Source organism: Globicephala melas, chromosome 14 (genome assembly GCF_963455315.2).
Source record: "Globicephala melas chromosome 14, mGloMel1.2, whole genome shotgun sequence".
NCBI lineage: Eukaryota > Metazoa > Chordata > Mammalia > Artiodactyla > Delphinidae > Globicephala > Globicephala melas.
This window is the reverse complement of record NC_083327.1, coordinates 2,626,500-2,698,588: the sequence shown is the minus strand read 5'-3', so window position 1 is coordinate 2,698,588 and position 72,089 is coordinate 2,626,500.

The window sequence follows — 72,089 nt, the reverse complement described above, 5'->3', positions numbered from 1 at the left end:
GCTTAGTTTCCTAAGCATTCTAGAAGAGTAGTAAATTCCTAAAAATAATAATCTGGGCCTTTAATACAGAAATAAATCCACATGTAATTTATATGTTGTGCTTTGGGGAAAAAAAACTTTTATGTTTTTTAGAAACTCAGCAAATTCTTGATTCCTAATTCTATATTAAGATATATGAGAATAGAACAAAAATATATGTCAGGTGGAAAAATAATTAAAAATCAAATAACTCCTGTTGGGGTTAATATTTCAACTTTAATATTTTCAATAATTATTGTGAAGGACACTTAGGATGACATATACCACATATTTTCTCAAAAGTATTATAAATGTTAACTTAAAATATTGCAAATAATCATTAAAAATACTGCTAATTATATTTAAGCACATGGTAGCAGAGTAAAGCCACAGATCATGGATTTTGTTTGCTTGCTTACAGAGTTTTAAAGAGTTTTTTCCATTTCTTAGACATATATCAAAGTCAGAAAGTTTGTTAGCTGCCATTTAGGGAGGAGGAAAAAACCCAAGGCAGCTATAACAGGAGGTAGTCACGGGACTGGAACTCATATTCAAATTTTACATGATGCATAACTGCTGCCTGCCTGGGTAACTAAGACAAAGCAGGAAATTACCACACAAAAAAATTCCTCAGTGCCTGCAGACGTGCAATTATTCATAAGATTTCTCAGAATGTGTCTTGCTATATGCTTTTGCTTATCGAGTGAATGCATTTTGATTCCCAAATCAGGAACTAGAACTTGCTTTTCCCATGTGTATAGCTTAAATAGCATTTTTTAAAAAGTACATCAGTGATTGAGACAAACACCGGCAGTCAGCTAGAGAACACAGAGACAGAACTGGACAGGCCACGTGAGTAGGAAACCTAATCCCTAGTAATGAGCAAACCCCAAGGGTGGAAATCTTCATGGAAAACTGGAGAGAAACAAAGCCCCATAAACCACACAATTCCAAAACATTCTCTATTTGATCTGACCTTTGAGAAATTTCAAGAAAATTTGCAGCTTTACAATGGATAATGCTCATGACTCAGAAAATTATTATCCTATGGTAGACATGGTTGGGATGCTCTGACTGATCAGAAAATGATAAGTAGAACTGAACTCACACAGCCTGAGAAGGAGAAGACAGACAGAAGGAGAGGGAAAGAAAGACAGGGACAGAAACACAGAGAGAGAAGTCAGATATAATGACAAAATAAATCCAGTTAGACATCTCTGGCTAAAGTCTTCACCTACCATTCTTAATTTGGGCAGAAAATTTAGTCAGTATTGCTGGTAGAGTAAGCAAGCAGCACCCTTTATACAGAACTGACTTAAATAGCTTGACCATCCAACTATTCTACATGTCCCTTCAAATTTAAATTTTAAGGTTTAAAATCATTTAAAAAAAAACAGGTTTTAAGCAATTGATATTCACTTTTTTTTGCAACTATTTTATTTATTTATTATTATTATTTTTTAGATGGTGGTAGGAGTTTATTAATTAATTTATTTATTTTTGCTGTGTTGCGTCTTCGTTTCTGTGCGAGGGCTTTCTCTAGTTGTGGCAAGCGGGGGCCACTCTTCATCGCGGTGCGCGGGCCTCTCACTGTCGTGGCCTCTCTTGTTACAGAGCACAGGCTCCAGACGCGCAGGCTCAGTAGTTGTGGCTCACGGGCCTAGTTGCTCCGTGGGATCCTCCCAGACCAGGGCTCGAACCCGTGTCCCCTGCATTAGCAGGCAGATTCTCAACCACTGCGCCACCAGGGAAGCCCCTGATATTCACTTTTTATAAGAACAACTAAAACACATTTCCAGTCCCTAAGGGAATAGCAACTTTCTGATAGAGGCAAATCCTTCGTAAGTCACTATAACACATGCATGTAACATGCATATATACTACATGTATGTAGTATAAATTGCATACATATAATACACAAACACATGCACACATACGTCATAAGTACATGAATTTCTATGTGAGAATACAAGAAGAATTTAAGACAAGAATCAGCTATTTCTGCCCAAAGATGTGGAGGGGACATACATATGTGTACCTGTGTGTACAAGTGTGCATACCTGAGTGTGTTCAGGCAGATGTCAAAGAGGAGAGAGTATTTAAAGTAAATTCTGAAACATAAGGGAGATTTCAGAAGGAGGTAAAGAAGGAAGGAACAGCTGGGTCTGAGGAAAGAGTCTGAGGGTACTGGGAAAGGCCAGTCACATCAGCAGAATTCATAACGGCATGGTCTGGTCAGGTCACCCTGTGAGGGGGTCTGGTGTGTTGAAGTTCATTTAGAACTGGAGTCCAGTGTACCTGGAGTGCCATGTTTAAGGATTTGGGATCAAAGCAAAATAATTTCCATGCAGGGATGGTCAGTGAGAGTAGATCTTGCTAGAAGTCACAGGGCAGGAGAAACAAGGGGAGTCCCACTGGGTGGTTGGGAGGTTCCCAGAAATTCAAGAGATGTGATGGGGGAGAAAGTAAACATTATCAGGAGGTGAGGGAATGGAGGTAGGAGTTTACACAGAAGGATAAGTGCCATCTAAGAAGCTCACATGGTTGAAAAAAGTTAATTTAGGAATTTTTTAAATTACAAAATAATTTACTTGCCACATGGATTGTATGTTTACTTTAAAAACAAAGCTTAATCTATATATCCTATTAATGTATCAAGGATACATTAGTAACTTTGTTAAGTTATATAAGATCCTTCTTCAATGCATTAACATGGTGTCTGCAGACTGTGAGGTTTAAGGTGTAGAGAATCCTAAAAGAGACACATAACTATAACAGATGCTGTTCCATGTATTTTTATACAAATGTGTCAATGTAGTTTTCAGGAAGCCTTCATGGAAGAGCTCTTCACTTTGCCAGAAGCATAAGAATGATTTTTCTCTGATAAATGGAGTCATTATTTTCCCTTTAGCAGGTAGTTTTTGTTTGTTTGTTTGATTGTTTGTTTTTTAAGTAAAATCCTGAGTATCTGGTAATATTGTATTTTGAATGCCAAGGTGTGATAAGGAAAGGAGAAAGTTTTGGAAATAGCTGAAATCAGTAGGGAAACAGGCAAGTAAGTGTGTGTGATTTATGTCAATTTGCCAGGACCTTGGCGGCATAAAACTGCCTCTACCATCTCCACACTTGTGAGGGGCTCAGCAGGTACCTTCACAGCTGCGTGTTGGGCACAAATCTCGAGTCATCTCTAAAAACAAGGTGACATTTCTTTCCTTATGTTAGCCTCTTGGATTTTATAGTATGCGGTATGATAAGAATAATGATTTGTGGGACAAAGAGTAAGTGAAAATGTTAAACTGAGTGGAGGTTTATGACAGACAAAAACAAAACAAAAATGTGACAGTACAATCTATACTGTTTAGAGAAAATGAGGTAAGACTATTCAGTAGATGGTATGTGAAATGAAGGAAATTTCATTATCTAATTTCATACCTTTAATTCCCTTCTGGATCAAATTTTTCAAAATTTAATCATTGTCACAAAATTATTCCTCTAAACATTTTTATAATAGTGAATTTTAATACCATTTTCTCAATCTTTCCTTGGGGGAAATGTAAATAACCAGTTGGACACCAGTCCCAGAATGATTTATGCTTCAAGCCTGAGATGATTAAGTCATCACTCTGCCATCTTTAAGTTTGATAATGAAAGCTGAGCAATTTCGAATCCTTAGAACTTTTTTCATGTTCTATAAAACTGCAAATATAATGAGTGAGTTACGTCTGGCACAAACTTACAGTGTACTTTAAAAATATAATTGTATGTGCAATTTAAGATATTATGTTCAGTTTTACCTTTCAATGAAGGTTTACAGTTAGCCTTCTTGAGTATTTTTTTGGCATTCTTAGTTCCAGATAGTGATGTCCAAATAGAAAGATATATTTTGGACCTTTAAATTCATCTCATTAAAATTCACATTGGAACCTATTGGGATGTTCCAATAAGTAAAGAACTTAGTCCACGGATCATTTATAAGAAAGATGATTACAACAGTATAATGCATAGCAGTGTGAACGGCCCTGCAGAGTAAACAAGGGTGATGCTGGTTTTACCCACCTTGCTCTCAGAGTCACCCTTTAAATAGTGTTCTATTATGTGGAACAGGTAATCCACAAACGTCAGACTCTTTGTATCTGAACAACCAGATTTTAATAACTGTTGTCTTGTAAGCACTTAAAATAAAAGCATGTATTTGGAGTCAAGTAATCCAGAACTTGAATTTTAAAAGATGTTTACAAGGAAAAAATTGTACTGAAATCGCCAAGGCACTTTTGTAGAAGAGAAAAATATATCTTAAAGAAATTAGTATGCCTATATTAGAAAGTATAATACCTCTACATTTAGATTCGCCTATAATAAAATTTGACAGGGGATGTACACAGGGGTACTCAATATGTCATTTGGTTTATCTTTTACTTTAAAAGTTCTTTATTCCTCCTAGTAAGACATATTTTCTTATCAAAATTATATTCTCTTACATTTCTCAATACAATTCTTATCCAGTGCAGGATTTTTCTTAGTCAGTTTACCTAACTATCCTCATAAAGAATACATAGGTGCTCACATGTATTTCAGTTCTGTTAAGTCACATTTACCTCTAATAAAGACTTTAGCAAGTTAAAGAACTGCAGTTATATTCTACATTGAAGAGTATTCCCTTAATTCCACCATTGGCTGTACTGTTCAAGATATTTCCAATATTTCAAAAATTGTCCCTTGTTGTTATGAAATGATTTATAAAATTAATAATAAACCTTAATTTTTAATCCTTGTTTAAATTACATTACCAAGAGATCAGTGTCACAGCACAGCATATATTTACATTAATTCATAATTTTCTACCTTTTGTTGTTGTTCTATAAATGTCTTTGCTTAGTCAAGATCTCCTTGAGAAATCCAAAATGTATACAGTTTTAAGAGAAGCTGTTTTGATTAAAGGAGGATGAGGAACTTGTGTCCAACGAAATACCACCCTCTCCTGACCCTTTGTATTGCAGACATTCACTAAGAAACTCTAGATCGCCCCAAAATAGAACCTGAAAATCACCAGATAATGAATTAGCAACATAAAACTGAATTAATTAAATATTGATTTTTTCTTCCAGAAGCATATTTTAGTAAGAGGCAAATTCATATTAGGTACTTATTAAATCTTTTAGCATTTTGTCTTGCAAATGAAGTATGAAATAAAAGTAAGCTTCCATTTTAGCTCTTGGAACAATAATTATACTAAGACTCTCATATGGTTTAGTTTTATTAAAATCTCCCTTTAATAAAGTATTTTTTCTAGGTGTCACACATTCATCATTGAAATATAATATACAATATACAGTCATGTGATTTCGTAGTCTCATATGCTAGATAAGCTTAATATTATGAAAAGATGTTTAAAATTTTTCTTTCATTATGAGAAAGAACCTGATAATATTTTCACTCCAAACAGTACACTAAAAACTGTAATTGAAATAATAACACTAAATTTCATTATATTATTTACTTTTTTCTGTAATAAAATTATTTTTATATCACTCTCACTCTAAATTCTTTACATAAAGAAAGAATTGTTTATTATTTCTCGTATTATCAATTTTTTTTATAAACATACGTTCATGAATGAAGAATTATTGAAGCAAGTCCTAAATTCCTTCAGTCATCCATGAAAATGAGCCAGTCTGTTCATTTCCTTTGTTCATTCATTTTAATAAATAATTGTATTTTGTCAGAGATGAATAAATTAGGAGTAATCATTCGAAAGAGCTATAACCCTTGTAGACAATGAAAGTAATCAAATCTAATCGTTTATGTCACTGTTTATGCATTTATATCTCACTGTGAGCCATTTCATGTACTTACATTTTGGAACTCTTGAATTGTTAAAGTAATGCTTTATTCTAAATATTTACTAAAAAATTAGGGGCAATTTTTTCTTTTTCCTGTTGGTCTTAAGACTATTTAAAATTTAAGATTTCAGTAAAGGAAATAGCAAAGGACCACATTCTGATTTTGTAAAATACTCTGTAAGAGCTGTGAATAGAAACATAAGATACAAATATAATTTAAATAAAATTATATTTTTATTTAAGATTAATAATGCACATACTTTGGGGGCAAAGGGAAATAAAAGAGTGAAATAAAATATTATATATTTGATTATATAGGTATATTATATGTATATAATATCTACAAGCCATTGGTGATAGGTTTATATGTCCTTAACAAATACATTCCCATATGTATATATACGCACACATACATGTATATATCTTTCTACAGTGCTGAATTCTTAATATGTTTATAAGTAGTATTTGTATGTATGTATATGTTTGCAAAAGATACATATATTATTCATGCTTTAGAAATATTTTGAAGTGGATTATAAAGTAAATACATATTATCTATAATATTCACATTAATATAATTTTATAGTAATTTGAGATACATTTTTTTATTGCCAGACTAGATCAGTAAATATCATAAATATTGAAAAGAAGTCCACATTGGAAAGTAGATTAGCCTTAACATAGTACTTTCAAAGAGGAATAATTAACTTGAAACTATTTTGTAGACAGATTCTGACAGGAAAGTTTTGATCTTAAAGTTATTGACTCTTCAAACTTTTGTCTGAAAAATGTCAAATTGGTAAGGAGACATTCCAGCCCTTTGCTGTGCCTTATGTTGCACAATTAACTCTAAGGAATCCAGGCTAAAATCTTAGATATAGTGACTATAAATATCATTTAATACAGTCACTCCACCTCAAAACTGCAGTTATCTGGGACTGGATAATTCTTTCTTGCGTGGGGCCATCCTTTGCAGTGTAGAACTTTTAGCAGTATCCCTGGCACCTGCCTGCTAAAAGTATCTCCACCCTGCCCCTGCCTTTTTGTGATACCAAAATTGTCCTCAGACATCGCCAAATATCCCATGGGGGCAAAATTCTTCCAGTAGAGTATCGTTGATCTAAAAGAAGCTCCTTACTGTCCAAGTGGTAGGACTGTAATGCGGAGATAGATATCAAGTGAGTTATTTCAGTTCACACAGCTAATTAGAGGCTGAGTAGTGAGCAGAGACAGCTGGGATTCCTCCTTTGCTGTCCTTTTCTCTGTTTGGCATGGATGGCTGAAATACAGCTCTGACTCACCTTTAATATGAATGCAAGATCAAGAAGGTTTCTGTCTCCATTTCTCCTTTCTGCAGTCTGAAATCATATTTTTCATAAGATATTAACAATCCATCAAAATCCCCTTTTGTGTAAAACACAAAACCAAACAATATATTTTCCACTTAAGTGGTTGTCTATGAATAGAAGTCCACTTGTATTTTAAAGGTAAATAACTCAATTATTTAAAGACAAGACTAGTGAAGTCCAATTGCATTAATTGCTTTATTAATACAGTGACCACTAAACGCCATTACAGTAGTGGGCTCACGTTATGAATAAATAAATGGTTGATTTGTTAGCAGTTGAGGCTTTTCACTTCTTTGTGTAGTTATTCATCTTAAAATGTGTAGAGATTAATGTAAATAGGACTCCAAAACTATTCACATGAAATGACACAGAATTAAAGATGCTTTGTAGCTGAATGTTTCATCAGACTTGATTTTTCTTTTGGTTTCTGCATGCTTTAGGTGACTGTGACATGACAGACAAATACCATTTAGTAACAACAACAAATAAAAAATAACTCATATGAAAGAGAAGTAGAGTGCTTGTCTAACTGAAAATATAACATAAATATATCATTAATGCAAATTACCCCCTGGATTTTTGTATTTAATACTCTTGTGTAGAATTGCTTTTATAACAGATTAGTTTCAGAGAAAAACAATATTAAAATAATATTAATATTATTATATTAATATTAAAATAAATGGACTTGAGTCTCTACATTTGGAGTATTTCAATATAGATTTTCTTCTGGAGAAGCAGAAAGTGAATGAACAGGATTGTGAGCAAGCATAGCATAACAATTAAAACAATCCCCTTTGAGTTAGAGATTTTGGATTCAAATTTCTTTTTTGTCACTTAAAACTAGGTAAAGTCAGTACCCCCTATTTTTTTTTAAACTCTAGCATAAGGATCAATAATAGAGTCATCTAGCCATTATTGTATCTAAATGAGGTAGTACATTATTGTCATATTAGCTATTATTATTAAACTATAGTTGGAATTTCCAACTATAAATAAATAGCCAACATTTTTACATAATTGCATCTTTCAAAAAAGCAAGAAGTGTTGCTTAACATAAAATAAAATAAAGCATAACATTTCTTAGACGTCTTTCTTCTCCAATTATTCTGGCTGTCATCTGTTTTCTTTGTATAGGAGTCTTCCAAACTATTTGGTTGTGATACTCTAAGAATGTAAAATCACTCTGTTAGGAATAGCCTAAATGGATTTCCTTCTTTCTACAGAGTCATGGAGGTTGTGTTGGTGGTGCTGGGAGAGTGTGTTTTTATTTGTTGAGGGTGGGGAAAGAACATTTTTATTTTTGTTTTCAATGATAGGAAAGTATCATTTTGCTCTTTCAATTAAACATGAGACCACTTTCAACACGTTTCCATGGTGGAAGTTAACATGAGTTTTGGTCTTTATTCTTTGAAATCTAAACTCACGAAACCTCTATAAACAGAACTGAAGGAGAATTTATAAATTCATTGGACAATCTTAAAATTGAGTTTCTATTTATTAAGTTCCCTGTGGGGATTATTAGTGACTATGGTAATATCTTAATATGAGATAACATGAGATAACAGATATCCATGAGATAACAAAGTACTTGTACAAATAATATCACTTCATAGCTACGTTTCCATCAAAATATTGGTAAAAGACCAAGTATAGATTTTGAAATCCTTTTGAAAATATTACCAATAGGGAACATAGTGCATTATAGGTCTTGATATACATAAGAACATAAACATGATGGGTTTGTTTTGCTAATAAATGTATGTTTTTATTTTAACAGGTTTTTATCCTATTATTTTTGATAAATTATTTTAATGTTTACTAACTTTACTAATAAGAGCATAATATACATAAAGTCTTTTGTCTAGGGTAATGTAATTGTTATTTACTTGAATAAAAATAATAATTTTGGCCAATAGTAACATCCCTAAGGGACCAAGCTCATTGGACTTACACAAAGTAAGTAATATCCATAATAACATTAAAGATCCAGGAGTTGAGAAACAGCACGTTTTCCTCATGGAACTGGCACATGGGGTACTGCCAGTTGTTAATTATTACCTTTCCTTGGCAGATTTTTCACTGTGACATTTTTGACATATACTAAGAATAATTCTGGCCAATGTAGTTGAAAGATCTATATTTATTACTACTATTTTGATTATACAGAAGCAGAACAAACATGGCCTTCACTTTTGTTTTAATAAACAAGTTCCATGTGGATTGTAGTGAAACAATTGATATGAAATAAACCAGAGGTTTTCCTTTTATGTCATTTCTCCTGTATCACTTTTTTAAATCACATATCCTTAAAACTTCCCTTGCTCCAGTCCTAGTCTACATGAGCTACCTTTCTTTATATATAGTGAATGAAGGATGGGGTGGGAGAAGGCAGTAGGTAAGTGAAATATCATTGATTAGACACATAATGAAGTTTGAAAGAATCCCTACATCAATTTATGGTCTTTTTGATTAGCTATTAATAACTTATATTAATTTCTAATTATGTTGAAAGATAATATCTTAAGTGATCTATTACGAAAAGTTTTCACTTTTTAAAAATTGGAAACAAAGTACCAAACTTACTTATTGCAACTGAATAGATTAAAATATATTGAATTATATTTAACCAAAGAATTTATTAGTTGGCATGTTAATGCTTACAGGTTGAAATATTAGGGTATTAATATATTACCTGTAGTTCACACTTACCTCAGGATAAAAATGGTCTCTAATATCTCTATTGGGGAGAGACATGACACTTAAACCTTAAGTTGAAGTATTTAACACTATAAATTTCTGGTTAGCACATTAACTATATTAATTTGAAATAGGAGCTCTCTATAATGTAATGGAATCAAGGTTAAATTTGTATCCAATTATGAACTAGACCTTTTTGGATGAACTGTGTTCCATTTAGCTGTATTTTTATACAAAGAAAAGGCATTCAAACAACAGAAGAGTGTAAGATATTATTTGATTGCTAAATGCTTGCTTCAAAGAACAGAATGTAAAGACTATTTAGAAATGTTATTTGTTTAATTTTTTTCCTACCACTATATAGTTTCATTTAAAAAAATATAGAATTAGGCTTTCAATGAAAAAAGGATTTCTTAACACTCATTATCCTAAATATTATGAGTCTCTTAATGACTTTTATAATTTTTCTATAAATTCCATTGGACTCAAACTAGTAGTTATTAGATCTAATGAGTTATTTTTGGATACAAAATCTTTAATAAGTGCATCCTCAGCAAAATTTTAAACAACTACATTGATCATGTACTTAATATTTACAGTTAGTTTCCTTTGGGTCTCACTAATTTTTATTTTATAACAATCTTTTTCCAAAATTGAATATTTGAACTCTTAACACATACATTCCGTGTGGCTTAATTAATATTGGAATTTACATATTGACTTTACAATAATCTTCTACTGGGCTCTTCTTGAGGATACAGACCTTGTGTGACTGATTCTCCAGTACCTAATAACGTCTTATGCCTGTGAAGTGAAGTGGTTCAATTAATTATATTCTAGCATATTATTTAGTAATGTGTCATAGTGATGGCTAATATTAATATTTGTGTGGTGGTCTGTATACCACTAAACCTTTTAATTTTATGCAGCTTTACGTTTTTTAGTAAATTTTACATTCATGTGGAAAAATAACATACGTTACAAAAGAATAGAGAGTGAAAAATTCTCTCTTCCTTGTCTCCTGACTATACAGATCCTCTTCCGGGACACCAGAATCACTGCACTTTTCTGGCATATCTTTACAGAGACATTATGAATATATGTATTAATTTTCTATGCAAACAGTAACATGCTGTTTTCCATTCCCTATTTTTCCTGCTAAAATTGTACTTTGGAAAGCTTTTAATTTCAGTGAATATAAAGCTTCCTTATTCTTATTTCTAGGATGATTATAAGTTATATCTCCTTCTAGTTACTTGAAATGGGCCTATTAATATTTTTTCTAAGTACTTGTTGTATAGTCTCCTCAGACTTTCATAACAAATACCATAGACTGGTATCTTAAACAATAGAAAGTTATTTTCCACAGTTGTAGAAACTGGGAATTTCAAGATCAAGGTGCCAGCTAATTCTGTTGCTGGTGAGGACTCTCTTCCTGGCTTGGAGATGGCTACCTCCTTATGATGTTCTCACATGTTGGAGAGAGAGCTCTGTGGTTTCCTCCTCCAATCTATTGGATTAGGTCCTCACCCTTACAGCCTTATTTAACTTCTATCACTTTTTCACAGGCCCTGTCTCTAAATATGGTCAAATCGGAGGTGAGAGCTTCAATATATGGATTTTGGAGGGACACAAACATTTAGTACATAACACTTCCTATGTTTAAGTAGATGAAGGAAGAAAACAAGAAAAATATAATCAAAAGAATGATGGCCAAAAAATTCTGATTAGTCAAGGTTAAGTTTGTCATTATTAGATGACTGCCATATTTGATAAAAATGTAAACCACCTAAATCAAGAAAAACTGAAGATATAAGTTTATTGTACTGAACTTATTCTTACATGGCTTTGGAACATTATTAGAACTAGAGACATACAAATAAATAGAGTTTTAATCTCCCAGCTAAATGCTGCATGACCAAAAGAAAACAGGAAATGTTGCAAACTCTATGCCTCTTTAATGGCAAGCATAGACAATATGCAAGAAAATCCTATAAAAGATTAATTAAGTATTTATACTCTTAAATTTGTAATGAGGTTACATTGTTAGAAAAGCCAAATTAAATATGTAGGAGTTGAGTTCAGTTTCTTAATCCTCAATGCCTATAGTAAAACAACCATAAAGACTAAATTATACATGTACTAGGAGCACACATATCAGATTTCAAGTGCTCACACAAACTTCTCTCCTCAGTGCATTGAAATAAATTGTCCATCTTATTAGCATCTACCAGAATAGCAGGTATGAGCTCTCAGAAGAAAAATGGAAATTTTTATTTTTTATGGACACCATTTTTGAAATGCCTGTTTATATACTTTGCCAATGTTTTTCTATAGAGTTTTATGTATAAAACTTAAAACTAATAGGGGATAAATAAATAAACAAACATTTTAAATTTCTTTACTTCCCACACATATGACTAAACAAATAAAAATAAATATGATATATCCTCCTTCTTCTCCACTGGTCTAATGTGAGTAACATGTATCTTCTACCAATTTGAGATGTCATTTAATTTTCTTTAGCTGTGTCATGATTTTTTTAAATTTAATTGAAATTTAACCTTTTTAAAGTATAGTTGACTTAGAATATTATATTAGTTATAGGTATACAACATAGTGATTCAATATTTTTGTACATTATACATCATGCATAGTTCTTACGATATTATTGACTATATTCCCTGTGCTGTACATTACATACCTGTGACATTTATTTTGTAACTGGTAGTTTGTACCTCTTAATCTCCTTCACCTATTTGGACCACCACAACCCCTCTAGCAACAACTACTTTGTTCTCTGTATTTGTGGGTTTGTTTCTGTTTTGTTATATTTATTTGTGTCTTTTGTTTCTTAGTTTCCATATATAAGTGAACACATACAGTATATTTCTTTCTCTGTTCTGATGTACTTCACTTGACATGATTCTAGGTCCACTCTTGTTGTCACAAATGGCAATATTTCATTCTTTTATATAGCTGAGTAATATTCCATTGTACAGTTGACCCTCGAACAACATGGATTTGAACTGTGTGAGTCCACTTATATGTGTGTTTTTTCAATAGTAAATACTACAGTACAACACAGTCCATGCTTGGTTTAGTCTTTGGACTAAATTGTACCAATTTACATTCCCACCAACAGTGCATGTGATTTCCCTTTTCTTCACATCCTCTCCAACACTTGTCATTTCTTGTCTTTTTGATGATAGCATTTCTGAGATGTGTGAGGTGATATCTCATTGTGGTTTCCATTTGCATTTCCCTGATGATTAGTGATGTTGAGCATTTTATCATGAACCTGTTAGCCATCCATCTATGAATTAATGCCTGTTTAGGTTCTTTGTTCATATCTTAGTTGCCACAATTTTTATATATTGACAAAACAATGTTGTTTTATTATTCTTTTCATTTACTGTGGTTTTTAGAAAAGATATTTTTCTGTTTAGAACTAAGATATAGATTTTAAAAGATTTTTAACATACTGCATTTTACATGATGCATTTAATTTACTACAAATTGAATGTAGTTTTTTATCTGTTTGGATACACTGTTGTCCCAGCATGATTTATTGAATAGTCTATAATTTTTTTACTGACATATGCTGCCATATTTATTCAATAGCTGAGCTCTGTATTCTGTTTCATTAGTTATTTTAAAAGACCCCCCTGGAGTAACATTACAATATCTTACAAACATGGCTTTTTTATGTTTTGATATTTGCTAGGGTAAATTTCACTTTTTCATCTTAGGTAATGTTCTTTTAAAAAATCACTATTTTTTTTCTAGTCTTGAGATTTTGCCTTTCTATATGTATTTCATTATATGATTTTTAACTTCCACAAAATGCTTATTGAAAATTTCATTGGAATTTATTGTAATCTACTTATCAAGTTATGGAGAATATTCAATATATTGAGTCTTCCCATCTATTAGTATGCATATGTTCCCATTAATTTGGATCTTCTTTACTCTTTACCATAGTTTGTTTTTTATTTTTTCAAAAAATTCATGTGCATATTTGTATTTACACATTTTTTCTCAAGAGTATTTGAAAATTTGCACTATCCAAATACTCTTGATGTTTAGAAAAGCAACTGGTCTTAGCATATTGAATTGTTATCAAGAATGTTAGCTAACTTCTTTTAATTATAATACTATATATGTTCTTTCTTGATATTTTATATACAGAATCATATCATCTACTTACTTTCTTGATAGTTCTCAGAACTTTTTTTCTCTCATTCCTTTTATAACTGTATTGGTCATAAAACAAAATTTTGAATTGAAGTGATGATCACAGTTTCTCTTGTATTATTCCTGATTTAATGTTATCAATGTTACCATTTAAAAATGTTTCACCATTAAAAGTGATACTGCCATTGGATTATTGCAGATAACCCTTACTCAGCTAAGGGATTTCCTTTCTATTCACAAATTACATATATATATATATATATATATATATATATATATATATATATATATGCATCAGTATTTACAAGTAAATTAGTTTTAAATTTTATTATACTGTTTTTAGGTTCTTTTAGAATCAAGTTTATAGAAGCTTTATAAAATGAGTTAGGGCAAGAGTGAGGTCAGCATCGTGACATAGTGAGATACTCCCTTTGTCTCTCCCCTTCAACTTACAACCAGTAAAACACCCACAGTGCAGAAAAGGTGCATCTGCTCAACACCAGGATCTGGGGAATTCCATACTTCTCCACATCTAAAGGTGGGTGGACTAGAATATGTTGAAAGGTAGAAACAAGAAAATAGCTGAGGTGGTGCCTGTAATCCTGGCCCTCTGGCTATAACAGCTGAGCTCACAGATCCAAAGAACTCAGGAGTGGTAGGGAAGGCAGTGCAGCCAACTCTGGCCTCCTGATAATGGTGACACTCATGGCCACAAGTAAATGCTCAGCAGCAGAGGAGCCTCAGACCCTGCCCATCAGCCACTGAGGCATCCACACTTCAGTTCCCCACCCCCCCAACCCCCTTCAGCAGAGCCTGTGAAACTTACAGCACCATACACAGTAGAGGCTCCCTCATGACCATGGCTTTTTCCTAACCCTCTTCCTCCCCCTGCCAGGGAACTGGAGCTTATAACTCAGGAGATCATGGACTTAAGGGAAGAGCCCACAATACCAGTGCCTCAGGCAGTAGCAGAAGCAAGGCACTAGTGACCCCTGAGGCACAGGCAGTGATAATTAGGGCATGGTAACAACACCTTTGAAAGGCAGTGAAGGGTGTAACACAAGGACTCTCAAATATTAAACCAGAGGCAGTTTAGGCAAAAGAAACCAAACACTCATGCTATCTCACCACCTACTGGCAAGCAAAAGAAAAGTCCCTAATTTCTAATATGTTGAATCCTTAGAATCAATCAAAAGGTGTTCACTACTTCAAATATGCCAGCAGAGGAACAACTCATCAAGCACCATAAAGAACCACATAACATGGTACCACAAAAAGAAAATGACAGTGTTCCAGCAACCAAATTTAAAGTCATGGAATATTTCAATCTAACTGATAGAGAATTCAAAATAGCTCTCAGGAAGAAACTCAATGAGCTACAATAAAACTCAGAAAGGGAGTTCAATGAGCTCAGAAACAAAATTCATGAACACAATGAATACTTTACCAAAGAGACTGAAACTTTAAAAATGAACCAAAGAATTCTGGAGGTGAACAACTCAATAAACAAGATAAAGAACACATTACAAAGCACTGGAAATAGAGCTGACCATATGTAAGAGAGAATTAGAGAGTTCTAGAAATCTAGAAATGATAAGGTAGAAGAGGAGAGAGAAATGAGATATAAAAAATAAGGAAATCCTATGAAATTTATTCAACCTTTTCAGTGAGGGTGACATTAAGATAATGGGTATCCCAGATGGAGAGGAGAGGGGGATGGGAGCAGAGAGTTTATTTAAATAAATAATAGCTGAGAAATTCCCAAACCTGGGGAAGGAACTGGATACACAAGTCCATGAATCTAAGAGAAACCTTAGCTACCTCAATGCAAAAATACTTTTTCTAAGACACCTTAAAACACTAAGGCATATTAAAACTGTCAAAAGTCAATGACAAAGAAAGATTTTTAAAGGCAGCCAGGGGAAAAAAGGTTACTAACCTGCAAAAGAACCCCAATTATACTATGGGCAGATGTCTCAGCAGAAACTCTACAGGCCAAGAGAGAGAGGGATGACATTCTCAAAATACTGAAAGATAAAAATTGTAAGCTAAGAATATTCTATCCAGCAAAGTTTTCCTTCAGACATGAAGGAAAAATAAAGACTTTCCCAAACAAACAAAAGCTGAGGGATTCATCAACATGAGACCTGCCTTATAAGAAATGTTGAAAGGAGCTCTTCTACCTAAAATGAAAAGGCAAAAATACACAAAAATTTGAGACAAAATTAGAAAATTGCAACTCTTTATCAGAATAAGTTTTTAAACAATTTATTAAAGTTTAAAAGGCGATAGCAGAAAAGTAACTATAGCTACATCATTTTGGTAACAAATCCAACATAGAAAGGAACAATTTGAGAGAAAAAAACACAAAAAGGGAAGAAGAAATGGATGGATCACATATAGGCAAATGAAGAAGAGATGCTAACAGAAGAAAAAGGACTATTTTACCTAAGAAATGTTTTATATAAACCTCATTCTCACCACAAAACATAAAAAATGGGAAAACTGAGAAAAAACATAATAGAAAACCACTAAACCAGAATAGCAGAAAAAATACAGGAATAATAAACAATGGAGATATTGAGAAATCAGAAATCAAAAGATAAAATGACAGTATAAGTCCTCATCTATCAACAATCACCCCTAAGTGTAAATGGATTGAATTTACCAAGCAGAGACACAGGGTGGCTTAGTGGATTAAAAAACAACACATGGCTATATGCTGCCTCCAGGACAATCATTTCAGCTCTGAAGACTAACATAGGCTCAAAGTGAAGAGATAGGATATGATAATCTAAGCAAATGGTAGCCAGAGAAGGTGGGTGTAGCCATACTTATGTCAGACAAAATAGATTTCAAGCCAAATAAATGTAAAAGAGATAAAAATGGACATCATTTAATGATTAGGGGACAATTCATCAAGAAGACTACACAATTACTAATATATTGAACATAACATAGGAACATCAAAATATAGAAAGTAAATATTGATAGACTTAAAGGGAGAAATTGACACAACACAATAACAGTTGAGGAATTTAACACCCCACTTTCATCAATGGATAGACCCAGACAGAAGGTCAAGAACAGCAATCTTAAATGAAACATTAGACCAGAGATCAGATAGATTTGATAGATCTGTACAGAACATTCCACTTAAATGCAGCAGAATACACATTCTCCTTAAGTGCACATGGAACTTTCTCAAGGATAGATGATATAGTAGGACACAAAACAAATCTCAGTGATATTTAGAAGACTGAAGTCATATCAAGCATCTTTTCTGATCACTATGGTATGAAACTAGAAATCAACTACAAGAAAAAGGATGGAAAATTACAAATATGTGAACACTAAACAAAACTCTACTGAACAACTGTTAGGTCAAGGAAGAAATCAAAGGAGAAATAAAAAAATTACCTGAAGACAAATGAAAGAATAGAACAAACCAAAATCTATGTGATACAGCAATATTAATACTAAGAGGAAGTTTATAGCAATACAGTCTTACTTCAAGAAACATGAAAAATCTCAAATAAACAATCTAATGTCATACCTAAAGGAACTAGAGAAAGAACAAATGGAGCCCAAAGTCAGTAGAAGAAAGGAAACAATAATGATCAGAGCAGAAATAAATGAAATAGAAACTAAAAATACAATAGAAAATATCAATGACACTAAGAGCTTGTTCTTTAATAAGATAAAAAATTGACAAACATTTAGCAAGACTCACTAAGAAAAAAGAGAAGGGTATGATAAATAAAATCAAAAATGAGAGAGGAGACATAGCAATAGATACCACAGAAATACAAAGGATTTTAAGAGAATATTATGAAAAAAATAGAAGTTCATGACACCAAGCATTGAATATTTACAATTTTAAGCTCCAAATCTAAGTGGGAATTGCCTTTTCTTGCAAAAGGAAATGCAAGATGCCATCTCACTGCCATATACAGGATAAAAGCTGTGGGAAAATGCCAAAAAAGGCAACAAAGGACACAAAGAAAATTAGTGCATTGTATAACAAACTCATGGCCTGGCAAGAGCAGCAGTTCAAATTTTTCAAAACTTATTGCAAGAAAACACATTCTTCTACAGAAATTAATCCTTAGGGTTCACTAGTTAAGTCAAATCTTCTACATTGTTCTATGAACACTCAATCAAGATAATGGTAGTTAAATGTAGTCCATAATCACACATTAAGAGCCTACTTTCAGGTAAGAATTGAAGGGTTATCAGGACTCTATAAATGGGTACAATGAAATCTTCAGGAGGTGATCAATCATTATAAAAAAGAACTTAATCAATTTCATGTGGATCCTCTGGCATGCTTTTAAAGCAATAGCAAATTAGACTTCTGAAGCCCACATTTCTAGAATCAAATGTTGATTAATCTAAGAATGCGGAGATCTCCTAGTTTATAAAATATGTTCATGCTAAAAATGTCTTCTTTCTGTGTTAAAGCTTTTATCACTGCCAGTATTAGAGATCATGGATCACCAAAACATAAATATTGTCAGTATCTAAAACTTAATATAAATAAGCCAGAGAGCCAATCATGATAGTATAATGCTTATATTTTCTTTAGTTATAATTTTATTTTAGTAAACATAATTTTAAAATAAAAAATATTTTATATATTACCTTATTCCTCCAAATAAATTTTCTCCATAATATGCTATGTAAGTAATTCACATATTCTTATTTTTGTGGATGAGGATTCAAACTTTCTTGTAAGGAGATATTACTATGAAATCATTGGACAACTGTAGGATAAGCATAATCTAGGTGTCCATCTTTAGACATTGAGAAACTAATTCTAAACTTACATGAGAAAGAAAAAGATTTGGAATAGTGATAAAAATTTTGAAAAATAATAGTAAAGTGGTAAGTATTATATTCTCTAGTTTCAAGATTATTGTAATGGTCAGTTAATTTTTGACAAAGGTGCCAAACTATTAAACAGTATTATAACTTTGTTAAATAGAATCCTGTGGTATTGGAAAGTGAGATGTCATTCAAAAAAAGACCACAAAGGTAATTGAAGTACAGAAGTTTATTACTCACAGGTCCTGGAATACAGGTTTTCAATGTGAGTTTTTAAAATGCTATCCAAGCAACCCTGTATGTTGTATTACATCATTACCATATGATTCAGAGTAAATCTCTCTCTCTCTCTCTCTCTCTCTCTCTCTCTCTCAAACACACACACACACACACACACACACACACACACACACTCCACTGTCTATGCTGTAGAATTTTAAACTGACTTAAAGACAATCTAGTCATGACTGTGATAGGCACTGTGTCCAAAGATTCATGTAGCATCTTCCCTGACTTTAGGTAACTCACATTCTAGGAAGATAAACAATAAATTTCAGATTTATTGTTTATAAATAAATAACAAAAAACAATAAATTTCTGCTATTCTCTATTAGTGTGTGTGTGTGCATGTATATTTTTTTCCTGGACCATCTAGACAAACTACAGTCCATCTCATTATTTGGAGATTCCTTATTTGTAAATCCACCTACTTGCAAAAGTTTATTTGTAACCCCCAAATTAATGTTTGCAGTGCTTTCATGGTCATTTGCAGACGCATTCAGAGCAACAAAAAACTTGAGCAGCCCTTCATGCACGTTCCCAGCTGAAACTGAACAAGGTGATGCTCTCCTTCCTGTTTCAGTTTTCATGCCAAGATGACAAGAGGGGGGAGGAGGGAGGCGGCATCTCTGTGTAGAGCAAGAAGCTCTGGTTGGGACCAGCTGGATGGATTATGAATCCAAGCCTTAGCTCTTGCCAGTGATGCAGCCTCATGGGAATTACATAACATTTCTGAAACTCATTGTCTCTTTTGTAAAATAAGGAAATTAGAAAATAATAAGATAAATTGTTTTTAGGATTTATAATCTATAATCCATATTACTGTTATATATGAATGTAGATTTTATTGGTCTCTATATATCTCTATCTATCTACCTATCTAACCCCCCAACTGTAAATTTCAGCATTTACTAATTCAGTGTTTGTAGCAGTTTTATAGAACATGCTATTGTGAGTATAAAGAGTCAACCAGATATGTATTATTGAATCTTTAAAATATATTCTTTCCAAAGTAAATTTCTTTTAGAATATATATAAGAAAGAAAGAATTATATGCAAAAATCTTCAATTAACCTTCTGGTAATCCATTAAATACATCCATATTAAAATAAAATGACTGATTTATTTCTGAGGCTTAAGTTTCAAGTGGCAGTCTGAACAATAATATGAACAAAAAGGAAACAAAACAAATAAAACTCTATCTTACTTGAGACGTTATTTTTCATCTTCTATTTCTAGATATATTAGATGAAAGAGTCCATCTCTGTTTATCTTCAAAGTTAATGGTTATTACTTGTTGACAGTTTTAACAGATTCACTTAGAAGAACGGGACTAGATTGTTCTGTGACAGTATCAGCAGGAGTTCTCACTCCCAGCTCCAGCAATCTATAAACCCAGCATGAGAGATGATGATAAAATCAGTTGTGAAACTGATACAATGGGTGAAATAGGTAGTAAGTCTGCATTTTTCATGAATTTTGAGGGGAGAAGTGGCACAGCAGTTAATCACAGCATGATAACTTCAAAATGACTTGCTGATGAGTTTCAAAAAGAGACCCTAGTAAATCATTGAGGAGTGTGGAAAAAATATTTGCTAAGCATAATTTAGCATGTTTTCTGCATAGATCATTTATAAAGCATCATGCCTATTCATTGCCACTCTTAAGGAAGGGCTAAATCCTGCCTATTTGTTGCACACTTTATTTAGTTGGTAGAAAAAATATTCAATAATCTCAACTATATATGCAGAGTTGGACAATAAAATGCATCCTCTTAAATCCCTTTTACTTTTTCCCTAGAGGAAAATATCTATTTTTTTTTCCATATTATGTTTTTGAGTCTAAAGCATACCATGCATTAAAGTTGGAATAATATTTGACCCCTAGAATACTTGAATCTATGTTTCAATACTGATTCATCTTGCCTCTCACAAAGTCCCTATTCACCTGCACCTATTATTTCCAATGTTTTATATTCATCCTTATGTCTTTATTGAATTCAGTATTCTCAAAATGAATCACAAATAACATTTGCCAGCTTAATAAATATGATCAACAATTAGGAAAGACAGCCTGAGGTACACAATATTATTCCTCTACCTCTTTTCCTGAGAAAACAAAAATAAATGAGCCATTTGTAAAACAAAAGCAGCTGGAAGATGTGACCACACAGAAATTAGCCTACCCAATCTTGACATTAAAGGATCATGCTCAACATTTTTGTTCTTGTTGTTGTCATTTATATTTTTCCAATGCAGAACATTACACAACTTTTGGGGTATCTTTTTTACTGAGCAAAATTCATTTAATTGGCTTCAAATCTAAACATTAACATACAACTTTACTGAGTCTGAAGCCACAGTAAATTAAAAAAAATCAAAATCAAACAAAAATATGTCTCCTAGAAACTTAAGTGAATGATCCTTTTGGGCTTGATAAGCAATGCTTCAGTAGCCTACTGGAAGACATGATGCTATCCTTTGGTCTTATATTATTTAAAATGTTACATAATAGTTATTACCTATCTTTTTATACTAATTGTAAAGTTTAGATGGGGTATTGCCTAATCCATACACACATATTTAAGAAATATTTAGAATTTGAAATATTTATATCCCCTTTATTATATTTATTCTATTTACTACATGGTCTATTTACTGAATTCTCCATTCAGAAGATGTAGAGTGCCTGGATGGATTAAAAAAAAAAAAAAGACCCATTCACATGCTTCCTATAAGAGAGTCACTTTGGATGTAAGGACCCAGACAGACTGAAGTTGAAGAGATGGAAATATATATTGTATGCAAATGGAAACCAAAAGAAAGCTAGAGTAGTTATACTCATAAAAGACAAAATAGACTTTAAAACGAAGACTGTAACAAAAGACAAAGAAGGACACTGCATAATGGAAAAGTTGTCAATCCAACAAGATATAGCACTTGAAATAACTATGAATCCCTCATAGGAGCAACTAAATATAGCAAATATTAACAAACATAGAGGGAGAAATCAACAGTAACACAATATTAGTAGGGGACTTTACCACCCTAGTTACATCAGTTTACAGATCACCCAGACAGAAAATCAGTAAGGAAACATTGTCCTTAAATGATAAATTAGAACAGATGGACTTAACAGATATATATATAGAACACTTCCTCCCAAAGCAATAGAATATATATTCCTCTCCAGTACACATGGAACATTTTCTAGTTTAGATCATGTTAGGACACAAACAAGTCTTAATAAATTTAAGAGGATTGAAATTATATCAAATATGTTTTCCAACCATGGTGGTATGAAACTAGAGGTTAATTACATGAAGAAAACTGGAAAATTCATAAATATGTGGAGATTAAACAACATGACCCAACAAGTGGGTCAAAGATGAAATCAAAAGATAAATAAAAAATACCTTGAGACAAACAAGAATGGAAATATAATATACCAAAATTTGTGGGATGAACTAAAGGAATTCTAAGAGGGACGTTCACAGTAAAAATGCCTACCTCAAGAAGAAAGAAAAGTCTGAAATAAACAACCTAACTTTCCACTTCAAGGAACTAGGAAAAGAAGGACAAATGAAGCCTGAAGTTAGAAGAAGGGATTAAATAAAAAAGATTAGAGCAGAAGTCATTGAAATAGAGGCTAAAAAGACAGCAGAGAAGGTCAATGAAACTAAGAGCTGGTTCTCTGAAAAGATAAACAAAATTGACAAGGCTTTAGATAGACTCAAGAAAAAAAGAGAGAGAAAACTCAAATAAATGGAAATAGAAACAAAAATTTGTTACAACTGATACCACAGAAATACAAAGGTTTGTAAGCAACTGATATAAACAATTATATTTCCAATAAATTGAACTTCCTAAAAAAAATGGATAACTTCCTAGAAACATACTACCTACCAAGACTGAATCATGATAAAAGAGAAAATCTAAACAGAGCCATTACTAGTAAGGCTACTGAGTAAGTAATCTAAAATCTCCCCAAAAGCAAAAGTCCAGGACCAGATGGCTTCATTGATGAAGTCTACCAATCATTCAAGAAAGAACTAATACCAGTACTTCTCAAAATCTGCCATAAAATAGAAGAGGAAAGAACTCTTCTAAATGAATTTTAGGAGACCAGCATCACCCTTATATCAAAATCAGACAAGGATGCCACAAGAAAAGAAAATTATAGGCCAACATTCCTGATGAGCAGAGATGCAAACATTCTTAACAAAATACTAGCAAACCAAATTTAAGAATACATTAAAAGATCATACACTGTGATCTTGTAGAATTTTTTTCATGGCTGTAAAGATGATTCAACATTTGAATACCAATCAATGTGATACAACACATTAACAATATGAAGGATAAAATTATCACCTCAATAGATGCAGAAAAAGCATTTGACAACATTCAACATCCATTTATGGTACAAACTCTCAACAAAGTGGGTATAGAGGGAACATAATAAAGATCTCAACATAATAAAGTCCATATATGACAAGTCCTCAGCTAACATCATACACAATGCTGAAAAAGTTGACAGCCTTCTCTATGAGAACAGGAACAAGACTCTCACCACTTCCATCCCACATAGTATGAAAGTCCTAGCCAAAACAATTAGACACAAAAAAGAAATAAATGACTTTCAAATTGGAAAGGAAGAAGTAAACTGTCACTATTTGCAGATGACATGATGTTATATGTAGAAAATCCTAAAGACTCCATCAAAAAACTGTTAAAACTAATAAACAAATTTAGTAAAATTGCAGGATACTACCATATTACCTAACAATTCCACTTTGGGGTATTTATTCAAAGAAAATGAAAACAGCAACTCAAAAAGATATATTCACTCCCATATTCAGAGCAGCTTTATGTACAACAGTCAAGATATGGAAACAACCTAAGTGTCCATCAGTGGATGAATGCATAAAGAAATTGTGATATGTGTGTATGTGTGTATTTGTGTGTATATATATATATATATATATACACACATATATAAATACACACACACACAGTATGTATGGTAAATGGAAATATATTTCTCATTTGTCTGCTTTCTTTTTTTTTAACCTTAAATATTATTCAGCCACTAAAAAAAAAAGTAAATCTTGTTAGTTGTAAAACAAAAATAAATCTTGAGGGCAATATTCTAAGTGAAATAAGCCAGATAGAGAAAGACAAATACCATATGATCTCTCTTACATGTGGAACCTAAAAGTCAAAAGCCAAAAGAAAAACCAAGCCCATAGATAAGGAGAACAGATTGGTAGTTGCCAGAGGGGTGGTGGTGGAGAAATAGATGAAAGGGTCAAAAGGTTAAAAAGAAATAAAGCAGACAAATGAGAAATATATATATATATATAGTTATAGTTATAGTTATAGTTGTATTATAGTTATATATATTAATTAAATTTATTATTTCATTTGATCTACCATTTTAAGAAATGTCTGTTAAATCATTATTTAATCCTTGTTTCTGTGGTAAACAGTTTGTCAAACAAAATGCAGTTATCTGTCTTTTTGAATGTTCTGTTCATTTCTAAACTAACTCTTTGGATATAATCTTTTAACATATTAAATCATAAAAACTTAGAAAAGAAGAAAACTCTGGAATCATTATTTGTATTTTTTTTTTACTTTGCAGGTGATAAAATTTAGATCCCAACATTTGAAGTAATTTCTTAAGATCATAGAGCTAGTGTATGATGACAACTAAAATCTACAGCTCATTTAAAAAATATTCTGTTCTTTCTAGTTTGACAACCTTAAATCAGTTTCACAATTTTAGGTGGTCTTTATTAATTAAATACATTTCCATATACCCTATGTATACTATTTTCATGGACATCTATTTGAAAGTAGTATTTTCTTCAGAGAATATAAATTCATAATTGTTTGAGATAGTTTTATGTTTTTTATATATTTCAAAAAGAATTGGTGGTTTGTGAAGTATTATTGAAATTAAATGATTTTTCTATAAGAAATACATTTAACCCATACAAGAAAATTTAGATGAATATTTTAATCATTAAATTTAATTTAAAAATAGAATATAATTCATAATTTTCAAATATTTTTCTTCTATTAATACTCTTTAACTTACCTATGTGTTTAATGGATATTCTACTGAGTTTCCGAAATATAGTGTATTTTCCAAGAGAGATTACCACAATATTATTTTTATTCAATTGTGTCCAGTGGTAAAATTAGTAATAAACTATTGATATCTTTTTCACTGAATATTGGGTAATATTTTGTGATGAATGGAGTATGGACTATACCAGGAAGTTGGAGACATAAATTCAAGTCCCTCTCATCAGCTGGTTCTTGTTATAGAAATATTTGGACAAGTTACTCAAGTTCTCCAGACCATAATTTCTTTATCAGTAAAATAAAAGAGGTGGATTAAAGGATATTTAAGTATTTCCAGAACTAACATTTTAAGAATTCCATAAGTGTTGCTGAGATAGTGATAATACATGGTTCATTTGCTTAAAACTTATTCCGGCAAAGGAAGCAGTATCATTTTATTAAACTTGATGAAGCATCAATGATCAACGTCAGCTCCAAACCACCCACAGATATTATAATTGCCTTGGCAATCTCAGCCAATTAATATCACATTTTTACAAAATTAAGTATTTAAACTCTACTTCATGCAGAGGACTGTTAAAATCACAGCACATTTTATTTTTAACAGTTACCAAAGGAAACTTTTACAACTGATTATAGAAATGAGTAACTTAATTAATATAATATTCATTCCATCTTATTTCAGTCAGGCAAATTATGTGTAAATCATATCTGCTAAGGGCAATCTGTTCCTTGAAATCCAAAATAAAATAAGCTCCAACTTCAATCCATATATATAGAGAAATTGAGGACCTCAACCAAATATCTCAGATAGTCTTTCTATGGGGATGTGACTGAGTATAGTGTACTTAGATCAACATTTCTACAGCTACTAAATTTGGGATATTGCTAATATTTCAGTTCCTTCAGTTATTTCATCCTTTCCATTCTACCTTTACATTTACTATTTTGGGTTGCAGAATGGACTATACCACATTAAGTTACAAATGACAATTAAAATATACTATCTCTTCCTCTTTGAAGTCTTTGTCTATGACCCACACTCCAAGGGCTCATTTTTACTCTGCTATGGGATTTATTGTCCAGCTGTCTTATTCTCATTTGACATTTTCTCTTTTCATGCTAGCTCACTTTCACAACTCCTGTTCATTTCTGATGTTCACTGAGAACGTTTTGCAAACAAAAAATGTCAAAGAAATTATTTATTGAACAAAAATAGCTTCTTCCAATGGAAATATAGTGGTCAGATACTAGACTAGTAATTTTTTGTCTCCACTAAACATGCGTACTTTAGATGGACATAATTATTCTTTGTATATTTTTGAAAGGATTTAATTTGGCTCATAAAAATATGAAAAGAAAAAAATTACAATGAACAAATTAGGTGAGAAAACTAGGATGATATGAAGTATTTATGTAAAAATACTCTATTTTGCATAATTATTTTAATAAACTTGGGAAATTACTTTCTGATGAAAGAGATATCAGACATGTTATATAAGATTCTGTTTACTAATGCTAGTTAAGTAAGATTTATGGTATGCATCAACACTCTCAAGATTACAAAAACATGTATTTTAGTAGATTTAAAATAGAATTAGGGTAGAGGTCTTTGTTTTTGCATCTCTAACCTCCATAAGCATTTCTAAAAACTATTTAAAACCTCACACATTTTAAGATGTCGTCTAAAATTTATTATTTTAAATATTTGAAAGGTACTTAATTTCCAAAATATTATAAATATTGATATGTTAAAATAAAACTGTTACATTACTTATTGACAATATTAAAAAAATACAACCACTTAATACATACAATCATCCATTTATAAAAGCAAAACAAGGCACATAAACATGATACACCTACACCTGGGAGGTAACATCTGGATTAACAAGTGCATAAGAGACAATGAAGGCATGATTTCAGAAAGACTTTAGAAATAAACTGATAGAAATCACTGAGAGAAAGAATAAAATGGTGAATCAAGAAATCTCTTCAGTTAATTGAGAGCATTAAAGGTTTATTTGTGAATAGGACTAGTTTGCCTACACAAATTTTGGGTTACAGACTATGCAATGTTATTAGTACAATTTACAGGATAATAGTGAATAGACAGTTGTAAATGATCTCTTCCTATGGATGACAATCTAGGCTGCCTGCTGACCGCAATTTGCCTGTAGGAAAATCCATGCAGTTGGAGGCAAAGTGTGATCAGCACACATAGCAGTAAATAACACTGATGCTGTACTTCTTCCTCAAATATTTTGGTTAATATTTTCTGAAAGAGTGAATCCAGCAGCAAAGATAACTTCTAATTTGAAGATATTAGATATTATTAATTATCTAAAGTAGCAACAATCAAAATAAGAGATAGCAGTAATATAGAAAAGTGTGAAAGTTAATAGATTTTTCAAGAAGAATCTTCAGGCTTAAATACTATGGCTTCTCGTATCTGACTGTACAGTAGAATCATTTGGAAGCTTTGAAAAGTACAGTTACAAGATTACACCTCAAAATCATAAAGAACTCACTATGGGGGAAGTTACATGTAAAAGAATGAAATTAGAACATTCTCTAATATCATATACAAAAACAAATTCAAGATGGATTAAAGACCTAAATGTAAGACTAACATAAAGCTCCTAGAGGAAGAATAGGCAGAACATTCTTTGACATAAATTGTCACAATGTTTTTTTTTGGATCTGTCTCCTAAAGCAAAGGAACTAAAAGCAAGAATAAACAAATGAGACCTAATTAAACTTAAAAGCTTTTGCACAGCAAGGAAACCATTGACAACACGGAAAGACAACCTACTGAATGGGAGAAAATATTGCAAATTATATGACAGATAAGCCAAAATATATAAACAGCTCTTACAACTCAACATCAAAAACAAACAAAACAATTAAAATATGTGCATAAAACCTGAATAGACTGATATATGTAATATATGTATACATACAATGTAATATTACTTAGCCATAAAAAGAATGAAATTTTGCCATTAGCAACAACATGGATGGTCTTGGAGAATATTATGCTAAGTGAAATAACTCAGATAAGAAAAAAATACTGTATTATATCACTTATATTTGGACTCTAAAAAACACAACAACCTAGTGAACATAACAAAAAATCAGATTCACAGATGTAGAGGACAAATTAATGGTTAGCTTGGGAAGAGGAAGTGAGGATGGGCAATATAGGTGTAGGGGATTAAGAGATACAAACTACTATGTATAAAATAATCTACTAGGATATCTTGTACATCACAAGAAATAGAGCCAATATTTTATAATAACTATAAATGGAGTATAACCGTTAAAATTTGTGAATCACTATTTCGTACAACTATAACTTATATAGTACTGCATGTCAATTATACTTCAATAAAAAAAGAACTGAATATGGTACCCAAATTATAAATATTCATTTTATATCCTTTGTCATTAATGTAAGTTTTCAGATTCTTGAGACTTGAAATGTGAAAGAGATAAAGAATTATAACTTTCAGATCATGACGAACAGTATCCTCTATACAACGGGTAAAAGTTTTACTTAAATACACAGACTTTTAAACTATGAACACAAAGAAGTGTCTAACATCTTTTTTTTGGTTACAGCAATGTATGCACATTATTAATTTTATGAATTGTGTGCTATTATCAAAAGTGTTGTGGTCATAAGTAATATTTTAGAATGAGTGACACTGAATGCAGATTATTATTTATCTGTCAATGTATTTGGTAACTTTAGATATTATCATTATAAATAATTTGATAAAACATAAAAATTGTATTCAAAAACAAAAAACTACACTCTTTCATGTCGTTTGATAAAATGTGATTAAAGTGTTTGAAATATTTTAGTGAAACTGAAAGATTTTTTTTAATTTAAAAGATTCAAAGGATTGCATAATTCAAATCAATGTCAGCCCAAAGTCACAATCTAAAACATACATCAAAAAAATTAAACATAAAATACTAAAAAATTAGACATAAAGTAATTTTGGTACCATAAATTCAAAAATTGGAAACCATTACTGGAAAAAAAGTATACAATTATTTTGTCTATCAAAGTATGTGGAGATACACTTCATAAAGTAATTAAAAATGGTTGTTGAAATGGTAATGAATCAGTAAATTGCTCAAATGTATACTTTATTTAACTGTACAAAACCTACTAAAAACATAATACTCTTTTTTGGTCAATAGTCAAATGAGGTTGAATTCTTCCTCAATTTGGGGATGAGACATTAAGGTGCACAAATGAAAAACTATATCTATGCACAAAATACCTTGCAGCCTAGTCTTAGAGGAAGATGTGGCCATTGTTTCATATCCACAGAAAAAATGATCCAGTAGTTCAATGGAAATCTATTGGGAGTGACTGGAAAGGGAAAATATTGTTTTTTTGTTTTTTTTATATCTAAGCTTTTATTTATACTTCCTCCATCGCACTTTATTTTACTTCATGTATTCTGACCTTTGATTATTATTAACTTTTGGTGTTCCTTAAGAGATTTTGATGAACTATGACATTTTTAAATTTGGAAAATCCTTTAAAATCATCCATTTTATCAAAAATCTCTCTTGCTATAAATGAAGAAACTAGGATGTAGTGAAATTGTGACTATTGTAGTGTTATTAAATGAAACACCTGGTATACTGATCTAGATTTGACATCCTCAGAGTTATCTTCTATGTGTTCTTTAAACACAGGCCAGCCTGATGCATTTTCAAGATGAATGACTAGGCCGTGCTTCTTGTCGTCCAGTAGAAAGGGAATCTCTTTGTCCCATTCTTCTCTGTGTTAAATCTGAAGGTATGTTTATTCTTGTTATGCTTTGGAACATCACCATTCCTCATAATGACAACTGTTCTATTTATATGTTTTTAATGACTAAGCTCTCTTTGAATTGATTCCAGAGAAGTCTTGGTATTCTGAAGCCAGAAGCGTGAGATTTATTGTCCCCACATATTGTTATTATAGCAAACTGTACTGTTTGTTTTTTGCTTTCGTTATCCAAATCATCTTTACATTCTTTAAATAAGTATACATAATATTAGACACAATTTAAAAACACTCTAAAGACTTACATGCATTAAGTTACACAGAATCCATTTAAAAATATGAGAATGGATATTGCAGTAGCCTCAAGTGATTTGTGTAATAATAAGTTAAGAAATATCTAGTAAAACTAGTGAGATGTTAAAAGGAAATTTTGATAATATTGAAATGCATAATGCCCAAGAAACTAATATTACTAAGAATACTTTTTAGAAAATAGTTTTTATTATAATATTGCAAAATAAAGGTTTTCTCAATTAAAATTTGTTCCTTAGGAAAACGCACCTTGAACAAGTTACTCAATCTTCCACAAAATTCTTTTTCAGTCTGTAAAATAGAAATAATAATGCACCTTGCTTGATTACAATGAGATGTCTCATGTAATATCACTATAAGAGGATTGACACATGTTAAACCTTCAAATTTCTCCCACATGCATACACATGTGGACACATGTGTAGACACAAAATTAGCAACCCCTGTCCTCATATCAAATAGTGGAAGTGTAATGCAGATTTTAAGTGTCCAAGTATTGTAGGTTGGCACCAAAGAAGCAAAAGTGGCAACTTTTTAAATATAAAGTTTTTTTCAGGTGAAAACTAAAGAAAATAGTTGAAGATTTAAAGAAAAAAGTGTGCAGAAGGGCCAATGAGCAAAAGCTAGAATATCATTGTCCAGTAGAATTATAATATTTCTTTTATATTAATCACAAAATTCAAGCCATGTATATAATATTAAAGTTCTAGTAGCCATATTAAGAAAAGTAAAAACAGATAAAATTAACTCTAATAATGTATTTGATGTAATCAATATATCAAAAATGTTTTCATTCAATTATTAGTATTTCCCATTATTCTTTATTTTTATTATCTTCAGAATCCTGTGTGTTCTCCACACTCAGAGTACATCTCAAATTGAATGATGCCCAGCAGCCACGTGTCTCTTCATTGTTGTATCACACAGCTCAGATCTAGAGAGTTAACTTGATTCACAAAACTTACAGAACTACGAAGCAGTTATTAATTTAATAAAAGTGGTCAAGACATCACTATAACATTAATGTTTTAAGATTGAATGGAAAATATTTGAAGTGTCTTCTGTGGATAATCACAAGTTCAAAGTTTAATTTATATTGTAATGCAGGTCCTTTTAATAAAAGTATTAAATGTAGTTTTAACTAAGGTAAAAATTAAATGTATAAAGATTATTAATTTAAATGAATTATTTATGATATTGGGAAGTATATTGATAATTAATATAAATTAATCTATTATAAAAGGATTTTACAAAATATAAAGCCAAATAAAACATTTAAGCTATTATTAAGCATGACAAGAGAAGAGAAGAAATAAAACCTTAGATGGTAAATTTATTTCTGGTTGCACCTTCAGGAATGTTATTTGGCAATTTATAAATCTATTAAAGTGGGATTGCTAGTGATGGTGTGTGACATAAATTCAGTTTATTCCTTAAAGTAGAATGAATTAGTTTATTTCATGGTCATTTTTGGTGTACCATAAAAATAATGAAAACATAAATTTTACTATTCAGTCAGAAATCACTTTTAGTACTTTCGATTGATAGGAACTATAACCATCAAATTCTATTGTCTGATGACTATCTTGGGCTAGTGCTCTGAAATTTGCTTTGTACCAGTCTTCGGAATATAATTACACTAGATGCAACTTGAATTTAATCTTTTATTTTTTTTTGAAAAGTTACAAAGCAAATTCAATATTTTAATACAAAGCAGAAATTGAAAACAAAATGTTAATGCATAAGTGTGCCAATTAGAGAGTTTTAATGTGAAATGTCTGCTGAGGTCAGGACTGGCACCAGGCACAACTGGAATATTTCCGAGTTTGACGATGGTGCTCTTTACGAATTGACTTTAATGTCTTCTGTTGCTTTCTAGCTAGACATTACCTGCCATATTTAGCCTTTATACCATTTTATAAGTCAGGAAACAGCCAACTATTACTTACTTGACAATCTTTCTGTTGAGACATTGCTATCTTACCTAGGGACTTCATTCATTTGTCCCACAAATAACTGAGTATCAGCAATAGGCCAGAGGTGCCAGAGAGAAAGTGGTGAATAGGACTGAGAGGACAAAGGTAAAACAGTAATTACCAAGGAAGAAAGATGAGTAAATCGGCAAACATGGCAATGTGTGACGAAAGTATGGAAGTTATAACAGAGAGAGCATACACGAAAGGCATTTACCCAAATAAGTGAGTTGGGGAAGGATCCCTAAAGAAAATGGAAACTTCTTCTTGACTGATTATAAGTAGGCCAAGATGATACTAGGTAGGTGACAAAGATATTTACTGAACATCCTGTGGATACTGAATTATTGGAAAACCCTTATGGGAGAAGAGAATGGTACCTTTCTGTCAAAGTATATCTCTCACAGGTTTTACATAGTTTGATAAATTTATATGGATATTTAATAACAATTTACTTTGCATAAGCTAAATATAAATATCAGTTTAAGATTTGGAGATTATCAGTTTCTTAAAAGAGGGAATGCCACCTGTACTAATCCATTGACAGAAATCAACTATACAAAACTCAGCACAAATTTCTTATAAATGCTCATTGTATTATATAGTATTTTAGAGAGATTTTTGTTAAGTTTTTTTTGGTTTTTTGTTTCAACATGTTTTAAAAAATAAGATTTCTATGATGCAAATCTAATTAATAAAGAAACTAGGTTAATTTTTTATCAAATTGACAACAAAAAATCTCAGTAGGTAAACTATTTCTTTTCATTAGTATGATTTCCCTCGATAGTTCAATATAATTCCATGATATAAATCACTGACTTCTCTCAGTTAATTTTAGACAGAAGCACTGAAAATGACCTAGCCTGGATTTTTGTTCTAGATGGCCTCCCATTAATCATTTTGTTTTCATGATTCTACACAGTTTTGAAGTTTCGCTTCATAGAGCAAAACATTATGATCTGTAGCATACCCCAGAATAATATGTTGCCCTGATCTTTTATTGCCTACAGTAGCTTTTCTAAACTTTGTGTGAATACTAACTCCTTTTCATGCTACTATATACATTTCAGATGGATTTATTTATTAAAAAATATATATCAGGTCATAAGTTTGGGAAGATATGACTATAGACATGATTTTATATTTTTCTAGTGATTCCTATTAGAATGACTTCAGTAGATCTGTGGACATATAGAAGCTTAAAAACAATGAGTTTTTCTGCTGTCCCTTGCACTATACAAATTTAGATGAGTTTCTAATTCCAAAGTTCCAGTCTCCAAAAGTGATGGTTTGAGTCAGTTCTTTGTTTAAAACAAACCAAAAAATAGTTAAAATATATTTATTAATGCAACTTCCTCAAATATTTGTCTTTATTTTCTGAAATATGTACCTTAAAATTGAGTGGTCTTTGCCTCTGATCAGTAGTCTGTGGCTCAGAACTCCTAGATATCCTATAACTCATGACTATAAATATTTAATAATTTTGGTTACTGCTTTTATTTTCAATCTTAGGTAAAATACAAAACAATTATATTAGTATCACCACAATTTGAGAGTAAATAAAATTAAAATAATTTGAACCCCTTGTGGGAAGGATATTAAGTTCCAATGTATATGATACCTACCCATCCTTGATTCTATTCCTCTGTTCTTAGTTGTTAAATTAAATTGCCAGACATAATGCATCTCCATGTGATTAATGAATTTGAAAATTTCAGAAAATGTCTTCAGCATCATCTGTGTGTATGGTTTCTGGATAAATGTGAAAGTCTGCAAGGCTTCAGATGTTACTACCGCATTGATAGTTCATGTAGAGTTTGAAAAGAAAGTTGCAATTAGAGTAAAGTTATCTAAAGTAATGTCTCATCAAGTCAATCTCCTTTTCATGTTAAGCATAACTATAAGATAATTTACAAAAAAAATACGCTATCAAAATTGTTATAATGACAAGAGAACAATGTTAAATTCTTAAATGTATACTTAATGGAGTTCTCTTTCTAGTAATTATGGATCCCTTTTGCTTAGGGCCACTGAAAATGTTCCCCAGCATGTAAAAACAATCTTTCTGAAGACAGCAGAAGGTGGTGAAACAGGGGCACATTTGAGAGGCTCTGGAAGATAAGGAGATGGAGACCAGTCTGGAATCTGGATCCACCCTTGTCTGAGGTTGTTCCTGGTCAGGAAGATGTGGTAGAGTCAGAGCTACACTTTTCACCCTCTTAGGGGATAAACAGTTCCAGCTGTATAATTTAACGCTCAGTGCAAAATGAGAATATTGGGCCCCTGCTGAGATGAGGAAATCAGTCTTCCCTACCAGGAGCCCCTCTGCCTCACCCAGCCCTAGAGATTTCAAATGCAAGGCTATGAGTGTTTCCTACCTGTATGGGATGGGCCAGAAACCTCATCTTCTCGCTTGCCAAGTTCACAGTGGAACTTCGAGCCTGGGACGGGAAGGTCATCCCCTTGTCCCTCTCTGAGATTCCTGGGGCTGATGCCTGAGCCCAGTTCCACTGCACTCAAGAGCAGGCCCTGTGAATGGTGGAATGCAGACCACCCTGAACAAGGCAACCCTGTCACGGCCCTGGGTGAGGGTGGCAGCCATTGAAGAACAGGGATGAGATGGAAGAGGATGGGCAGTAAGTGTTCGCAGAAACAGTGGTCCAGAGAATCCTCCTGTGGGGTAGAGGCAGGATGAGCTGAAACACAAGTCCCCACCATGTTGTCTGTCTGTTATCCCCACAGGCTTCACAAAGCCCTAATTCAAAAGATAACATTTTTAAGAACTCCATGACTGTGATTACAGTGTTAAATTTCAAACACAAGCCCTTTTGTGTGGGGAGCCCTGAGTGACAGACTGCACTGGTCACAGCTCATGAAGACAGTCAGGGAGTAAGGTAGATACAGTGTCTATAGGAACTACTCAACTTTGCCTTTGTGCCTCAGACTATAGTAAATGACTGCACAAGTGGTGGGTTGCGATGAAACTTTTTTTACCAAAACTGACAGAGGCCCAGATTTGGTCTCAGGCTGCTGTTTGCCAAACCCTGGTATAAAGTATGACAAAGTAAAGCAAATATATTTTAAAATATTTTATAGTAGAAGCTCTCAGCATCTCCACCTCTCTCCATGGGCATTTTGTGATGTGGATTTACTTCTCTGAACTAGACTTAGTTAATACCTTCCCTCTTATAAAAGCATTAAGTCCAGGCTGCTACTGTAGGGTCTGTTGGTCCAGGAATATCTACTACAGAACATCAGGAGTATTTCCTTCCTCAGGCATAGAACTGGCTTTGTCTTTGAGCAGAGTTTAGAGGATTGACTGTGTATTTGTGTCCAGGAGATGATTATGAGGCAGGGCTGCACAGGGTTGGTTTAATACTCAGGAAATCCTATATTATAGAGCAGTTGAAGAAAATTAAAGTGAGATTTGTGAGGAAAAATAAAGATCTCTATCATCAGGTCCAAGCTGGCAAAAGTAGAATCATGGACAGGAGGTGGAGCCTGGAGCCTGGTATCAGACAGATATTGTCTTTCCTTTGAATGGATTGAGAACAAATTACACAGTGGTGGTTGTGGAGCATAAAAACTTAAAAATAAAAAGTTATGTTATCTTTATAAGAGGTACTGTGCTGAGTTTATAGAATTTTATAGTTATTATGAAATGACAATTCAGTTAAAAGCTTTGATTAATTTTAATTTTTCATAATCCCCTAATATTAATAATTGGAAAAATATTGTCATAATTGATAACCTTAGTGATTCGGTGAAACTAGTTTATAGAGGTTAACTTCAATTTAGTTTAATAGAACCTATGGTAGAGAACTATACCTGATGAAAGAACATTCCATTTCTTTATATTAAGTATCTTTCATCGATAAATTTGTACTTATGATCATGTTATATTAGTTATTTGTAGAATGTTTTTTAGAATATTTTTACTTTTGTAGTTTGTCAATAATAAATAACAATAGTATTTTTACAATTTAAAAAAAGAATCAGTACTCTACCAAAGAGAATGTGAGATCCTTAATGATAGAATCAATAATTAGTTGATCAACATGATATTATTTGATTATCTAAACATCATTAAATACATTTACTTTCACACTTTAAAAATATAGAACTGACTTTTTTATCCTATTTGAAATATAAAAGACAAAGCAATAACTTCTAAATGATCTTATGCTTCACGCATCTGGTGCATAACATGGTTTGATTGCAGTTCTACTGAGATTTCCTTACAACTCAAGTTATGTGTCCTTGATACTGTCTATATACATAGTAATAAAATATATGTGTAATAAAATATTTTTATTAAAATGTATTTTATAAAATAAATTTTATTTTAAAACTTATTTTTAAATAATTGTTATAAAAATGTACAAAATATAAATATTGTAAACAAAATATATCAGGACAACTACAAAAAAGAATTTTAAGCTCTTTATTTTTGGTAAATGACTGGCAAAGAATTAAGTCATTAGCTACTCAGTATTTATGGATTCTGTTTGTCTAAACTCTTTGGCATGAAGGGAAGTAAAATATACCATCCTTAAACATAGCTCTTTAGCATAATGATTATTGTGAGCTGATTATTAAAAAAAAAAAAAAAAAAGAAACTGCAGACATGGGAGAATTTCTGAAAAACCAAGTAGAAATTACCCTTTTGTAAGAGACACTTACATTTGTTAGGGAAATCTACATTTGTAAGGGTGCTTCTCTTATTGTATGGGAAGAAGAGGATGAATGACTAAATCTCTGGAAGCTTTGATCAATGGAGAAGGCAAGGACTTAAATCTACACCAGACCCATACCCTTGGTTATTGTGCTTCCCTGGTAACTGCCCAGAACTGCCTCATCTCCACAGTGTTTTCTTCTGTCATTTGCTGGAGATGGTGTGAAGGCGATGGTTCGGGCCATTTAGAGAGTTACTCAGTTTTCCTGGGTCTCTCCCATGTGTATAGGAGGTATACTTGGTATTAAACTTTGGTTTGTTTTTCCCCTGTTAATCTGTCTTTCATTACAGGGAAGGGTCTCAGACAAGAACCTAGAAGTGTAGATAGAAAATCATGTTTCCTCCCCTACAGTTATTTGCAACTAGTAACTTTTCCTGAGTCACCTGTCTCCCCTGTTAGATTTTCAGTTCCTTAGCAATGAGAGCAGTTACATCTCTATCTCCTTCCCTCCTGCCTGGAAGGCCTGAATTTCTTACTGGTTTCCATAATGTAAGTCTAGGTTCTCCTGAGGTCCCAGTAAAATAAGAGGATATCACGCCTTCCTTCTGTGCCTCTCCCTGTAATTCACTTCCACACAAACACACAGAACTGTGTGACTATATATGAATATTCGACTAATATGTGTTTATATATATATTTAAGGTATTTATTTAGATTTCTTCAACACTTATGGGTTAGAATATTTAAACTGACCTTTAATTTTTTTTAATTATTTCACTTTTTAGATAATTGCCATGTGATTTCATCTGCTCAAATAAAGTTCTATAAAGTACTGTTTTAAAGATAAACATGTAAAAAAATTAGTTAATATCTAAATACTAATTTAGAATATGCACTGGTATACTCAGTTCCTATGAATATGCGAGCCTCTCACTGTTGTGGCCTCTCCCGTTGTGGAGCACAGGCTCCGGACACACAGGCTCCACGAACATGGCTCACGGACCCAGACGCTCCGTGGCATGTGGGATCTTCCCAGACTGGGGCACGAAACTGTGGCCCCTGCATTGGCAGGCGGACTCTCAACCACTGTGCCACCAGGGAAGCCCATCATTTATATATTCTAACTAAACAATCCCTTATTTTAAAGCTTAGAGGAACTTTTTTCTCCCTACCATCTTATACTTTCTTAAAACTAATGCATGTCAGAATACTGAGAAGTCCATTTTCCTATTTATCTTTCCAATAAAATGTATTTTTTCTTATAATTTCTCAGGTAAATTTAGATTCAATGTCATTAATATGTTTTTTAAAATAAAACAATTGTTTTTCTCATACAACTTGCAAATATTACTAATTTACCTATGATTATCAGTTATTTTAAATTATTCTATTAAAAGTTTTTTGAAAACATTTTGATTAGGATAATGTGTTGTGTAAAATTTTTGTTTGTTAAAATAATCATATATTAGTTAATTTTTGCCTCAATGAGTCACCAAAGCAGAAATTTCTCAAACTAATTGGACCACTTACATGGAATCTCACATTTAAGTTTTGATGGTTTTCATATTTTGCTTATATGAAATATTTACTCAGTATTTACAAGGTCTTTTAATTTAAAAAATAATTTGATCCAAAGTTATCTATCAGATACAACTATTAAATTGGAAAATATATATTATAAACAGACAGACATTCTGCAAAGTAAAGTAGAGTTAAATAAATTTGAAGAAAATAATTTCTGCTAAGCACTCCACATGTTTTCATGAGTAAACCACTTGTCTAAGCTACTGCTATAAAATATAATGGGCAACAACAAACCATATCAAATTTCCAAAGCAAAGGTCACACATGTAGCCATGAAAGAGTCCAATGAAAACAAACAAACAAACGCTCAAATCTTCCTCCAGGTAGGGTCTGTCAGCAAGTCAGCCTCTCTCTCATTAATGAAGTGGAAAATTTGATTCAGCGCTTCTACTGACATTTTCCACACTCTACCTGAATCTCAGGTCATCTTTACCAAGTCCTCACACCTTTCATTCCATCCCTGTAGAGAGAAGTAGACCATTTACTATTTAATGCAGCAGAGAAATTTAATAGAATTAAGGTTGTTTTTCTGAAAGTCATCTCTTGTTTTGTCCTAGGAAGTAGCAAATCGTGAGCCACAATATTAAAGCAAATGAATATATATATATATATATATAGTTATGGTTCTTTAAGGTTGAACTTTAAGCAGATTCCTGTGGGGGTCCATGCTGACCTCACTCTTGCATGAGAGGGAGAAGATAAGAAAGAACACAGAATAAATTAATTAAAAGAAAACAAAATATTGAAAAGATCTATACTGAGAGATTCCGTTTGCTACAAAAAGATAAGTATTTTTATTAACTCCCAGTTAGGCAAAAAATACCTTATATTAGAATGATAACATAATTACATATGTATACACACATACATATGTAACAAACTAAGGCGCAAAACATGATTAAATAGAAAAATACCAACGCAAAATAATATAAAAATAAAACAGCAAACTCTGATTAGGTTCTAATTATATAAGTGAATGCACAATCTAATTTTATGTGTAATAAGTGTAATTAGTTCAGAAAAAGGAGAGATTGTGCATTTTGGTTCTTGTATTCATATTATCAAAATAACAGGTGAGGGGCTTCCATGGGGGCGCAGTGTTTGAGAGTCCGCCTGCCGATGCAGGGGACACGGGTTCGTGCCCTGGTCTGGGAGGATCCCACATGCCACGGAGTGGCTGGGCCCGTGGGCCATGGCCGCTAAGCCTGCGCGTCCGGAGCCTGCGCTCCACAGTGGGAGAGGCCACAACAGTGAGAGGCCCAAGTACCGCAAAAAAAAAAAAAAAAAAAAAAAAAAAGGTGAGGAGATTAATCTCTTGTTTACAAATATGCCTGAGTGCTAAAATATCTATGCCTTTACAAAAATTAGTACCCTCGTAGATTTACTTGTAATAGTATTTACCACCATCTTTTTAATGTCAATGTTAAGGTTTTGCCAGTAACAGGCATTTAGGTCACTGCAATAGATTTGGAGACACAAACCATGTGAGACTTTGCACCTTCCTTTATGTACTGTAAAATCTAGTTAATTACCTTATAGTCTTCTTAAAAGATAATAACCAAAAATGGAATATAGAATATAACCAAGGATATAGTCAAAACCAAATTCTTCACTTTTTATAAAGCCCAATTGTGATTGATATTGAAAGCTGTATTGTGTTTCAAAACATGACTACATACACATATACACATTCTGTAGCTACACTTAACCACATTTTGTGATAATTCTCAATATGAATTTCTATTTGAAAAGAATATGAAGTATTTTTAAATTAGATAGAGTCCAACAATTATTTTAAAAAAAGCTATTCAAGTACAAATGCAATGATGTATTTAAAAATATTTTTTAATCTAGGAAGTCTGAATCAAATGCTAGTTATTGGCAGACAGATGTCTTTTCTACATATAGTTGGTTTTGTGATATATGTTTTGCAATTTTTTAAAGCCAATTGGGAATAAAGATGTATCTGGGTATAAGCAGATAGTTGGAAATGACTTTAGAATTCATAAACTACTTAATCAAAACAGTTAAAGGTATTCAAATATATCTAAATTTAGAATAAAGTTAAATACATGCAAAGTATGTAGTACAATTCCTAGCACATAAACATATTTATAACAAGAATATTAATATTAATTGTAAATATGCTTAATTTGATTTGTATAAACTCTGGTTAAGCTTTCAAACCATGTTAGTCTCTCAGATTTTATGCTCTACCAGCTTTCTAGCATATTAGAAAATCAAGCTCCTCTATCTCTACGTTCCAGGGAAATTACATTCCATCCTCCACAGCAGTAAGCACTTGGTCAGTATGAAATCATGTGGATTTTCAATGCTCTGTAGGTTTTCATGAAAGAGATCTTTTGGGGACACACTTTCATTTTGAGGGAGGAGATAATTTATATATCTAGTTGAAGCAGTATTGTTGGGCTGCAGCCAAACTCTGACTATGGTTTCTAATAAATATACTACTATCCTCATGGGACAGGGGCAGGATCATTTATAAGACAGCTTAAATCAATCCTTGGGAAAAATTTTAAATGTAATTATATCTTGGAAATGCAGATAGGTTTTTTGATAGGAAACTCAGTATTTAAAGTTTAAATTAAAAGAACAATTAAGATGAAAGATGCATTAAAATATAATATAGAGCATACAAAATAATAGGTGAATTTGTTGTCATTTTAGAGCACAAAAGGTGCAGAAACAGTTGATTGTCTCATCCCCAAATTCAGCTTTATTATCTTTTAAAAAATACAAATTATATGACTTAATATATATTCTTCCACAACTGTCAGTAACTTTCAATAATCTTTGAGAATCAAACTCGTTTACCTAAAATAAGATCTTACTTACCTGTGGTTACACACCATTAGTGGTGATTTTTAAGTTAATTTAGAATTTCTGATTTTATATATACATATACGTGTGTGTGTGTGTGTGTGTGTGTGTGTGTGTGTGTATACATATTTTAGATGAAAGAGACATTATTGTGTATTCAATGTATGTGTGATCAGGTAGTACAACCTAACTTAAAGGGATATATTCCTGGAAATTTTCTAAAGAAATATGAGGCCAACAGAAAAAATATAGTGACAGGGAGATTGAGGCCATGTAATTAATTATACTTATTCAAACGAAAGAATAAATATATGTACTAAAAAAAATACAAATAAAACTTATCTCAATTTTGTAGTACTGGGGATTTTAAATTATTTTTCTTGTCAATTTAAAACATAATATTGCTGTCTGCTCTATATAAAATATGTGCTCACTTATTAATCTTGCTTTGCTAATGGTAACATGCATCCTTAGAAGAATTTTGCCTGTATTTGGCATAAGTTTAAATAATTAATTTACTTCTAACATTATGTCATTCACATCAATAGACTTTACAATTCTCAATTCTAGAAACACAAATAGACTTGAATATTGGAGAGGTTCCAGTTGACTTTCACTTAACAAATATGGCAAGGTTGAGGCAGTATTAAAACATCAACTCTGACGTTTGAAATTTCCCTTCCTAATCACTCTCCTTAGCTCATTTTATGATGCACAAAGAATTTACACCAAAGAAAGGAGACCATGAGCAGCTTAGAGACTTTGCTCCATTCCTGTAAAGCATCATGACCTTGGTGTTATTATTGGAACACTGGTTTGGCGGAGAAGGCCATGAGTTGGAGACAGGAGATTTCCTATCTAGCTCTTCCATTCCCAGCTCTGCTCTTGTGTCCCTTCTGGGTCTAGGATGAAAATACGACTGTTTAAAACCCAAAATAGGACTCCTCTTCACTACTAATGTCAGTGTTTAGAATGTGAAAAGACACAAGAGTATATCAACTTGAGCTTCCTTACGCAAACCTCAACACCCACTGAAGCAACAACGTTATGATGAGGCTGCACAGATGGCTGTGAGCTGCAGTGACAGCAAAGCTTTACCTGCTTCACCCTTTTGGTTTGCATGGTCTTGAGCTCACACACCTGGTTGGATCGAATGCATGACAGAGGTGTTTGAAGAACTATACTTCAGAGATAATTGAATCAATAGATAGTTCATGAATATTGTTAATGCTTTCAAGAATTAAATTTTAATTCAAATCGATTTTACTTCAAAGAACATATATTTAATTTTTTACAGTAAACTGCTTTAATATTTATTTTTACTGAAGATGAAGCTTCATCAGACTCTATTTTCAAACATTACTTTCATGTTATTCTTCGTAACTGAGACACTTACATGTGACAATATATATTTAGCACATATAAGCACAACTGTAATGGTATATGCCTTCCTATATAAGTTAACATGGTGATTTGAAGTATTATAATGTACTGAATTGCAAATATAATTCACTATAAATTATTTCATGTATGACTATTTTGTTTGGTTTCACTTACCATTCTCTATAATTCAGTCCATTATACTTGTGTTGCACATAATGAATTTTAAAGTCCCTTTACATGCATCATGTTATTTGATGTTTGCAAAAACCCTGTGCAGTAGAAATAATATATGTTATTCTGTACTGATGAAGAGCCAGCTCAGAGTGGTCAAAACACCTGATCAGGGACACACAGTTATTGATTGACTGACCAGGATTCCAGCACACAAGTTTGTCCTTCATACTAAAATTCTTGAAACAAGAACACTAAAACACACTGGTACAGTGTTTCACTATTTGTGTATTCAGATGGAATCTTGAGTTTAAAAATGCATGACTCTAAGTGCACTTGTGTTTGTGTTTGTGTGGACAAAGATATAGATTAAATACACACAAATTAGAAAGACATTTGAAAGAAAGACTGGGAAAAAAAGCTTGAGAGACATGGCTTATATTCTTGGACCAAGCACGAGGAATTGAGACCTTCAAAGTTGGTCGATCACTTCAATGCTTTAAGCCTCAGTTTTCTTATCTGTAACAGGAGCTCTTTGGACTATGTGAGTGCTAATGTATCTTCTTATTCTACATGTCTATATCTTTCACTCTATGTCAAGGATGAATAATTGCCAATGACCAGACAATCAGCACTTGTTTTCATTGTCCCAGGCCTGAATTGTAACATATCATTTCATTAAAATTCATATTAATAAAGATTAAACCAAAATTTTATAGCATAGTTAATTTAGCCAAAATGATGCTTGTTGTCATGTGGATATTTGCAATGACTATTTGGATTTGATTACTATAGTACCTAAAGGATTCATCCTTTAATAAGTATTGTTTGACACCTATAACATGTGCCAAATTTTTTATAGCATCCATCTAGACTGAATAGATTGAAAGTTTCAGAATGATTATTCAACTAAATGTCATTGATTGGTCAGTTTTTCCCATGCTGGTAGTATCTTTAATCATAAATAACTAAATTTATTCAGGATTTCTCAGAAAGTGTCATCTGATTAACCAATCTTCTATAAGCTGTTTGTTTGTTTGATTGTTTAGGAAACTTTACAGGATATTGAGGTTATGTTCTTCGCTTAGATAGTACCATAATTTCAAATCAAAATAGGGAACAGAGAGGGAGAAGTACTCTTTCTCCTGCAGTATTTCCCAAAATGGTTTCTGAGAAATATTTCTCCCATGAGATGTGTCTAAGGTCAAATAATTTTGGAAAATGTTAAAACCCCTCAGTGATGGACCTGCTACCATTTTTTAATGCTCTAACTACAAAAGTAGACAAGCAGAAGTTACAGATTTTCCATTTAGACGTACTTTAATTTGCACAGTATCTTGCAATACAATAGAAAAATGAACACTTTAAATACAATGGAGGGTAATTTAACTTAAAGATAAAATTATTTCAATAAGCTCTCTATTTCTTTTCATTAATTTCCATTTAGTTCACTTATCCTTTAAACTATATTATACATTTTGCCTGAATTGTAAAAGAAGCTGTACTTTCTGTCCCTGAAGTTGGAGCATTCCCTTGCAATATTCAAGGTGTAGCAAGATTCTTGTGTGTCTGGGGTCAGTGAGAGAGAGGAGAGCAGCCTGAGTTCAGAGACCTCACAGCATGCCAGATCATGCAGGGCCTTGTAAGCCTTATTACAGTATGGGGTTTCAATTGCTAGGAGAGGTCATGGGAGGGTTTGGAACAAAAAAGTGTTATAATCTCTTCATACTTTGAAAGGATTTCCATGGTTTCTGCGTCATAAATAGATCACAACTAATATTGGAATGGATGATGGTGAGACTACCTTTTAAAAACTTTTTTGGGGGTCATTCTTAATAATCCCCTTTTTTGGGGGGCTTATACTTTTTGCGGGGGTTATTCCAAAGTTATAGTGCAAACAGGTAAAGCTATAATTATTTACTTTTTACATAGCAATTTGTTTTGAGAATTAATGATGTTATATTTTTCAATAGTTTAACAACAATTCCTGGTACAAAGGGAATGCTAAATATAAGTATATATCACATACATGTAAAAATCATCTCTTCAAGTGGGCAAGTATGGAGACACTGTATCTAGACAATTTGCTAAACTAGAGATATACAATTGCCAGCCTCGAATGAACTCTTGGAATTATCCAACAATTAAATTACTTATTATTCTTATTCTCTTTTACTCTTCAAGTTTTCTTGCTTTCTTAATTCTTCTAAAAATATTTGATTAATCCTTTGTCAGTTGCTTCATTTGCAAATATTTTCTCCCATTCTGAGGGTTGTCTTTTGGTCTTGTTTATGGTTTCCTTTGCTGTGCAAAAGCCTTGAAGTTTCATTAGGTCCCACTTGTTTATTTTTGTTTTTATTTCCATTTCTCTAGGAGGTGAGTTAAAAAGGATCTTGCTGTGATTTATGTCATAGAGTGTTCTGCCTATGTTTTCCTCTAAGAGTGTGATATTTTTTGGCCTTACATTTAGGTCTTTAATCCATTTTGAGCTTATTTTTGTGTATGGTGTTAGGGAGTGATCTAATCTCATACTTTTACATGTACCTGTCCAGTTTTCCCAGCACCAATTATTGAAGAGGCTGTCCTTTCTCCACTGTACATTCCGGCCTCCTTTATCAAAGATAAGGTGACCATATGTGCGTGGGTTTATCTGTGGGCTTTCTATCCTGTTCCATTGATCCATATTTCTGTTTTTGTGCCAGTACCATGGTGTCTTGATTATTGTAGCTTTTTAGTAGAGTCTGAGGTCAGGGAGCCTGATTCTTCCAGCTCTGTTTTACTTTCTCAAGATTGCTTTGTCTATTTGGGGTCCTTTGTGTCCATACAAATTGTGAATTTTTTTGTTCTAGTTCTGTGAAAAATGCCATTGGTAGTTGGATAGGGATTGCATTGTATCTGTAGATTGCATTGGGTAGTAGAGTCATTCTCACAATGTTGATTCTTCCAATACAAGAACACGGTATATCTCTCCACCTGTTTGTAACATCTTTAATTTCTTTCATCAGTGTCTTATAGTTTTCTGCATACAGGTCTTTGGTCTCCTTAAGTAAGTTTATTCCTAGGTATTTTATTCTTTTTTGTTGCAATGGTAAATGGGCGTGTTTTCTAAATTTCTCTTTCAGATTTTCCATCATTAGTTTATAGGAATGCAAGAGATTTCTGTGAATTAATTTTGTATCCTGCTACTTTCCCAAATTCATTGATTAGCTCTAACAGTTTTCTGGTAGCATCTTTAGCATTCTTTATGTATAGTATCATGTAACCTGCAAACAGTGACTGTTTTACTTCTTCTTTTCCGATTTGGATTCATTTTATTTCTTTTTGTCTCTGATTGCTGTGGCTAAAACTTCCAAAACTATGTTGAATAATAGTGGTGAGAGTGGGCAACCTTGTCTTGCTCCTGACCTTAGTGGGAATGGTTTCAATTTTTCACCATTGAGGATGATGTTGGCTGTGGGTTTGTCATATATGACCTTATTATGTTGAGGAAAGTTCCCTCTATGCCTACTTTCTGAAGCGTTTTTATCATAAATTGGTGTTGAATTTTGTTGAAAGCTTTCTCTGCATCTATTGAGATGACCATATGGTTTTTCTCCTTCAATTTTTTAATATGGTGTATCACACTGATTGATTTGCATATATTGAAGAATACTTCCATTCCTGGCATAAGCTCCACTTGATAATGGTGTATGATCATTTTAAGGTGCTGTTAGATTCTGTTTGCTAGTATTTTATTGAGGACATTTTCATCTATGTTCATCAGCGATATTGGCCTATAGTTTTCTTTTTATGTGACATCTTTGTCTGGTTTTGGTATCAGGGTGATGGTGGGCTCTAAAAACGAGTTTGGGGGTGTTCCTCCCTCTGTTACATTTTGGAAGTGCTTGAGAAGGATAGTTGTTGGCTCCTCTCTAAATGTTTGACAGAACTCTCCTGTGGGGACATCTGGTCCTGGGCTTTTGTTTGTTGGAAGATTTTTAATCACAGTTTCAATTTCAGTGCTTGTGATTGGTCTGTTTCTATTTTCTGTTTCTTCCTGGTTCAGTCTTGGAACGTTGTGCTTATCTAAGAATTTGTCCATTTCTTCCAGGTTGTCCACTTTATTGGCATATAGTTGCTTGTAGTAATCTCTCATGATCCTTTGTATTTCTGAAGTGTCAGTTGTTACTTTTTGTTTTGCATGGAATATCTTTTTCTGTCCCCTCACTCTCAGTCTGTATGTGTCCCTATGTCTGAAGTAGGTCTCTTGTAGACCGCATACATAGAAGACTAATACAAGTCTGTCTTGTTTTTGTATCCATTCAGCCAGTCTATTTCTTTTAGTTGGAGCACTTAATCCATTTACATTTAAGGTAATTATTGACATGTATCTTCCTATTACCATTTTCCCAATTGTTTTGGGTTTGTTATTTTAGGTCTTTTCCTTCTCTTATATTTCCTGCCTAGAGAATTTCCTTTAGCATTTGTTGTAAAGCTGGTTTGGTGGGTGTTGAATTCTCTTAGCATTTTCTTCTCTGTAAAGGTTTTAATTTCTCCCTCGAATCTAAGTGAGATCCTTGCTGGGTAAAGTAATCTTCATTGTAGGCTTTCCCCTTTCATTATTTTAAATATGTCCTGCTACTCCCTTCTGGCTTGCAGAGTTTCTACTGAAAGATCAGCTGTTAACCTTATGGGGATTCCCTTGTATGTTATTTGTTGCTTTTCTGTTGCTGCTTTTAATAATTTTTCTTTGTATTTAATTTTTGATAGCTTGATTAATATGTCTTGGTGTGTTTCTCCTTGGATTTATACTGCATGGGACTCTCTGTGCTTCCTGGACTTGACTATTTCCTTTCCCATATTAGGGAAGTTTTCAACTATAATCTCTACATATCTTCTCATTCCCTTTTCTTTTCTCTTCTTCTTCTGGGACCCCTGTAATTCGAATGTTGGGACATTTAATGTTGTCCCCGAGGCCTCTGAGATTGTCCTCAATTCTTTTCATTCTTTTTGCTTTATTCTGCTCTGGAGAAGTTATTTTCAATATTTTATCTTCCAGGTTACTTATCCATTCTTCTGTCTCAATATTTTTGCTATTGATTCCTTCCATGGAATCTTTAATTTCATTTTTTGTGTTGTTTTTCATTGTGTTTTTGCTGTTTAGTTCTTCTAGGTCCTTGTTAAACATTTTTTTAATTTTCTCCATTCTATTTGAGATTTTGGATCATCTTTACTATAATTACTCTGAATTCTTCTTCAGGTAGACTACCTATTTCCTCTTCGTTTGTTTGGTCTGGTGGGTTTTTACCTTGCTCCTTCATCTGCTGCTTATTTCTCTGTCTTCTCATTTTGCTTAACTTACTGTGTTTGGTGTCTCCTTTTTGCATGTTACATGTTCGTAGTTCCCATTGTTTTTGGTGTCTACCCCCAGTAGGTAAGGTTGCTTCAGTGGATTGTGTAGCCTTCTTGGTGGAGGGGACCAGTGCCTGTGTTCTGGTGGATGAGGGTGGATCTTGTCTTTCTGGTGGGCAGGACCACATCCGGTGGTGTGTTTTGGGGTGTCTGTGAACTTATTATTATTTTAGGCAGTCTCTCTGCTAATGGGTGGGGTTGTATTCCTGTGTTGCTAGTTGTTTGGTATAGGGTGCCCAGCACTGCAGCTTGCTGGTCATTGAGTGTAGCTTGGTCTTAGCATTGAGATGGAGATCTCTGGAAGATCTTCTCCCATTTGATATTACATGAGGCTGGGAGGTCTCTGGTGGACCACTGTCATGAACTTGGCTTTCCCACCTCAGCGGCTCAGGACTGACACCTGGCAGGAGCACCACAACATTTTCAGCTACTCAGCTCAGAAGAAAAGGGAGAAAAATCAAGAAAGAAAAAAATTAAAAAATATAATATTATTAAAATAAAAATATAAAAAAATTATTAAAAGTAAAAAATAAAAATGTAACAAAAAAATAAATAAGAAGAGAGCAACCATACCAAAAAACAAATCCTCCAATGATAACAAGCACTAAAAACTATACAACAACAACAACAACAACAAAAAGAACAGACAGAGCCCTAGGACAAATGGTAAAAACAAAGCTATATAGACAAAATCACAGAAAGCATACACATACACAATCATAAAAAGAGAAAAAGAAAAAAAAGTATATATATATATATATATATATATATATATGAAAAAGGAAGAGATCAACCAAATCAATAAACAAATCTACCAAAGATAATAAGCTCTAAATAGTAAACTAAAATAAACATAAAACCAGAAAGAAATTAGATGCAGAAAGCAAACCCTAAATCTACATTTGCTCCCAAAGTCCACAGCCTCAATTTTGGGATGATCCATTGTCTATTCAGGTATTCCACAGATGTGGGGTACATCAAATTGATTTTAGAGATTTAATCCGCTGCTCCTGAGGCTGCTGGGAGAAATTTCCCTTTCTCTTCTTTGTTGGCACAGCTCTTGGGGTTCAGTTTTGGATTTGGCCCCGCCTCTGCATGTACGTCTCCCGTGGGTGTCTTTTCCCCAACCAGAGAGGACGGGGTTAAAGTAGCAGCTGATTAGGGGGCTCCAGCTCACTGAGGCCATAGGGAAGGAGGGGTATGGGATGCAGGTCAAGTCTGTGACAGCAGAGGCCAGTGTGATGTTGCAACAGACTGAGACATGCTGTGTGTTTTCATGGGGAAATTGTCCCTGGATCATGGGACCCTGGCAGTGGCGGGCTGCACAGGTTCCCGGGAAGGTCTCAGGCTGGTGAGTGCTGGTCAGCACTGATCCTCTGTACAGGAATCTCTCCACTTTTGCCCTCCACACCCCTGTGGCTGCGTTCTCCTCCGTGGCTCCGAAGCTTCCCCTCTCTGCCACCCACAGTCTCCACCCACGATGGGGCTTCCTAGCATGTGGAAACATTTCCTCCTTCACAGGTCCCTCCCAGAGGTGCAGGTCCCATCCCTATTCTTTTGTCTCTGTTTTTTCTTTTGCCTTACCCAGTTATGTGGGTAGTTTCTTGTCTTTTGGGAAGTCTGAGGTTTTCTGCCAGCGTTCATTAGGTGTTCCACATAAAGATGTAGTTTTGATGTATTTGTGGGGAGGAAGGTGATCTCCAGTCTTACTCCTCCTCCATCTTGAAGGTCCCTCTCTACATAGCACATGTTTTGATATGTGGTAACAGATACCCATATCCATCTGTTTAGTTTAAAAAATTGTTTAACAATTCTTTGCTCATTTGTTTTGCCATATGAATTTAAGAATAAAATTCTCAGCTTCCATGAAAAAAATCCAATTGCTGTTTTGATTTTGAGTGCATTGTATTGAAATTTATAGATTAATTTAGGGACATTTAACAACCTAAAAATATTGAGTCTTTCTGCCCACAAGCACGTTGTGTCTCCTTAAGGAGTCATGTGTATTTTACTTCCTTTATAAAGGTTTATATCTTTCTCTGTTAAGGTCTTACACAATCCTTGTTTGGTTTCTGGTCTCTATGACTTCATTCTGTTATACATCTTCTTAGCCAAGGACTTGAAAATATCACATTTTTTAAAACAATTTTAGATATTACCCACCCATAGCCAGTCCAACACAGGATCAAAACCAAAAGTTTGCAGGCATTTCAAACCACATGAGATTGGTATGCATTTGGACCAGTCTACAGAAATTGCTGTTGACATGACCAGTGATGGCCACAATATTGCAAAGCATAGTTGATAATGTTCATTCATCTTCCCAGTTCCATTTGATACAGATGATCTTCCAGCCTTTTAAAATACCTTAATCTGCCATTCATGACATTTTATTCTGACTTTCCTAAAAAAAAACAAAACTGCCTCTCTTTGTCAGTCACTTTTTTCCCATATTATTTTACCATCTGGTCTGTAAGTATTAGAACTTTTCAGAACTCAGTCCTGGGAACTATTATTTTCTCTAACTGTAGTCTTTAAGGAGGGATCACTTCTATCTCCATGCTTTACTTGTCATCTATATACCATGACTGAAATTTATATCTGCAGTACCTTTATTTCTCCTATTATTCACAATTATACTATGCACAGCCTCTTCCCTGTATTCACTTGAATAAATCACCATACCCTAAACTTCATGTATCTAAAGTTGAATTCATCATTACATCACCACATTTCAGTCCCTCCCACACTCTCCTCCTTCACGTCACCTCAGATGGTTCTACTTTGTGTTGATGCTCAGAACGGTTTCCTCTCTTCCTTGTGCTAGAATCCTGTATGACACTGTGATGATTAATTTGATGTCAACTCAACCAAACTACAAAGTGCCCAGATATTTGGTCAAACATTATTCTGGGTGTTTCTGTGAAGGTGCATTGGATGAGATTAACATTTAAATCTAAACTGAGTAAAACTTATATCCCTTCCTCATATGGGTGGACCTCCTCCAAGCAGTCCAATGACTAAATGAAACAAAAAGACTGACTCTTCCCTAAGTAAGAGAGAATTCATCTTGCTTGACAGCCTTATGGCTGGAATGTCAGCTTTTTTCCTGCCTTTCAACTCAAAGGGAACATCTGCTCTCCCTGGCCTTATGCTTGCAGCCTTCAGAGTGGAAACACACATGTGCTTTTCGGGCTCTCAGACCTTCAGACTCAGATGAAAAGTAAGTTATTGGTTCTCCTGGGTGTCAAGCTCAAGAACTTGACTCACCTGCACATCTTGGGACTTGCCAGACTTCATAATCATGTGAACCAATTCCTTTTAATAAGTCATATATATGTATTAGAAAATCCATACCAATATACATTCTATTGGTTTCTTAAGAATTCTGACTAAAACAACCACATTTCCCAGACTCCCTTGTCAGCATGATTTTTTATTCTACCAATAATAATAAGCATTAAAAGGAGATTTGAAAGGGGGAAACAGAAACATCGTATTTACAGCAGCAGCTAAATCAGGTATGAATGTGGGAATAAACAAAGGCCACCGAAATAAGAACAAGCAAAAGCTATTTATTCAGAGCTTGTTATAGCAAGAGAGTCAGAATCCTTCCATGCATTTGGCAGAGACTTAAAAACAGGAAAAGGAGTGGGGAAACTCTCTAGTGGAAAAAAGGGAAGGCTTCAGGTTTGCTCTCATTAGAAGCTGTGAGCATGGGAAAGCTGCAGTGTTAACTGGAACTCTCAAAACTTTAATATTTTTCATAACTTGTTCATTATGATCACAAATACAGTTTTTTGTTTAATTCTTGTAATTAATTACACATTGATGAAGCTCTACATTTTATTAAGTAGCTAATATTATTAACTTTTATATATCTTTTAAATTAAAAACATAGGATTTCTCTTTTTTAAAAGTGTTTTCATCATAAACTATAAAAATAGCACCTGTAAATATTAACTTGAGGGGGTGAATGCAATTTATAAATTTCTGAGATTCATTTTTTAATCCAAAACCAAACTCTACCAAAAAGGAAAGGTATTTGGAAATCTGAGGAAATAGAGGTAGGAAATATTTGTTGGTAATGTTGGTTCTAAAGCTTACTAGTACACATCCATCTAGAACTGTGGGGAGAGGATGCATTAGAGTCATTGCTGATCATTCTGTTTGTTAGATCTGTGCTCCTAGGCAGCATAATTTTATAAATAATCCTGACTTTCTCTTTTTGAAATCTGGGCTATTTTGCTGGAATTTTCACTTTTCCACATTTAACTATAAGGTGCTCTTGATATATAGCTTGATAAAACAAGTGACAAATGTGATATTACATTGCTTTTTGAACTAATGCATCAGAGACTGTAGCTGTAATACTTCATGTTTTGATCTAATCTTGAAGAAAGGCTAAATCAGAAAAAGAAGAATTAGAGATAATTAATTCACCAGAGCATGGCGGAACAAAGCAAGTACTCTCACACCATGTACCATAGTAGGGATATCAAAAAATTTAGGATCAAAGAAAAATATTATGGCTTTAGATCATTTGATTTAACAGGACTATGAAGATCTTAAGACACATACAAGAATAAATATGAACACCATTATATTTTGAGTTATAATACTGACTACAATCTCAGGATTTTTATTTTAAATTATTTTTTGAATTTGTTCATTTTTTCTTAAGCAAATCATTATATATAACAAATTTTTTAAATGTTTTTATTTTATTTATTTATTTTTGGCTGGGTTGAGTCTTTGTTACTGAGTGCAGGCTTTCTCTAGTTGTGGCAAGCTGGGGCTAGTCTTCATTGTAGTGTGTGGATTTCTCATTGCAGTGGCTTCTCTTGTTGCGGAACACAGGCTCTAGGCACATGGGCTTCAGTAGTTGTGGCACACATGCTCAGTAGTTGTGGCACATGGGCTAGTTGCTCCACGACATGTGGGATCTTCAAGCTCGAACCCATGTCCCCTGCATTGGCAGATGGATTCTTAACCACTGTGCCACCAGAGAAGTCCTGTGGGTGAGTTAATTAAATTGAGTTTTATTTTTTTCATAAAATCAAAAAAATACCAAATTTTTAAGTCTTAAAAAACTCTAATTTTGTTTCTTATGAATTTTGCATAAAATGGTAACAGAAATAATATTAATAATAAGAAAAATGTACTTATATAGAGTGCTTAATAAGTGCATAGTATAGTTAAGCATTTTACATGTATTAATTCATTTAATATGTCACACAACACCTTACACAAAGTTAACCAGTTCCATCCTAGGTCATGATAAATCATATCATCACATCAGATCTTATTAATTGGGTTAATTAAGGTATAAAAATCAAGATGTTTTCAATGTTATTGATGAAACAAAAGGTTAGCATATCATTTGGTTCTGATGGTGGCTCTTAATTCGATGGCTCGAGTCCATTTAGCCTCCTTGTCTTTCAGTCAGAATCTGGTGGCACCGGTGGGTTCCCACCCCTGGCACAGGTTCAGGGTCCACAGGTGCATGCCAACCTGGGTGCCAACTCTGAGCAACATGCATAAGACCAAGAGTGAGTAGATCCTGTCCTGGCTTTAATATTCATGCTGGTTTTTACTGGTTATCTTGTTTTCCCTATCCATTTGAAACTGTGATATAATGCTCCTATCTGCATCCTAGAACTTGATTGTTTCCTCCAACATAATCTGAATTTTGAGATTCAAGCCTTCAGGTAGCTCCACCTTTCTGGTTCTGTCAGACTCTAGTGAACTCCCAGATGCAACATTTTATCTTCCTGTTTTCATCCAGTCAATCACAGAAGCCCAGCTCGAATGCTGAATTCAGTGCTGTCCTTTGTTTTTCACTCACTCATTCAGCTGCTGAGAAGCATTTATGAAGCATCCTTTGTATAACTCACACCATGTTAAGTGTGGCAAATGCAATAGTGATAACATAGTCACTGTTCCATGTCTCTTGAACCATATAATGGAGAAACTCCTGCTCATTTCCCCTTATATGGAGGGTTTTTATTTCTGTCAGATTTCCTACCTTGAACTCTACTAGCATTCGTTGTTGTTTCCTGATCAAGGGCCAATAAGATGCCACAAGGCTAAGGGTTTTAAAATAGCTGAATCAAATTGTAGTAAGTTATCCACACTTTTCATTGTGCCATAAGAAACACAGATTGGCCATGTATATTTCTAAGGCAGAGGAAATCTAAAAAATCAAAATTCTATCTTTCATTAGTGTTCCTAAAAATGGAGAGGCTGAATATCTTAACTAGCATATTGGAAGTTTGGAGGCAATCTAGTTCCTTTATTTCTCTAGGAAATATATTTATTGGAATTTTCAAAAGGAAATACGTGAGACAGACAATTTTTAATTGTGAGCAAAAAGAAGAAAATTTGTTATTGCCTTAATAAATTTTGCCCTTGCCCAAGCACTTTAAGTATACCATCTCCTTTAGAATGCAATGAGAATGTATGGTGTTTTTCCAGCCTTTCTTTTTCATGTACCAAGAAACAGAGTTGTAAAGCAGATACGTAACAGGGCTGAGGTTAACTAAGTGATGCTGACAAGATGGCACATATATTTTATTACCTGAAAATAAAGTCACGAGCCATGGGAAACAAGGAGCAAGAATCCACTTTAATTCTTGGAGTGACATAAAAATTCTAGTTTTATAAGCTTCTTTAAAAATGTCCATTTTGTAACTTACAGTTTAAACCAAGGCTGCACTAACTCTTCTTAGAGAGTATATGTCGTAGGCTCTGTGCCATGTGTCTCTGCCGCAACATTCAACTCCTGCTTGTAGCTCAAAACAGCCCTGGGCAATAAGTCAAGTACTTGGCTGTGTCCTGAGAAATCTTATGTATAATACAAGTGGTAGACTGGATTTGGCCCAGGGCCCATGTAGTTGGCCTACCTCTGCTTTGGAGCTGGATCGAATATTATGGGAGTTTAAAATTCGATAAACATTGAGAAATTCTTCTCTCAAAAAACTACATCCCTTGGCCCACCAAACAAAGTGATTTGCAGCCTCTTCACATTTTAAGTGTCACCTGGCAAGTGATGAGACTATTGCCGATAACCTGATTATATTTGTTTTAGTTCCTTTGTAAAAACAGAAGCCTCAGTTAAAGCTTAGGTTTTAATGATTTTGGTGTGAGACACAAACACAAGGCAGTGAGACTGAGGAAAAACGTAAGGCAGGAGAAGGTAAGAAGCAAACACAAGAAGGTGTGTTCCCAAGGTGGCTTCTCCATCATAAAGAAAATGTATTTCAGACTCACAAGGACAACCCTGGAGAGGGTGTACAGAAGAAATCTTTGCTTTGGTGTATTTCTTTGGAGGAAGTAACAGAAAACTAATTTATTAGTCAGTCCTGCTTTGTATTGTATTCTGTTGGTCAAAGTTTGTTCCATAAGATTTTCATTTTCCAGGTCTTCTGAATTGAATTGCCCAGTATCTTATGCACCTTTTGTGGAAACCAGATTCTATCTCATGTTGTCTTCCCTTGAGTTTAGCCCATAGGTTTTGGATATTAGCCTTAGTTAATAAAAGCTAGTGATCTTAACAGAGTTGGTCACAGAATTAAATCAGAGCTAAGAGTAAGTGAACATCCAAAAGCAAGATCATGGGTCGGGTTGAGATCATTTTAAGTATAGCATAAAATGTGTCTAATATATTTCACTCCTTGAATTATTCAGACAGAATTTCTTATAATGCCATCTCATTATGCCTAGTTCCTGTACTACAATTTATTTTAAAGAAGAGTTATTTCCCCAGTAGGGAAGTTAACTGCAATGCCCCCTTCAAGGTGATGGCTGATTGTGATCTTCTAAATAAAACAAAAACACCAATGAAACTATCTATAATCCTTGCTTCTGTAGCTCCTCTGGAGTGATTAATTGATATTTATCATCTTCCCCCTGGATCACCCATTCTGGACTTCCCAAACTCTTGCAGTAGTATGTCAACTTCTCTGAGAAACTGGCCTAGAAAAGAAATCTAGAATTTAATCTCTTAAAAGCCTGAACCTTTAGAGGTCACAATTTTATATTGTTATTGCTGAAATTTCCATAGAGAGATTTAAAGGAACAAGGAAGAAATGATACCGAGTGTATCTTCCACATCTTAGGTGTAATTGAGTAGTATCAAACATACTACCTCAGCCTGCATCATAAACACTTTGTCTGCTGAATCAATGGCATGAGAAGTCAAAGTGGTCAGGCTATAATTGCAGCTTCTATTTCAGTTAACTTTTAGTGTTCATAAGGGAGAGTACTGCTCAAAAACTAGAAACAGTCCATGTTTGTGAGGACAGAATTCCAGAAGTGGATTGTTTGGAGAAATATTTCATTTCTACTTTCATCCTTATTTCCTGGACTCACGTCAATTCACAATCTCATATATTGGCCATTATTTTAACATATATGGTACAACTATGCTGATGTCTCACCAGAGATTTTAGTAATCAATTACCAAACAATTCTCTTAGCCTGATTCTAGGTTACTGCACGTGATACAACCAGTGAATCTCCTGGTCATAAACTCAATTGAACGAACACCTTTGTGTTGTAAAATGAGTCTCTTATTCTGAGACGATGTTGTATGAATTATCATGTTTATAGATAAGACATTGTGTAAAACTTCACTTGGAGCTGCTTATGCAGGTACTATGTGCCGAAAATCAAACCCAGATGCAGAGTAGTTATCAGTTCTGGTATGGATTAATGGCTTTCATCTAAATTAGAGCCAATGTATTTGGATTGCCACAGGTATCTGACTTTCCTCCCTGAGAGACAGTGCCATATCAGGGCTCAGATCTGATTATACTCCTGTCAAGTCAAGCACAGGCCAATGGGAATCATTATATCAGTCCTGATGAGAAGGTGTCAATATCCTTAGGCCATGAATAGCCTCCATCACTGCCACCAAGAACTCATGACCTTCCTGTGCTAACAGTGGGGAGATCTGAAGAGAAACTGGGTAACTTCTGAGAAATGTGTCATCTACTCTCTTTGAAGTTGAGAACAAGTGTAGTACTGTTCTGTCTATTGAGAGGACTTCTGTTTATCGTTGTCCTGTGTAGAGCTTTAACGAAGAAGTTTGCTTCTGAATAGTGCTGTTGCAAGCCAACTCATGTGTATTACACAAATATTTTCCTCTACCATAAATTTGCCATAAGGAAACTCCCACTGGGCCTATAGTGTGAGTTAAGGAAGAGGCTTTAGTGAAACAAAGGAGGTTATTTGTAAGGCCTTCTCAACCTCCTGGAGTCTGACCAGAGTGCACTAGGACTAATGCAGAATAGATTGCTGCTGAGATTGCCCAACCTTAGGACTTTACGTACCTAAAGACATCCATCTTATTGAAAAGCACTCAGTCCCATGGCCTGGCACTTATTTTTTACTATGGTCCAATAGCAGACATGGAATATTTTTTAAGTGCTGAGAAAGAGAAAATGGCATAGCTGTTCTCCAGAAACCTAGGCAGAGGTGCTCTCCAGAAACCTAGGGACATATCTATTTTGTTTTACCAAAGACTCCACATACTCCTATTTCAATAGATGCCTGTAGCTTTATAAAATATGATGAATCATTTGGCCTGAGTGCCAGGGAATCTTGAACAGCCACACAGATATTCAAATGGATATTCAAGTGTATATATGGTTATGCAGTGCCCTTTCTTCACTGGTATTCCATTTATTCTCAAAATGAGCAGCCTTCTGAGTCAACTGAAAAGTATGTTGGGCCAGTGTTTCAAAATATTTCCTACCTACAAATCTGAACATCCTTATCAACTGCTGTGCATTATGAACAGTGATGAGAGCTGAGAGGAGTGATGACACTTTTTCCTGGAAAAGGAATATTCCAGGATGCCCCAGGCCAAGAGACTGCCCCCCAAAATGTTACTAATAATTGGTTCCCAAATCTTCATGTTTTTCTCCTTCTCTCTGTCATGCATGGAATTATTAGAACATTTAGGACACTTGCTATTTCTTTATCAGTAGTCTAATTAACAGGATATAATCTATAAATGGATCAGAGTGCTGTTTTATGGAATGCCAAAGTAATTAATATTTTTGCAAACTACTTAGTGAGTTAAAGTAGGAGAATTAACAGCCTCAATGCGAGATTGTAAAGATATACTGTTGTCCATGTCATGTACACATGAACTACTTTCGATTCTTCTAGCTTATAGATATGGAGAAGAAAAGATTCACTAATCAGTTGCTTCATATCAAATACCAGAATCTCTTTTGCTCCTCCAGTAGATACTTTTGTGGATTTGAGTCATTTAAGAAGCACACAAGAAGATAGCATTAAACATGCATTTTATTAGAGAAACATCAAAGACTAATTGGGGGGAGATGTGGGAAGGTGAGAAATGCTGTCAGACAATGATATAAGTTTTTGTGGCCATGTCTGGATAGATGGTCAGGGACTTGGAAGGAAAATAATCAGAAAGTTGGTGACAAGGAACTTTGGGGAAGAGGTATATGGATGGACCTCTCTGAATAGGCAAAAAAAAAAAAAAAAAAAGTCCCATGTAGATGTTTGCCTAAGTGTGACTTCAGCAGAGGAGGAGTATAGTAATCAAGTGGATAGGATAACCTATTCTATGCATACCAGTCAGCCTCTGTCCCAAGCCACTTCAGTCATTGCCCCACAGGTTTATGAAAAAAGTGACTGTGGTGGCAGGGATGAAGGTTATGAATGGGCTCAACAACATGGACATCCACTCACTGAGGCTGACTTTGTTACAGTCACTGATGAATGTTCAGTCTGCCAGCAGTGGAGATCAACACTGACTCCCCAATATGACACCAATCTCTGGTGATCAGCCAGCTCTCTGATGGCACATTGATTGTACCAGATCACTTAAATTATGGAAATGACAGTGTTTTGTCCTTATTGGAGTAGAAACTTACTTTGGATATAGATTTGCCTTCCCTGCCTGCAATGCTGCTGCCAAAACTACCATCTGTGGATTTATAGAATATCTTTTCCATCGTATATTCCACACATCATTGCTTCTGATCAAGAAACTCATGTCACAAGAAATGAAGAGCAGCATTGGGTCCAGGCTTATGGAATTCACTGGTCTTACCATGTTCACCATCATCCTGAAGCAACTGGCTTTATAGAGTGGTAGAATGGCCTTTTGGAAAGTCAGTTACAGTGCCAGCTAAGTGGTAATACCTTGAAAGGCTGGGACAAGATGGTTAGAAGGCTGTATGTGCTCTGAATCTGTGTTTAATATACTGTGCCATTTCTTCCATAGCAAATATTCATGGGTCAAAGGATCAAGGTGTAGAAATGTGAGTGGCATTATTACCGTTAGTGACCGACCAGAAAATTTTTGTTTCCTGTCTCCATAACCTTATGCTTCACTGGTCTAAAGGTCTTAGTTCTAAAGGGAAGAACTCTTCCACCAGTAGGGACAACAATGATTCCATTAAACTGGGAGCTAAAATGGCCAACCAAACACTTTAAACTCCTTATACCTCTAAATCAACAGGAAAAGAAGAGAGTTACTGGGCTGGCAGGGCTGACTGATTCTGATTACCAAAAAGAAATTAGGCCACCACTTCACAATGGAGCTAAGGAAGAATATGCCTGGAATACTAGATATCCCTTAGGGCATCTCTTAGTATTACCATGCCCTATGATCAAAGATAATGGAAAACTACAACAGCCCAATTTAGGTAAGACTACTAAAGGCCCAGATACTTTAGGAATGAAGATTTAGGTCAACTCACCCAGTAAAGAGCCACCATCAGCTGAGGTGCTTGCTAAGGAAAAAGGAAGCACAGTCATTCCCCTTTATCTGCAGGAGCTATGTTCCAAGACCCTCAGTGGATGCTTGAAACCATGGATAATGCCAGATCCTATATATACTCTTTCTTCTTATACATACAGACCTATGATAAAGTTTAGCTTATAAATTAGAAATAGTAAGAGAATACTTGAATTTCCAGCATCATTACTCTTGTGCTTTTGGGCCTTTATTAAATAAAATGAGAGTTACTAGAACACAAGCACTGTGATACTGCAACAGTCGATCAGAATTGAGAAGGTTACTAAGTGTGTAATGGGCAGGTATATATGCTAGACAAAGGGAGGCTTCATGTCCCAGGTGGAATGGAGTGGGATGGAGTGGGACTACACAATATTTCCTCACACTACTCAGAATGACACACGATTTAAAACTTATGATTATTTCTGGAATTTTCCACTTAATATTTTTGAACTCTAATTGACGGTAGGTAACGGAAACTGATGAAAGCAAAATCCCCCATAAGGAGGGACCACTGTATAAAATGGAGAGTAGAAGAAGATAGTTATAAATACTACATAAGTATGGATGACACTAGCACAGACATTAGGGCTTCGTTATGATTTCTTCCTTATTTTGTTGTGAATATGTTTGTATATTGTATCAGTCAGGTTCTCCCAAGAGAACCTATATCCTCGTTCTCCAGTATATTATTTATATAGTGGGGCTGACAAGTCTGACATCTATTTGAGGGGCTGGTAAGCTGGAAACTCAGGCATGACTTCTGTGCTAGTCCTGTCTTCTGGAAACTTCAGTATTTTTACACTTAAGGCTTTCAAATGATTGGATGAATCCAACTTATATTACTTAGGGTAATCGTCACTTAAAGTCAGCTGACTGAAAATGTGGGTCACAGCTATAAAATACATATATGTGTAAATATAATATAATATAATATAATAATAAAATATCTTTAACTCCAATTTTTATCCCTTATCATCTAACATAAGCTATATTAATAACAGTTAAATTTACATCATAGTATTCAAGCTATAGGATTTCAAGGAGAAGATTGAACAACACCCAAGGAAGGATTAGTGGATTTTTGGTTGTATGCATCATAGTTGTATCATGACTGAAGTAGGACTTTGTTAATGTCTTTATTTGGGGATTTAGTATAGTTTAAGAGATACATATGGATGCCAAGTTGACAAAGGGTAGACTGGTATGGTTGGTTTTATGTGTCAAATTAGCTAGGTTATAGTACCTAGGTATTCAATCAAATAATAATCTAGGTGTTGGTTTATAAACATATATATGTATATATCTGTATCAACTTATCTATATATCCATATCTATATCTTTATCTCCATTTCTATATTGATCTACTTATAGATATATAGCTATATCTACCTATAGATGTATCTACATATCTATACCTATATCTATATCATCTCTCTATAGATATCTGTAAGTACAGGCACACCTCAGAGATATTGCCGGTTTGGATCCAGACAACTGCAATGTCAAGAAAGCAAGTCACACAAATGTTTTGGTTTCCCAGTGTATGTACAAGTTATGTCTACACTATAATGTAGACTATTAAATGTGCAATAGCATTACGTCAAAAAATGATGTACGTAACTTAATTAAAAATAAAGGCTAAAGAATACTAACCATCATCTGAGCCATCAGAGAGTAATAATCTTTTTGTGATAGTGACAGCAAAGATCACTGATCACCATACATATATAATAATAATGAAAAATTTGAAATATTGCAAGAATTACCGAAATGTGACACAGAGACACAGAATGAGCAAAGACTGTTGGAAAAATGGTGCCATCAGACTTGCTTGACAGAGAGTTGCCACAAAGTTTAAATTGTAAAAGACAATATCTGCAAAGTGCAATAAAATTAGGTATGCCTATTTATCTATAGAGATAGAGATAATGAGATATACAGATATAGATGTATCTCCAACTGATTCTGATTCACTAGAAAACACTGACAGGTACAGATATTGATGAAGAATGAAGATAAGGTGGAAGAATCCTAGATCACTCTAAAATCAAAGCAAGATGTAGCAAGGCCACCAGGGAGGCCTCAAGCCAAAGATGGCCATCAGAAGAATGTTGTGTCTGTCAGGGATGAGTCTCCCCTAGTATTTCTACTATGCTCAATTATTGGCTGAGAGCACCCTGCTAGAAGCATGGCCATAGCGAAAAAGCAGTGATGAATTTCAAAGCTCAGAGGTTGTGGTCTTTGTTCAATTAAGCTTCATAGACTTAGGATCTGTGAGGTACATTGTCACAGCTGCTACAACACTGCATGTGACACAGTGGGTATGATTTGTGTTACCACCTAATTCTATTAAGGTAGGCCATTCTTACTCCCCATGATTTATAAAAATCTATCTATTCTAACCTCTGTGAGTAATTATATTGCTCTATAACAGTAGAATACCTTCTTTATAATTATGAGTTAAATGAAAAATTAGTGAAAGAATTTTATGGGGATGTTCTTAAGTTTTGAAATATAAATGCATATTTTTATATAAAAAACACATGTAATTGTTCATATTTTAAGAATGTATATCCATCTTTGCATCCAAATTATACACTAATTTTTATTATCACTTTGCATATTTCAATTCTGTTACCCTTCATGTTTAATTGCATCTGCAATTAGAAAGAAGTAGCATTAAAATATGTAGGAAAAAATGAGACTGCAATATATTCAGGTTATGTCTAGGAATATTTTGATATGCAATCAAGTACTAAAATTTGAATACCCTTTGTCTATGAAATTATTTTTCTATAAAATTGGTGATCCGTGTTCCTAATTGTAAGAGGATAGAACATTTGTGAACCAAGAAATTGGACTTTCTTAGAAATGCTATAAATTGTTTAGATACTACAATAATTCACTATGGTCAGTCCATCCTTCTCATCTATTCTTGTATCCTAAAGAAAATATTCTAGCCAACCCATGACTTTCTAGATTAGCAATATACATGTTATAGTCATTACAAAAAGACACCTTATTTAAAAGTCTATAGTCATGAATTTTGTAAAAATCACATTGGATTTACCTCCTTTTTTTCATTGTAAATTATTCATGTATCCAAATTGATAAAAAAGTACAGTAGCTAAATTCAAATATTGGCCTGTAGTTCTTCTTTTTCAAAATATGATAATTTTCATACAACCTTTTCATATCAGGTTTCCAGGTTATAGTGATGCATATCAAATACTATTCAATACCAGAAAAGTGCAATCAAAAAGGTAGCAGAGTAGGAAGATCCAGGCCCTTCTTCCCCACACAAATATATTGGTTTGGCAATAATTCATGGACAAATTACCTTTGTGAAAACTCCAGAAACTTTGACTGCTCCTGCACTCCAGAAAAACAGGAACCTAGACTCACTGAAGCTGGTAGTGAGATCTGGGACTTCCTCTCACCAGCGTCCCTGTTCCTGGTGCAGCATCATAAGATCAGAAAGAGACAACCTAGCTCCCAGCTTCTCCTAGGGGAAGGAAGGGTTTGGTTCACATGTCCAGTGCACAAACTTCTGAGGGGAATCCCCAGAGGACCAGCATCTGTCTTGCCAGTCTTGGAGTTTTGACAGTCTAATTACCTAGGAGGTAATGGAGATGGTAGCTTCAGCTGATAGATGCCTTAATCTTTTCTCCTACTCAACAGAGTGAGCAGATGAAAAATTCCACCTCTTCCTTCCCCCTGGGGAGGGAGAGACTTGAGTGTATCCAGTGCTCCAACTTCTCTGGGCTGTCCAAATAAATGACATCTGATTTTCCTGTCTTGGAGCTCTGACAGGCTCAGCACAGTGTGGCTGTATTGGGGGAGAATAGACATGGCAGATAGGACTGGTAGATGGCGTAGCTACCCCTAGTCCACTAAAGCTCAGCACAAAGTGAGGCGGAAAAAAACACAGCTGCTTGGTTTTTCCTGGGTGGGGGTGATGGGGACTAGTAGAGGCCCCTGGAATCTCTGGACAGGCTGATTTGTGGGGATCTTCTCCTTTGTGAGACTTGAAGACTGGGAGAGGTGCCTGCTTTGTCTAATGTAGAGACACAAACACAGAGAGTTAAGGAAAATGTAGGATCCAAAAAAACAAAATAAACATAAAAAAGATAAATCTCCAGAACCTAATGGAATGAATTTATATGATTTACGTGACAAAATTGAAAATACTCTCATCATATCATATCTGATCACTTTGATCAACAAAGCCAAGAGAACAATGCATGGAAAAGAAAAAGATAGAAAATATAAAAAGTGTCAAACAGAAATCATGGAGTTGAAGAACACAATAATTGAACTGAAAAATTCACTAGAGGGATTTAATATAAGAGTAACCAAGCAGAAGAACAGATCAGCAAACTCAAAGACAGGTCACTGAAAATAATTAAGTAAGGGAAGCAGAAAGAAACAAGATTGAAAAAGAGTGATGGTGGTTTGAGGGACTTATAGGACACCAACAAGCTGACTAATTATTGGAGTTTCAGAAGGAGAAGAGATGGAGAAAGTCCAGAAATCTTATTCAAAGTAGTAATGCGAGTAAACTTCCCAAATCAGTGGATGGAAATAGGCATTCAGATCCAAGAAACTCCAAAATCATCCAAATATTATAAATCCAAAGAAATCTGCATCAATGCACCTATAAGCAAATTGTCAAAAGCCACAGACAGAGGATTTTGTGAGAAGCAAGAGAAAATTGACTTGTTACATAGAAGGGAACCCCCTTATGCCTAAGAGCAAAATTTTCAACAGAAGTCTTGCAGGCCAGAAGAGAGAGGAATGATATATTCAAAATGCTGGAAAAAAAAAACAACTGCCAACTAAGAAAACTACAACCAGCAAAACTGTCTTTTAAAACTGAAAGAGAGATAAAGGCATTTGAAGACAAACAAAAACTGAGGGAGTTCATTACCACTAGACTTACCTTAGAAATGTTAAATGAGTTCTTCTTGCTGAAACAGAAGGACTCTGAACAACACACTAGCATAAGAAGATATGGAATTTGTTAACAAAGTAAATATATAGACAATGAATACTGACATACTGTAATGATGTTTGATGATCAATTTCTATTCTAGTATACATGTTAAAAGATAAAAGTATTAATAATAACTACAAAGAATACACTAAAAGATACACAATATAAATAGATATAGATTGTGACAATATATGAAGGGGGAGATTATAGAGTTTTTGTATGTGAGTGAACATAAGTTTTTATCAGCTTAAAATAGACTGTTATGAGTATATCTTATGTAAATCCAAAGGCAATGGCCTCCCAAATACTTATAGCAGTTACACAGAAGAAAAAGACGAAATGTCAAGGCATATCAATATGAAAAATCAGCAAAACAAAAAGGAAAACAGCAAGAGAGAAAAAGACAGATGAAAGAACTACAAGAAAAAACAGAAAACAATTAACAAAATGGTAATGCTAAATCCTTTTCTATCTATCCATCTATGTATCTATCTATCTATTATCTATCATCTCTAAATATAAAATATATAGAACACTGAATGGATAACAGAATGGATAACTGTATACTGTCTACAAGAAACACTTTATATTCAAGCACAAACATACAATAAAAGTAAAGGGATGGAAAAAGATATAACAAGAATATTTGGTAATCGAATGAATAGCTACACTTATATCATACAAAATAGACCTTAAGTTAAAAATATAACAAGAGACAAAAAAGGACATTATATAATGATAAAAGAGTCAACCCACGAGGTAGATTTAACAATGATAAAAATACAGGCATACGTCAGAGGTATTGTGGGTTTAGTTCTAGACCATTGTAATTAAGCAGATATTGTAATAAAGCAAGTGACACATTATTTTTTTGGTTTCCCAGTGTATGTAAAAGTTATGTTTGCACTATAATGTAGTCTATTAAATGTGTAATAACATTATGTCTAAAAATACGATATACATAACTTAATTAAAAATATTTCATTGCTAAAAAGTGTAACCATTTTATGAGCCTTCATTGAGGCATAAACTTCCTGCTGGTGGAGGATCCTGCCTCCATGTTGGTGGTGCTGACGGGTCAGGGTTGTGGCTGCTGAAGGCTGGGCTGGCTGCGGCAGTTTCTTAAAAGACGACAGTGAAGTTTGCTGCGTCTATTGACTCTTCTTTTCATGAACAACTTCTCTGTAGCATACAATGCTGTTTGACAGCATTTTATCCACAGGAGAACTTATTTCAAAATTGGAGTCAATCTTCTCAAAACTTGTCACTGCTTTATCAACTAAGTTTACATAACAACATTTTGACTCCTTTATTGCCATTTCAACAGTCTCTACAGCATCCTCACCAGGAGTCCATTCCATCTCAGGAAACAAGTTTCTCTGCTCATCCATAAGAAGCAATTCGCATCTGTTCAAATTTTATCACGAAGTTGCAGCAATTCAGTTACATTTTCAGGCTCCACTTTCAATTCTAGCTCTCTTGCTATTTCTATATCTGCACTTCTTCCACTGAGGCCTTGAACCCCTCAAAATCATCCATGAGGTTTGGAATCAACATCTTCCAATCTCCTGTTGATGTTGACAGTTTGATATTTTCCCATGAATCATAGATGTTCTTCATGGCATCTGGAATGGTAAATCCTTTCCAGAAGGTTTTAAATTGACTTTGCAATTTAAGAATCCATCATAAGAATCACTATTTCTGACAGCTATAGCCTTACAAAACTATTTATTAAATAACTAGACTTAGAAGTTAAAATTACTACATGATCAATGGACTGCAGAATGGATGTTGTGTTAGCAGGTATAACAACAACATTAATCTCACTGTCCATCTCCAACAGAGCTCTTGGGTGACCAGGTGCATTGTCAATGAGTAGTAACATTTTGAAAGTAATCTTTTTTTTTTTTTTTTCTGAGCAGTAAGTCTCAATAGTAGGCTTAAAATATTCAGTAAACCACGTTGTAAACCGATGTACTGTCATCCAAGTTTTGTTTTTCCATTTATAGAGCACAGAGTAGATGTGGCATAATTCTTAAAGACCCTAGGATTTTCAGAATAGTAATTGAGCACTAGCTTTAATTTAAAGTCGCCAGCTGCCTTAGCCCCTAACAAGAGAGTCAGCCTGTCCTTCAAAACTTTGAAGCCAGGCACTGACTTCTCCTTCCCAGCTATGAAGGGCCTGGGTGTTATCATTTTCCAATACAAGGCTGTCTTGTCAAACTGAAAATCTTTGATTACTGTAGCCACTTTCATTAATTTTCTTAAGTTGATTTTCTGGATAACTTGCTGCAGCTTCTGCCTCAGCACTTGCTGCTTCACCTTGCACTTTGATGTTATGAATATGGCTTCTTTCCTTAAACCACATAAACCACCTCTGCTAGCTTCACACTTTTCTTCTGCAGCTTCCTTACTTCTCTCTGTCTTCACACAATTGAAGAGAGTTAAGACCTGTCTATGGATAGGCTTCAGCTTAAGGAAATATTGTGGATGGTTTGATCTTATCTCCAGACCATTAAAACTTTATCCATATCAACAATAAGTCTGTTTTGCTTTCTTATCATTCTTGTGTTCATTGTAGTAGCACTTTTAATTTCCTTCAAGATCAGTTCCATTGCATTACTTGGCTAATTGTTTAGTTCAAGGGGCCTAGCTTTCTACCTATCTCAGCTTTCAACATGTCTTCCTCCTTAAGCTTATTCATTTCTATCTGTTGATTTAAGTGAGAGACATGTGGCTATTCCTTTCACTTGAACACAATAGAGGGCATTGTGGGATTATTAATTGGTGTAATTTCAATATTGTTGTGTCTCAGGGAATAGGGGAAACAAGGGATAGGGGAACTCCTGAATGGTGGAACCATCAGAACACAAACAACATTTATCTATTAATTCTTCAAAGAATTATGAAAATGTGACACAGATATATGAAGTGAGCTAATGCTTTTGCAAATTTGGTGCTGATAACCTTGCTGGATGAAGAGTTACCACAAAATTTCAATTTGTAAAAAATGCAATATCTGCATAGTACAATGAAATGAGGTGTGCCTGTTTATACACCTAACATCAGAGCAATCCTCTGTAAAGCAAATATTGACAGAACTAAAGGAAGGAATGTACAGTAATACAATATTAGAGAACTTCAATACCCAAAAGAATCATTTGCATTGATATGGGTATTCTATAATTTGAAGAGTTGTAAAATAATTAAAGAGGGAGATATCCCTCAATAGGACATCTCATGAAATAGAAAAACGATGAAAGATATTCCAGATGTGCTAGACAGGACATGCAGTAACCATTTTTTCTCATTTTAAATTCTTCCACATTTTTTTTCCAAAATGGGCTTTCAATATATAGCAGTGAACAAAATCAGACAAAAACCCTTGTCCTCATGGAGTTTAGATGCTAAGATTAAAATGATTCCACAGTATTTTCTGCACCCTAAAAAAAAAAAATCAGGAAATAAACAAAATAAGCACTACATTCTCAATTAGATGTTATATTCACTATATATGAAGCAAATAAATTTGGAAATATCTATTTCCTTTTTAATGTGCATGGGACACTGTGATGTTTCAACAAAGATATAATTAAATGTTTACCATATATTTGCCAACTTGCTGTATATTGGTGAAGCACACAAAAAACATTCTTGCCACTTTAGGGAAGAGTTAAATGTGGAAGAATGGAAGTGGAGAGCAAAGTGTTCATAATGTATGTGTAGTTATACATATTTTCATGTGCTTCTTAATTTTGCAAAATATTTTTTTTCAAATTAATCTACTGTAGAATAGTGAATTAAAACCCAGGCTCTTAAAGATAAATGCTTGGATTCATATTCATACTCTGCCAAATCCCAGCTGTCAGACACTGGGGATGCTACTCTGGGACTCAGTTTCTTCATCTATCAAATGGGGTGCTGTCTCTTAAAAGTGCTGTGAGGCTTAGATAATTTATATATGTTAAGCACTTCAAAGAAAGATTAAGAGCCAATAATTGTTAATTATTATCAGTTCCCTCTTTTTTTATTGGTTTTCTTTTCTGATATCTATCTAAACAGGAAGATCATTGAGTACAGGGACCACTTCTACACGATCTGGAAACTCAAACATGGAAGTTGTTTAAGTTGAATTTTAACCAACTTGACTCAAATTTATACTCTTTCAACTTGTATGTTCTTGAATATATATATTTTTGGATTGCCTTCATGATCAACTTCTATAATTTACAACAATGATAATAAACTTCCATTGGGGCTTATTTATGCTATAATTACCTGTACTTGGTTGAAAGAAATAAATTTTACTTTGATGCCACTATACTTTAATTGTTAATTTCCAAATGTTAATTCATTTAAGCCTTTTTATTTTAACATATTAGTTTTCTTTAGGTTGAGTAAACTCACAGAATGCCTAAAATGGGCTGCATGGCTATAGTCCTGAAGAGAAAGTAGCAGTATTATTTAGAAATAGTTTTTCTTTTAACCTCTTTACATATCATTTCAAATGTAACTTTATTAACATACACGTAAACCCAAATTAATTCATTGTTAAAAATCCTTAAGTGACAAATTCGTGTAGAGTAAGAAATATTGATTTTAGTGCTTTCAAAAATAAGATTAGGTTTCTATTTTTAAGAAAAAAAAACACAGGTTTAGACAAACCTTTATCACTGATTGTTACTGTGATTATTAACTATGTCTCATGGAATGACAAGAAGTTATTAAAAACACAAGGTATAACATCTTTCCTAGGTTTACAATAGAAAAAAATAATATATGTTAGATATGTAGCACTTTTACATACGGTGTTTCCTTTGGTTTATAAGCCAATTTACAAGGGCTAAGAGCAATAATTTTGCATTACTGTTGCATTGTAGTTAAGCAAACTGGGGTTTAGAATACTTTGCAAATAAAGAAATCAATTCATATAATAGACACTGAGAGCACTGAATATAATGGAGCTGTTTTCCACAGAAGCTGAATATGATCTGGAATAATTGTATAATTTTTAGGGCTCTCCAGAGAAAGAAAGCACACACACATGCGTGCGCGCGCACACACACACACACACACACACACACACACATGCATAGTCCTCTCTCCTTATCCCTGGGTTTTGCATCCACAGATTCATCCAACCTCAGATTAAAAATATTTGAAAAAATGATTCCAGTAAGTTCCAAAAAGCAAAATTTGTTGCATTCCAACAATAATTTATATAGCATTTACATTGTATTAGGTATTATAAGTAATCTACAGATGATTTGAAGTGCATTGGAGGATGTGTGTAAGTTATATGCAAATACTACACTCTTTTATATGAGGAACTTGAACATTTGCAGACTTTTGTATCCTTGGGGGTCCTGGAACAAATGCCCAATGATCTTGAGGGTTAGAGAGATGACACACTCTTTCTCCCTCTCTCTAAATATAAATATATTTACATATATATTTATCAAAATACATAAAGGGATTTATTATGATAATTGGCTCAGGTGATTGTGGGGGCTGAGGTGTCCCATGATTTGCTATCTGCAAGCTGGAGACCCAGGAAAACTGGTGTGTAGTTTAGTCTGAGTCCCGAGGTCTGAGAATCAGGGAGCATATACTATAATTTTCAGTCCAGAGCAGGAGAGGACCAGTGTCCCAACACATTCAGGCACACAGCCATCCTCTGCTTGTTCTTTTCAGGCCCCACCAGAATAGATGAGCCCCACCCAGTGCACTACTCCCAGGCCAACCTCTCCCAGACACACAATCAATAGATATATTAAATTAATGATCATAAATCAAATCTTTAATTATTTTAAAGAAAGTATGACAGCAGCATACAGTGTGAACTGAAAGGTGTATGAAAGTTTGTTGAGTCTAAACTTTTTTCCTCAGTGAGTGAATAAGTTCTCTAACTAATAAGTGCAGTGTCTGGCCCGGAATCTTGTTCTGCTGTTTTCTCATGAACTATTCTTCTTTTATACTATATTGTCTCTAAGAAAATTATTTTTGATGCAGAGAATTTTAAGGGAATTTATGGTGAAAAAGCAGTTAGTAACAACATGCATCCTTGTACATTTTCTTACCATTATATATAAAATGAAGGTAAATAGTTGTACTAATTTCAAAGGTTAAAGATTAAAAGAGTACTTGTCAATAAAATAACTCTTGTTCTGACATCTTTAAGAAATTGTTTCACTCTATACTAGAATTTCCATTTCAATATTTATTCACATTTTCTCCTGCAACATAAATTATCATTCATGCTTCCAGGACATTTCATCTGTCCTAATCCTTAATGAGACACCAGAGAGTTACTTATTCTTTTCTTTGCTAAGGTCTCATTTCTAGAGACCTTAAATTCACCATTTTTAAAAGTGCCTTCATGGCTGTGAGGATTAGCAATGACCTTTGTCTAACTACAGGCCTAATTTCTTAGAAGTAGATACATCTACATGAGAAATATGTACTTTCACATATAGAATGGGTACATCTATATGTAGAAAAGTCCTCATATTTGTAGGCAGGTTATGGAGTCGATCAGTCACATCTTACAAAGTTTAACTGAGACTTAGTTTGTGTCAGAATTTTGCTAAGGATTTTAATATATATCATCTCATTTAATGGTTCCAACATCCTTATGCCTTAATCCTTCCTTCTTTATTAGTTCCTTCCTTCCTTCCTTCCTTCATTCTGTCTGCCTTCTTTCCTTTTCTTTTATTTTTTCCTTCCTTCTCTTGCTGTAGCCTTTCTATAAATATTTTTCAGACTTAATATGCTAGGGAATGCATCATATAGTTTTAGATTATTGCCTAAAGATTCCTACAATTAAAATTAATCTGCAATATATTTATTTTCTCATTTTGTATCTGTAGAAGTA